The 69152-nt window shown below is 55.1% G+C and overlaps 2 protein-coding genes across 3 annotated transcripts; one reads left to right on the top strand and one right to left on the bottom strand.

Moving 5' to 3' along the window:
- Nucleotides 1–18789: 18789 nt before the first annotated feature.
- Nucleotides 18790–38418, top strand: LOC147096590 (uncharacterized). Of its 2 annotated transcripts, none has more exons than XM_085975388.1 (3): nucleotides 18790–19231; nucleotides 22642–23575; nucleotides 34484–38418. In XM_085975388.1, exon 3 carries the CDS (start codon nucleotides 34593–34595, stop codon nucleotides 35556–35558), a length of 966 nt encoding a protein of 321 aa, XP_085831514.1. In that variant the 5' UTR covers nucleotides 18790–19231; nucleotides 22642–23575; nucleotides 34484–34592; the 3' UTR covers nucleotides 35559–38418. The 2 variants fall into 2 exon arrangements, 1 of the variants encoding a protein (XP_085831514.1); XR_015074942.1 differs by lacking the exon at nucleotides 34484–38418 and adding an exon at nucleotides 31447–34094 and having other exon boundaries at nucleotides 18801–19231.
- Nucleotides 38419–39307: 889 nt separating this feature from the next.
- LOC147096589 (uncharacterized) lies at nucleotides 39308–67964 on the bottom strand. The gene is made up of 3 exons (XM_085973847.1): nucleotides 67870–67964; nucleotides 65075–66392; nucleotides 39308–39350 (listed from the first exon to the last, which is right to left on the bottom strand). Exons 2-3 carry the CDS (start codon nucleotides 66283–66285, stop codon nucleotides 39308–39310), a joined length of 1254 nt encoding a protein of 417 aa, XP_085829973.1. The 5' UTR covers nucleotides 66286–66392; nucleotides 67870–67964.
- Nucleotides 67965–69152: the final 1188 nt, after the last annotated feature.

Here is a 69152-nt window from a genome sequence, read left to right as displayed (position 1 = left end):
TTTGGGTCGGAGGGGCGGGGGGGGTTGTGTGTGTTTGGGTCGGAGGGGCGGGGGGGGGTTGTGTGTTTGGGTCGGAGGGGCGGGGGGGGTTGTGTGTTTGGGTCGGAGGGGCGGGGGGGGTTGTGTGTTTGGGTCGGAGGGGCGGGGGGGGTTGTGTGTTTTGGGTCGGAGGGGCGGGGGGGTTGTGTGTTTGGGTCGGAGGGGCGGGGGGGGTTGTGTGTGTTTGGGTCGGAGGGGCGGGGGGGTTGTGTGTTTGGGTCGGAGGGGCGGGGGGGGTTGTGTGTTTGGGTCGGAGGGGCGGGGGGGGGTTGTGTGTTTGGGTCGGAGGGGCGGGGGGGGTTGTGTGTTTGGGTCGGAGGGGCGGGGGGGTTGTGTGTTTGGGTCGGAGGGGCGGGGGGGGTGTGTGTGTTTGGGTCGGAGGGGCGGGGGGGGTTGTGTGTTTGGGTCGGAGGGGCGGGGGGGTTGTGTGTTTGGGTCGGAGGGGCGGGGGGGGTTGTGTGTTTTGGGTCGGAGGGGCGGGGGGGGTTGTGTGTTTGGGTCGGAGGGGCGGGGGGGTTGTGTGTTTGGGTCGGAGGGGCGGGGGGGGGTTGTGTGTTTGGGTCGGAGGGGCGGGGGGGGGTGTGTGTTTGGGTCGGAGGGGCGGGGGGGTTGTGTGTTTGGGTCGGAGGGGCGGGGGGGGTTGTGTGTTTTGGGTCGGAGGGGCGGGGGGGTTGTGTGTTTGGGTCGGAGGGGCGGGGGGGGTTGTGTGTGTTTGGGTCGGAGGGGCGGGGGGGGGTGTGTGTTTGGGTCGGAGGGGCGGGGGGGGGTTGTGTGTTTGGGTCGGAGGGGCGGGGGGTTGGTGTTTGGGTCGAGGGCGGGGGGGTTGTGTGTTTGGGTCGGAGGGGCGGGGGGGTGTGTGTTTGGGTCGGAGGGCGGGGGGGGTGTGTGTTTGGGTCGGGGGGGGGGGGGGGGTTGGGCGGGGGGGGGGGTTGTGGTTGGGGGGGGGGGTGTGTTGGGTCGGAGGGGCGGGGGGGGTGTGTTTGGGTGGGGGTGTTGGTCGGAGGGGCGGGGGTGTGTGTTTGGGTCGGAGGGGCGGGGGGGGTGTGTGTTTGGGTCGGAGGGGCGGGGGGGGGGTGTGTTTGGGTCGGAGGGGCGGGGGGGTTGTGTGTTTGGGTCGGAGGGGCGGGGGGGTGTGTGTTTGGGTCGGAGGGGCGGGGGGGTTGTGTGTTTGGGTCGGAGGGGCGGGGGGGGTTGTGTGTTTGGGTCGGAGGGGCGGGGGGGGGTTGTGTGTTTGGGTCGGAGGGGCGGGGGGGGTTGTGTGTTTGGGTCGGAGGGGCGGGGGGGGGTTGTGTGTTTGGGTCGGAGGGGCGGGGGGGTTGTGTGTTTGGGTCGGAGGGGCGGGGGGGGTTGTGTGTTTGGGTCGGAGGGGCGGGGGGGGTTGTGTGTTTGGGTCGGAGGGGGTTGTGTGTTTGGGTCGGAGGGGGTTGTGTGTTTGGGTCGGAGGGGCGGGGGGGGGTTGTGTGTTTGGGTCGGAGGGGCGGGGGGGGTTGTGTGTTTGGGTCGGAGGGGCGGGGGGGGTTGTGTGTTTGGGTCGGAGGGGCGGGGGGGTTGTGTGTTTGGGTCGGAGGGGCGGGGGGGGTTGTGTGTTTGGGTCGGAGGGGCGGGGGGGGTTGTGTGTTTGGGTCGGAGGGGCGGGGGGGGTTGTGTGTTTGGGTCGGAGGGGGGTGTGTGTTTGGGTCGGAGGGGCGGGGGGGGTGTGTTTGGGTCGGAGGGGCGGGGGGGGTGTGTTTGGGTCGGAGGGGCGGGGGGGGGTGTGTGTTTGGGTCGGAGGGGCGGGGGGGTGTGTGTGTTTGGGTCGGAGGGGCGGGGGGGGTTGTCTGTTTGGGTCGGAGGGGCGGGGGGGGTGTGTGTTTGGGTCGGAGGGGTTGTGTGTTTGGGTCGGAGGGGCGGGGGGGGTGTGTTTGGGTCGGAGGGGCGGGGGGGGTGTGTGTTTGGGTCGGAGGGGCGGGGGGGGTGTGTTTGGGTCGGAGGGGCGGGGGGGGTGTGTGTGTTTGGGTCGGAGGGGCGGGGGGGGTGTGTGTTTGGGTCGGAGGGGCGGGGGGGTGTGTGTTTGGGTCGGAGGGGCGGGGGGGGTGTGTGTTTGGGTCGGAGGGGTGGGGGGGGTGTGTGTTTGGGTCGGAGGGGCGGGGGGGTTGTGTGTTTGGGTCGGAGGGGTTGTGTGTTTGGGTCGGAGGGGTTGTGTGTTTGGGTCGGAGGGGTTGTGTGTTTGGGTCGGAGGGGCGGGGGGTTGTGTGTTTGGGTCGGAGGGGCGGGGGGGGGTGTGTGTTTGGGTCGGAGGGGCGGGGGGGGGGTGTGTGTTTGGGTCGGAGGGGCGGGGGGGGTTGTGTGTTTGGGTCGGAGGGGCGGGGGGGGTTGTGTGTTTGGGTCGGAGGGGTTGTGTGTTTGGGTCGGAGGGTCGGGGGGGGTGTGTTTGGGTCGGAGGGGCGGGGGGGTTGTGTGTTAGGGGCGGGGGGGGGTGTGTTTGGGTCGGAGGGGCGGGGGGGGGGTGTGTTTGGGTGGGGGGGGTGTGTGTTTGGGTCGGAGGGGCGGGGGGTGTGTGTTTGGGTCGGAGGGGCGGGGGGGGTGTGTGTTTGGGTCGGAGGGGCGGGGGGGGGTGTGTTTGGGTCGGAGGGGCGGGGGGGTTGTGTGTTTGGGTCGGAGGGGCGGGGGGGTGTGTGTTTGGGTCGGAGGGGCGGGGGGGTTGTGTGTTTGGGTCGGAGGGGCGGGGGGGGTTGTGTGTTTGGGTCGGAGGGGGGGGGGGTGTGTGTGGGGGGGGGTGTGTGGGTCGGAGGGGTTGTGTGTTTGGGTCGGAGGGGCGGGGGGGTTGTGTGTTTGGGTCGGAGGGGCGGGGGGGGGTGTGTGTTTGGGTCGGAGGGGCGGGGGGGGGGTGTGTGTTTGGGTCGGAGGGGCGGGGGGGGTTGTGTGTTTGGGTCGGAGGGGCGGGGGGGGTTGTGTGTTTGGGTCGGAGGGGTTGTGTGTTTGGGTCGGAGGGTCGGGGGGGGTGTGTTTGGGTCGGAGGGGCGGGGGGGGTTGTGTGTTAGGGGCGGGGGGGGGTGTGTTTGGGTCGGAGGGGCGGGGGGGGGGTGTGTTGGTGGGGGGGGTGGGTGGGGCGGGGGGGTGTGTGTGTTGGGTCGGAGGGGCGGGGGGGGTGTGTGTTTGGGTCGGAGGGGCGGGGGGGGGTGTGTGTTTGGGTCGGAGGGGCGGGGGGGGTTGTGTGTTTGGGTCGGAGGGGCGGGGGGGTTGTGTGTTTGGGTCGGAGGGGCGGGGGGGTGTGTGTTTGGGTCGGAGGGGCGGGGGGGGTTGTGTGTTTGGGTCGGAGGGGCGGGGGGGGTTGTGTGTTTGGGTCGGAGGGGCGGGGGGGGGTTGTGTGTTTGGGTCGGAGGGGCGGGGGGGGTTGTGTGTTTGGGTCGGAGGGGCGGGGGGGGTTGTGTGTTTGGGTCGGAGGGGCGGGGGGGGTTGTGTGTTTGGGTCGGAGGGGCGGGGGGGGTTGTGTGTTTGGGTCGGAGGGGCGGGGGGGTTGTGTGTTTGGGTCGGAGGGGGTTGTGTGTTTGGGTCGGAGGGGGTTGTGTGTTTGGGTCGGAGGGGCGGGGGGGGTTGTGTGTTTGGGTCGGAGGGGCGGGGGGGGTTGTGTGTTTGGGTCGGAGGGGCGGGGGGGGTTGTGTGTTTGGGTCGGAGGGGCGGGGGGGTTGTGTGTTTGGGTCGGAGGGGCGGGGGGGGGTTGTGTGTTTGGGTCGGAGGGGCGGGGGGGGTTGTGTGTTTGGGTCGGAGGGGCGGGGGGGGTTGTGTGTTTGGGTCGGAGGGGGGGGTGTGTGTTTGGGTCGGAGGGGCGGGGGGTGTGTTTGGGTCGGAGGGGCGGGGGGGTGTGTTTGGGTCGGAGGGGCGGGGGGGGGTGTGTGTTTGGGTCGGAGGGGCGGGGGGGTGTGTGTGTTTGGGTCGGAGGGGCGGGGGGGGTTGTCTGTTTGGGTCGGAGGGGCGGGGGGGGTGTGTGTTTGGGTCGGAGGGGGTTGTGTGTTTGGGTCGGAGGGGCGGGGGGGGTGTGTTTGGGTCGGAGGGGCGGGGGGGGTGTGTGTTTGGGTCGGAGGGGCGGGGGGGGTGTGTTTGGGTCGGAGGGGCGGGGGGGTGTGTGTGTTTGGGTCGGAGGGGCGGGGGGGGGTGTGTGTTTGGGTCGGAGGGGCGGGGGGGTGTGTGTTTGGGTCGGAGGGGCGGGGGGGTGTGTGTTTGGGTCGGAGGGGTGGGGGGGGTGTGTGTTTAGGGTCGGAGGGGCGGGGGGGGTTGTGTGTTTGGGTCGGAGGGGTTGTGTGTTTGGGTCGGAGGGGTTGTGTGTTTGGGTCGGAGGGGTTGTGTGTTTGGGTCGGAGGGTCGGGGGGGGTGTGTTTGGGTCGGAGGGGCGGGGGGGGGTGTGTGTTTGGGTCGGAGGGGCGGGGGGGGTGTGTGTTTGGGTCGGAGGGGCGGGGGGGGTGTGTGTTTGGGTCGGAGGGGCGGGGGGGGGTGTGTTTGGGTCGGAGGGGCGGGGGGGTTGTGTGTTTGGGTCGGAGGGGCGGGGGGGGTGTGTGTTTGGGTCGGAGGGGCGGGGGGGTTGTGTGTTTGGGTCGGAGGGGCGGGGGGGGGTGTGTTTGGGTCGGAGGGGCGGGGGGGGGTGTGTTTGGGTCGGAGGGGCGGGGGGGCTGTGTGTTTGGGTCGGAGGGGCGGGGGGGCTGTGTGTTTGGGTCGGAGGGGCGGGGGGGGTTGTGTGTTTGGGTCGGAGGGGGGGTGTGTGTTTGGGTCGGAGGGGCGGGGGGGTGTGTTTGGGTCGGAGGGGCGGGGGGGTGTGTTTGGGTCGGAGGGGCGGGGGGGGTTGTGTGAGGGGGGCGGGGGGGGTTGTGTGTTTGGGTCGGAGGGGCGGGGGGGGTTGTCTGTTTGGGTCGGAGGGGCGGGGGGGGTGTGTGTTTGGGTCGGAGGGGCGGGGGGGGTTGTGTGTTTGGGTCGGAGGGGCGGGGGGGGTTGTGTGTTTGGGTCGGAGGGGCGGGGGGGGGGGTGTGTGTTTGGGTCGGAGGGGCGGGGGGGTGTGTGTGTTTGGGTCGGAGGGGCGGGGGGGGTTGTGTGTTTGGGTCGGAGGGGCGGGGGGGGTTGTGTGTTTGGGTCGGAGGGGTTGTGTGTTTGGGTCGGAGGGGCGGGGGGGTGTGTTTGGGTCGGAGGGGCGGGGGGGGGGTGTTTGGGTCGGAGGGGCGGGGGGGGTGTGTGTTTGGGTCGGAGGGGCGGGGGGGGTGTGTGTTTGGGTCGGAGGGGCGGGGGGGTTGTGTGTTTGGGTCGGAGGGGGTTGTGTGTTTGGGTCGGAGGGGCGGGGGGGTTGTGTGTTTGGGGTCGGAGGGGCGGGGGGGGGTGTGTGTTTGGGTCGGAGGGGCGGGGGGGGGGTGTGTGTTTGGGTCGGAGGGGCGGGGGGGGTTGTGTGTTTGGGTCGGAGGGGCGGGGGGGGTGTTGCGTGTTGGGTCGGAGGGGTTGTGTGTTTGGGTCGGAGGGTCGGGGGGGGTGTGTTTGGGTCGGAGGGGCGGGGGGGGTGTGTGTTTGGGTCGGAGGGGCGGGGGGGGTGTGTGTTTGGGTCGGAGGGGCGGGGGGGGTGTGTTTGGGTCGGAGGGGCGGGGGGGGTGTGTGTTTGGGTCGGAGGGGCGGGGGGGTTGTGTGTTTGGGTCGGAGGGGCGGGGGGGTTGTGTGTTTGGGTCGGAGGGGCGGGGGGTTGTGTGTTTGGGTCGGAGGGGCGGGGGGGGGTGTGTGTTTGGGTCGGAGGGGCGGGGGGGGCTGTGTTTGGGTCGGAGGGGCGGGGGGGCTGTGTGTTTGGGTCGGAGGGGCGGGGGGGGTGTGTTTGGGTCGGAGGGGCGGGGGGGGGTGTGTTTGGGTCGGAGGGGCGGGGGGGGTTGTGTGTTTGGGTCGGAGGGGCGGGGGGGGGTGTGTTTGGGTCGGAGGGGCGGGGGGGGGGTGTGTTTGGGTCGGAGGGGCGGGGGGGGGTGTGTTTGGGTCGGAGGGGCGGGGGGGGGTGTGTGTTTGGGTCGGAGGGGCGGGGGGGGTGTGTTTGGGTCGGAGGGGCGGGGGGGTTGTGTGTTTGGGTCGGAGGGGGTTGTGTGTTTGGGTCGGAGGGGCGGGGGGGGTGTGTTTGGGTCGGAGGGGCGGGGGGGGTGTGTTTGGGTCGGAGGGGCGGGGGGGGGTGTGTGTTTGGGTCGGAGGGGCGGGGGGGGTGTGTGTTTGGGTCGGAGGGGCGGGGGGGTGTGTGTTTGGGTCGGAGGGGCGGGTGGGGTGTGTTTGGGTCGGAGGGGCGGGGGGGGGGTGTGTTTGGGTCGGAGGGGCGGGTGGTGTGTGTGTTTGGGTCGGAGGGGCGGGGGGGTGTGTGTTTGGGTCGGAGGGGCGGGGGGGGTGTGTTTGGGTCGGAGGGGCGGGCGGGGTTGTGTGTTTGGGTCGGAGGGGCGGGGGGGGTTGTGTGTTTGGGTCGGAGGGGCGGGGGGGGTTGTGTGTTTGGGTCGGAGGGGCGGGGGGGGTTGTGTGTTTGGGTCGGAGGGGCGGGGGGGGTTGTGTGTTTGGGTCGGAGGGGCGGGGGGGGTTGTGTGTTTGGGTCGGAGGGGGGTGTGTGTTTGGGTCGGAGGGGCGGGGGGGTGTGTTTGGGTCGGAGGGGCGGGGGGGTGTGTTTGGGTCGGAGGGGCGGGGGGGGGGTGTTTGGGTCGGAGGGGCGGGGGGGGTTGTGTGTTTGGGTCGGAGGGGCGGGGGGGGTTGTCTGTTTGGGTCGGAGGGGCGGGGGGGGGTGTGTGTTTGGGTCGGAGGGGCGGGGGGGGTTGTGTGTTTGGGTCGGAGGGGCGGGGGGGGTTGTGTGTTTGGGTCGGAGGGGCGGGGGGGGTTGTGTGTTTGGGTCGGAGGGGCGGGGGGGGTGTGTGTTTGGGTCGGAGGGGCGGGGGGGTGTGTGTGTTTGGGTCGGAGGGGCGGGGGGGGTTGTGTGTTTGGGTCGGAGGGGCGGGGGGGGTTGTGTGTTTGGGTCGGAGGGGTTGTGTGTTTGGGTCGGAGGGGCGGGGGGGTGTGTGTTTGGGTCGGAGGGGCGGGGGGGGGTTTGTGTTTGGGTCGGAGGGGCGGGGGGGGTGTGTTTGGGTCGGAGGGGCGGGGGGGGGTGTGTGTTTGGGTCGGAGGGGCGGGGGGGGTGTGTGTTTGGGTCGGAGGGGCGGGGGGGTGTGTGTTTGGGTCGGAGGGGCGGGGGGGGTGTGTGTTTGGGTCGGAGGGGCGGGGGGGGTTGTGTGTTTGGGTCGGAGGGGTTGTGTGTTTGGGTCGGAGGGGCGGGGGGTTGTGTGTTTGGGTCGGAGGGGCGGGGGGGGGTGTGTGTTTGGGTCGGAGGGGCGGGGGGGGTTGTGTGTTTGGGTCGGAGGGGCGGGGGGGGTTGTGTGTTTGGGTCGGAGGGGTTGTGTGTTTGGGGTTGTGTGTTTGGGTCGGAGGGGCGGGGGGGGTGTGTGTTTGGGTCGGAGGGGCGGGGGGGGTGTGTGTTTGGGTCGGAGGGGCGGGGGGGGGTGTGTGTTTGGGTCGGAGGGGCGGGGGGGGTGTGTGTTTGGGTCGGAGGGGCGGGGGGGTGTGTGTTTGGGTCGGAGGGGCGGGGGGGGTGTGTGTTTGGGTCGGAGGGCGGGGGGGGGTGTGTGTTTGGGTCGGAGGGGCGGGGGGGGTGTGTGTTTGGGTCGGAGGGGCGGGGGGGTGTGTGTTTGGGTCGGAGGGCGGGGGGGTGTGTGTTTGGGTCGGAGGGGCGGGGGGGGTGTGTGTTTGGGTCGGAGGGGCGGGGGGGTTGTGTGTTTGGGTCGGAGGGGGGTTGGTCGGAGGGGGTTGTGTGTTTGGGTCGGAGGGGCGGGGGGTTGTGTGTTTGGGGCGGGGGGGGTGTGTGTTTGGGTCGGAGGGGCGGGGGGGTGTGTGTTTGGGTCGGAGGGGCGGGGGGGCTGTGTGTTTGGGTCGGAGGGGCGGGGGGGGCTGTGTGTTTGGGTCGGAGGGGCGGGGGGGTGGTGTGTTTGGGTCGGAGGGGCGGGGGGGGTGTGTTTGGGTCGGAGGGGCGGGGGGGTTGTGTGTTTGGGTCGGAGGGGCGGGGGGGGGTGTGTTTGGGTCGGAGGGGCGGGGGGGGTGTGTTTGGGTCGGAGGGGCGGGGGGGGGTGTGTTTGGGTCGGAGGGGCGGGGGGGGGGGGTGTGTTTGGGGCGGGGGGGTTGTGTGTTTGGGTCGGAGGGGTTGTGTGTTTGGGTCGGAGGGGCGGGGGGGGTGTGTTTGGGTCGGAGGGGCGGGGGGGGGTGTGTTTGGGTCGGAGGGGCGGGGGGGGTGTGTGTTTGGGTCGGAGGGGCGGGGGGGTGTGTGTTTGGGTCGGAGGGGCGGGGGGGGTGTGTTTGGGTCGGAGGGGCGGGGGGGGTGTGTTTGGGTCGGAGGGGCGGGGGGGGGTGTGTTTGGGTCGGAGGGGCGGGGGGGGTGTGTGTTTGGGTCGGAGGGGCGGGGGGGTGTGTGTTTGGGTCGGAGGGGCGGGGGGGGTGTGTGTTTGGGTCGGAGGGGCGGGGGGGTGTGTGTTTGGGTCGGAGGGGCGGGGGGGTGTGTTTGGGTCGGAGGGGCGGGGGGGTGTGTTTGGGTCGGAGGGGCGGGGGGGGGTGTGTTTGGGTCGGAGGGGCGGGGGGGGTGTGTGTTTGGGTCGGAGGGGCGGGGGGGTGTGTGTTTGGGTCGGAGGGGCGGGGGGGCTGTGTGTTTGGGGCGGGGGGGCTGTGTGTTTGGGTCGGAGGGGCGGGGGGGCTGTGTGTTTGGGTCGGAGGGGCGGGGGGGGTTGTGTGTTTGGGTCGGAGGGGCGGGGGGGGTGTTTGGGTCGGAGGGGCGGGGGGGGTGTTTGGGTCGGAGGGGCGGAGGGGTTGTGTGTTTGGGTCGGAGGGGCGGGGGGGTGTGTGTTTGGGTCGGAGGGGCGGGGGGGGTGTGTGTTTGGGTCGGAGGGGCGGGGGGGGTTGTGTGTTTGGGTCGGAGGGGCGGGGGGGGTTGTGTGCTTGGGTCGGAGGGGTTGTGTGTTTGGGTCGGAGGGGCGGGGGTTGTGTGTTTGGGTCGGAGGGGCGGGGGGTGTGTTTGGGTCGGAGGGGCGGGGGGGCTGTGTGTTTGGGTCGGAGGGGCGGGGGGCTGTGTGTTTGGGTCGGAGGGGCGGGTGGGGGGTGTGTTTGGGTCGGAGGGGCGGGGGGGGTGTGTTTGGGTCGGAGGGGCGGGGGGGTGTGTTTGGGTCGGAGGGGCGGGGGGGTTGTGTGTTTGGGTCGGAGGGGCGGGGGGGGGGTGTGTTTGGGTCGGAGGGGCGGGGGGGGGGTGTGTTTGGGTCGGAGGGGCGGGGGGGTGTGTGTTTGGGTCGGTGGGGGTGTGTTTGGGTCGGAGGGGCGGGGGGGGGGTGTGTTTGGGTCGGAGGGGCGGGGGGGGTGTGTTTGGGTCGGAGGGGCGGGGGGGTTGTGTGTTTGGGTCGGAGGGGTTGTGTGTTTGGGTCGGAGGGGCGGGGGGGGGTGTGTTTGGGTCGGAGGGGCGGGGGGGGTTGTGTTTGGGTCGGAGGGGCGGGGGGGGTGTGTGTTTGGGTCGGAGGGGCGGGGGGGTGTGTGTTTGGGTCGGAGGGGCGGGGGGGGGTGTGTTTGGGTCGGAGGGGCGGGGGGGGTTGTGTGTTTGGGTCGGAGGGGCGGGGGGGGTTGTGTGTTTGGGTCGGAGGGGCGGGGGGGGTTGTGTGTTTGGGTCGGAGGGGCGGGGGGGGTTGTGTGTTTGGGTCGGAGGGGCGGGGGGGGTTGTGTGTTTGGGTCGGAGGGGCGGGGGGGGTTGTGTGTTTGGGTCGGAGGGGCGGGGGGGGTTGTGTGTTTGGGTCGGAGGGGCGGGGGGGGTTGTGTGTTTGGGTCGGAGGGGCGGGGGGGGGTGTGTGTTTGGGTCGGAGGGGCGGGGGGGGTGTGTGTGTTTGGGTCGGAGGGGCGGGGGGGGTTGTGTGTTTGGGTCGGAGGGGCGGGGGGGTGTTTGGGTCGGAGGGGCGGGGGGGGGTGTTTGGGTCGGAGGGGCGGGGGGGGTGTGTGTTTGGGTCGGAGGGGCGGGGGGGTGTGTGTTTGGGTCGGAGGGGCGGGGGGGGTTTGTGTTTGGGTCGGAGGGGCGGGGGGGGTGTGTTTGGGTCGGAGGGGCGGGGGGGGGTGTGTGTTTGGGTCGGAGGGGCGGGGGGGGTGTGTGTTTGGGTCGGAGGGGCGGGGGGGTGTGTGTTTGGGTCGGAGGGGCGGGGGGGGGTGTGTTTGGGTCGGAGGGGCGGGGGGGGTTGTGTGTTTGGGTCGGAGGGGCGGGGGGGGTTGTGTGTTTGGGTCGGAGGGGTTGTGTGTTTGGGTCGGAGGGGCGGGGGGTTGTGTGTTTGGGTCGGAGGGGCGGGGGGGGGTGTGTGTTTGGGTCGGAGGGGCGGGGGGGGTTGTGTGTTTGGGTCGGAGGGGCGGGGGGGGTTGTGTGTTTGGGTCGGAGGGGTTGTGTGTTTGGGTCGGAGGGTCGGGGGGGGGTGTGTTTGGGTCGGAGGGGCGGGGGGGGGGGTGTGTTTGGGTCGGAGGGGCGGGGGGGGTGTGTGTTTGGGTCGGAGGGGCGGGGGGGGGTGTGTGTTTGGGTCGGAGGGGCGGGGGGGGTGTGTGTTTGGGTCGGAGGGGCGGGGGGGGGTGTGTTTGGGTCGGAGGGGCGGGGGGGGGTGTGTGTTTGGGTCGGAGGGGCGGGGGGGGTGTGTGTTTGGGTCGGAGGGGCGGGGGGGGTGTGTGTTTGGGTCGGAGGGGCGGGGGGGGTGTGTGTTTGGGTCGGAGGGGCGGGGGGGGTTGTGTGTTTGGGTCGGAGGGGCGGGGGGGTTGTGTGTTTGGGTCGGAGGGGTTGTGTGTTTGGGTCGGAGGGGTTGTGTGTTTGGGTCGGAGGGGCGGGGGGTTGTGTGTTTGGGTCGGAGGGGCGGGGGGGTGTGTGTTTGGGGCGGGGGGCTGTGTGTTTGGGGCGGGGGGGCTGTGTGTTTGGGTCGGAGGGGCGGGGGGGGGGTGTGTTTGGGTCGGAGGGGCGGGTTTGGGTCGGAGGGGCGGGGGGGGGGGTGTGTTTTGGGTCGGAGGGGCGGGGGGGGGGGTGTGTTTGGGTCGGAGGGGGGCGGGGGGGGGGTGTGTTTGGGTCGGAGGGGCGGGGGGGAGGGGGGTGTGTTTGGGTCGGAGGGGGCGGGGGGGGGGGGGGTGTGTTTGGGTCGGAGGGGCGGGGGGGTTGTGTGTTTGGGTCGGAGGGGGCGGGGGGGGGTGTGTTTGGGTCGGAGGGGGCGGGGGGGGTGTGTGTTTGGGTCGGAGGGGCGGGGGGGGGGTGTGTGTTTGGGTCGGAGGGGCGGGGGGGGGTGTGTGTTTGGGTCGGAGGGGCGGGGGGGGGGTGTGTTTGGGTCGGAGGGGCGGGGGGGGTGTGTTTGGGTCGGAGGGGCGGGGGGGGGGGTGTGTTTGGGTCGGAGGGGCGGGGGGGGTGTGTGTTTGGGTCGGAGGGCGGGGGGGTGTGTGTTTGGGTCGGAGGGGCGGGGGGGGTTGTGTGTTTGGGTCGGAGGGGCGGGGGGGGGTTGTGTGTTTGGGTCGGAGGGGGGGGTTGTGTGTTTGGGTCGGAGGGGCGGGGGGGTTGTGTGTTTGGGTCGGAGGGGCGGGGGGGGGGTGTGTTTGGGTCGGAGGGGCGGGGGGGGTGTGTGTTTGGGTCGGAGGGGCGGGGGGGGGGGTGTGTTTGGGTCGGAGGGGCGGGGGGGGGGTGTGTTTGGGTCGGAGGGGCGGGGGGGTTGTGTGTTTGGGTCGGAGGGGCGGGGGGGGTGTGTGTTTGGGTCGGAGGGGCGGGGGGGGGTGTGTGTTTGGGCGGGGGGGGTGTGTGTTTGGGTCGGAGGGGCGGGGGGGGTGTGTGTTTGGGTCGGAGGGGCGGGGGGGGGGGTGTGTGTTTGGGGCGGGGGGGGGGGTGTGTTTGGGTCGGAGGGGCGGGGGGGGTGTGTGTTTGGGTCGGAGGGGCGGGGGGGGTGTGTGTTTGGGGCGGGGGGGGGGTGTGTTTGGGGCGGAGGGGCGGGGGGGGGTGTGTGTTTGGGTCGGAGGGCGGGAGGGGTGTGTGTTTGGGGCGGGGGGGGGGTGTGTTTGGGTCGGAGGGGCGGGGGGGGTTGTGTGTTTGGGTCGGAGGGGCGGGGGGGGGTGTGTGTTTGGGTCGGAGGGGCGGGGGGGGTTGTGTGTTTGGGTCGGAGGGGCGGGGGGGGGTTGTGTGTTTGGGTCGGAGGAGCGGGGGGGGTTGTGTGTTTGGGTCGGAGGGGCGGGGGGGGGTTGTGTGTTTGGGTCGGAGGGGCGGGGGGGGGGTGTGTTTGGGTCGGAGGAGGGGCGGGGGGGCTGTGTTTGGGTCGGAGGGGCGGGGGGGGGGGTGTGTTTGGTTCGGAGGGGCGGGGGGGGGGGTGTGTTTGGGTCGGAGGGGCGGGGGGGGGTGTGTTTGGGTCGGAGGGGCGGGGGGGGGGGTGTGTTTGGGTCGGAGGGGCGGGGGGGGGTGTTTGGGTCGGAGGGGCGGGGGGGGGGGTGTGTTTGGGTCGGAGGGGCGGGGGGGGGGGGTGTGTTTGGGTCGGAGGGGCGGGGGGGGAGTGTGTTTGGGTCGGAGGGGCGGGGGGGGGGTGTTTGGGTCGGAGGGGCGGGGGGTGTGTGTTTGGGTCGGAGGAGCGGGGGGGTTGTGTGTTTGGGTCGGAGGGGCGGGGGGGGGTGTGTGTTTGGGTCGGAGGGGGGGGGCGGTGTGTGTTTGGGTCGGAGGGGGGGGGCGGTGTGTGTTTGGGTCGGAGGGGCAGGGGGGGTGTGTGTTTGGGTCGGAGGGGCGGGGGGGGTGTGTGTTTGGGTCGGAGGGGCGGGGGGGTGGTGTGTTTGGGTCTAAGGAGGGGCGGGGGGGGGGGTGTGTTTGGGGCGGGGGGGGCGGTGTGTTTGGGTCTAAGGAGGGGCGGGGGGGGTGTGTGTTTGGGTCTAAGGAGGGGCGGGGGGGTGTGTGTTTGGGTCTAAGGAGGGGTGGCGGGGGGGGGGGTGTGTTTGGGTCTAAGGAGGAGGGGCGGGGGGGGGTGTGTTTGGGTCGGAGAGGGGGCGGGGGGGGAGTGTTTGGGTCGGAGAGGGGGCGGGGGGGGTGTTTGGGTCGGAGAGGGGGCGGGGGGGTGTGTTTGGGTCGGAGAGGGGGCGGGGGGGGTGTTTGGGTCGGAGAGGGGGCGGGGGAGTGTGTTTGGGTCGGAGAGGGGGCGGGGGGGTGTGTTTGGGTCGGAGGGGCGGGGGGGGTGTGTGTTTGGGTCGGAGGGGCGGGGGTGGGTGTGTGTTTGGGTCGGAGGGGCGGGGGTGGGTGTGTGTTTGGGTCGGAGGGGCGGGGGGGGGGGTGTGTGGGTCGGAGGGGCGGGGGGGTGTGTGTTTGGGTCGGAGGGGCGGGGGGGGGTGTGTGTGTTTGGGTCGGAGGGGCGGGGGGGGGGTTGTGTGTTTGGGTCGGAGGGGCGGGGGGGGGTGTGTTTGGGTCGGAGGGGCGGGGGGGGGTGTGTTTGGGTCGGAGGGGCGGGGGGGGTGTGTTTGGGTCGGAGGGGCGGGAGGGGTGTGTGTTTGGGTCGGAGGGGCGGGGGGGGTGTGTGTGTTTGGGTCGGAGGGGCGGGGGGGGGTGTGTGTTTGGGTCGGAGGGGCGGGGGGGGTGTGTGTTTGGGTCGGAGGGGCGGGGGGGGTGTGTGTTTGGGTGGGGGGGGGTGTGTGTTTGGGTCGGAGGGGCGGGGGGGGTGTGTGTTTGGGTCGGAGGGGCGGGGGGGTGTGTGTTTGGGTCGGAGGGGCGGGGGGTGTGTGTGTTTGGGTCGGAGGGGCGGGGGGGGGTGTGTGTTTGGGTCGGAGGGGCGGGGGGGGGGGGGTGTGTTTGGGTCGGAGGGGCGGGGGGTGTGTGTTTGGGTCGGAGGGGCGGGGGGGGGGGTGTGTTTGGGTCGGAGGGGCGGGGGGGGGTTGTGTGTTTGGGTCGGAGGGGCGGGGGGGGGGGTGTGTTTGGGTCGGAGGGGCGGGGGGGGGTGTGTGTTTGGGTCGGAGGGGCGGGGGGGGTGTGTTTGGGTCGGAGGGGCGGGAGGGGTGTGTGTTTGGGGCGGGAGGGGGTGTGTGTTTGGGGCGGGGGGGGGGGGTGTGTTTGGGTCGGAGGGGCGGGGGGGGTTGTGTGTTTGGGTCGGAGGGGCGGGGGGGGTGTGTGTTTGGGTCGGAGGGGCGGGGGGGTTGTGTGTTTGGGTCGGAGGGGCGGGGGGGTTGTGTGTTTGGGTCGGAGGGGCGGGGGGGGTTGTGTGTTTGGGTCGGAGGAGCGGGGGGGGTTGTGTGTTTGGGTCGGAGGGGCGGGGGGGGTTGTGTGTTTGGGTCGGAGGGGCGGGGGGGTGTGTGTTTGGGTCGGAGGGGCGGGGGGGGTTGTGTGTTTGGGTCGGAGGGGCGGGGGGGGTGTGTGTTTGGGTCGGAGGGGCGGGGGGGGGGGGTTGTGTTTGGGTCGGAGGGGCGGGGGGTGTGTGTTTGGGTCGGAGGGGCGGGGGGGGGGTGTGTTTGGGTCGGAGGGGCGGGGGGGTTTGTGTGTTTGGGTCGGAGGGGCGGGGGGGGGGGTGTGTTTGGGTCGGAGGGGCGGGGGGGGGTGTGTGTTTGGGTCGGAGGGGCGGGGGGGGGGGGTTTGGGTCGGAGGGGCGGGAGGGGTGTGTGTTTGGGTCGGAGGGGCGGGAGGGGTGTGTGTTTGGGGCGGGGGGGGGGTGTGTTTGGGTCGGAGGGGCGGGGGGGGTTGTGTGTTTGGGTCGGAGGGGCGGGGGGGGGTGTGTGTTTGGGTCGGAGGGGCGGGGGGGGTTGTGTGTTTGGGTCGGAGGGGCGGGGGGGGGGTGTGTTTGGGTCGGAGGGGCGGGGGGGGTTGTGTGTTTGGGGCGGGGGGGGGGGGGTGTTTGGGTCGGAGGGGCGGGGGGGTTGTGTGTTTGGGTCGGAGGGGCGGGGGGGTTGTCTGTTTGGGTCGGAGGGGCGGGGGGGGTGTGTGTTTGGGTCGGAGGGGCGGGGGGGTTGTGTGTTTGGGTCGGAGGGGCGGGGGGGGGTTGTGTGTTTGGGTCGGAGGGGCGGGGGGGGGTTGTGTGTTTGGGTCGGAGGGGCGTGTGTTTGGGTCGGAGGGGCGGGGGGGGTTGTGTGTTTGGGTCGGAGGGGCGGGGGGGGGTGTGTTTGGGTCGGAGGGGCGGGGGGGTTGTGTGTTTGGGTCGGAGGGGCGGGGGGTTTGTCTGTTTGGGTCGGAGGGGCGGGGGGGGTGTGTGTTTGGGTCGGAGGGGCGGGGGGGTTGTGTGTTTGGGTCGGAGGGGCGGGGGGGGTTGTGTGTTTGGGTCGGAGGAGCGGGGGGGGTTGTGTGTTTGGGTCGGAGGGGCGGGGGGGTTGTCTGTTTGGGTCGGAGGGGCGGGGGGGTTGTGTGTTTGGGTCGGAGGGGCGGGGGGGGTTGTGTGTTTGGGTCGGAGGAGCGGGGGGGGTTGTGTGTTTGGGTCGGAGGGGCGGGGGGGGTTGTGTGTTTGGGTCGGAGGGGCGGGGGGGGTGTGTGTTTGGGTCGGAGGGGCGGGGGGGGTTGTGTGTTTGGGTCGGAGGGGCGGGGGGGTGTGTTTGGGTCGGAGGGGCGGGGGGGGTTGTGTGTTTGGGTCGGAGGGGCGGGGGGGGTTGTCTGTTTGGGTCGGAGGGGCGGGGGGGGTGTGTGTTTGGGTCGGAGGGGCGGGGGGGTTGTGTGTTTGGGTCGGAGGGGCGGGGGGGGTTGTGTGTTTGGGTCGGAGGAGCGGGGGGGGTTGTGTGTTTGGGTCGGAGGGGCGGGGGGGTTGTGTGTTTGGGTCGGAGGGGCGGGGGGGGTGTGTGTTTGGGTCGGAGGGGCGGGGGGGGGTTGTGTTTGGGTCGGAGGGGCGGGGGGGTGTGTGTTTGGGTCGGAGGGGCGGGGGGGGTTGTGTGTTTGGGTCGGAGGGGCGGGGGGGGTTGTGTGTTTGGGTCGGAGGGGCGGGGGGGGTTGTGTGTTTGGGTCGGAGGGGCGGGGGGGTTGTGTGTTTGGGTCGGAGGGGCGGGGGGGGGTGTGTGTTTGGGTCGGAGGGGCGGGGGGGTGTGTTTGGGTCGGAGGGGCGGGGGGGGGTGTGTGTTTGGGTCGGAGGGGCGGGGGGGTGTGTTTGGGTCGGAGGGGCGGGGGGGGTGTGTTTGGGTCGGAGGGGCGGGGGGGGTTGTGTGTTTGGGTCGGAGGGGCGGTGTGTTTGGGTCGGAGGGGCGGGGGGGGTTGTGTGTTTGGGTCGGAGGGGCGGGGGGCGTTGTCTGTTTGGGTCGGAGGGGCGGGGGGGGTTGTGTGTTTGGGTCGGAGGGGCGGGGGGGGGTGTGTGTTTGGGTCGGAGGGGCGGGGGGGGTTGTGTGTTTGGGTCGGAGGGGCGGGGGGGTTGTGTGTTTGGGTCGGAGGGGTTGTGTGTTTGGGTCGGAGGGGCGGGGGGGTTGTGTGTTTGGGTCGGAGGGGTTGTGTGTTTGGGTCGGAGGGGCGGGGGGTTGTGTGTTTGGGTCGGAGGGGCGGGGGGGGGTGTGTTTGGGTCGGAGGGGCGGGGGGGGGGGTGTGTTTGGGTCTAAGGAGGGGCGGGGGGGGGGGTGTGTTTGGGTCTAAGGAGGGGCGGGGGGGGGTGTGTGTTTGGGTCTAAGGAGGGGCGGGGGGGGGGGAAACAATGCATGCAGGGCGGAACTAGGCCAATATCCATTAATAATCACTATCCAAAAAAGAGCCACCAAATTTTGGAATCACCTACAAATGAGCAATCCCCAATGCTATCACTACGACGCCCTGAAATGCCAAGAGCTGACCATAAAGAAGAATACCCTCAGTCAATTAGTCCTGGGACTCAGTGAAGTAACTACTAACAATACTAACAATAACCAGCCCCAGGACAGTGACAGGGTAACACAAAGAATTCGACCCAACACAATCGTCGCTAAGCAAAAGGAAAAATATCTGACATATTGGGCAGAAACAACAAAAACCCAAAGCAAACTCAATTGCTACTTGGCCCTAAACAGACAATACAACATAGCTGATTACCTGACCATGGTAAAGGATAACAAACTGAGAAGAACCTTGACAAGGTACAGACTTAGCGAACATAGCCTAGCGATCGAAAAAGGCAGACACAGGCAGACCAGGCTGCCAAGAGAGGACAGGATATGCTCTCACTGCAGTCAGGGAGTGGTGGAGACAGAGATGCACTTCCTCACAGCTTGTGGAAAATATCAGGGCATCAGGGAGAATTTCTACCAAAAATTCTCACAAATATGCCCTGATTTCAGAAATCTGAATGACAACCAAAAACTCCCATTCCTACTGGGAGAGGAGAGAAGCTGTATAACACTGGCGGCGCACTATGTTACAGCTTGCCATGAACAGAGGGACAACCAGTAAACTAAGAAAAAAATATATATAAACAATGCGAATGTATATTTATACACTCAGGGATATACCTGTTTATACACTGTATGAATAGAACTGCGTTTATGTGCTAAACCATAAATGTATTTTGATGCTTTGGCAACATAAGATGTAACTTATCATGCCAATAAAGCGATTTAAATTGTAAAAAAAAAAAAAATTGTAAAAATTGTGTGTGTTTGGGTCTAAGGAGGGGCGGGGGGGGTGTGTGTTTGGGTCTAAGGAGGGGCGGCGGGGGGGGTGTGTTTGGGTCGGAGAGGGGGCGGGGGGGGGAGTGTTTGGGTCGGAGAGGGGGCGGGGGGGAGTGTTTGGGTCGGAGAGGGGGCGGGGGGGTGTGTTTGGGTCGGAGAGGGGGCGGGGGGGTGTGTTTGGGTCGGAGGGGCGGGGGGGGTGTGTGTTTGGGTCGGAGGGGCGGGGGTGGGTGTGTGTTTGGGTCGGAGGGGCGGGGGTGGGTGTGTGTTTGGGTCGGAGGGGCGGGGGGGGGTGTGTTTGGGTCGGAGGGGCGGGGGGGGGTGTTTGGGTCGGAGGGGCGGGGGGGGTTGTGTGTTTGGGTCGGAGGGGCGGGTGTTATTTGGGTCTAAGGAGGGGCGGGCGGGGGGGGTGGTGGGGGGGAGTGTTGGGGGCGGGGGGGTTGTTTGGGGAGGAGAGGGGGCGGGGGGTGGGTGTGGGTTTGGGTCGGAGGGGCCAGTGGGGGTGTGTTTGGGTCGGGGGGGTGGGGGGGGAAGGTTCACCTTCACCTGACGAAGGAGCAGCGCTCCGAAAGTTTGTGATTTCAAATAAAGCTGTTGGACGATAACCTGGTGTTGTGACTTCTTACATTTGTCCACCTCTGGCATCTGCACACCAGTGAGATCAGACAGTGTGTAACATGGCAGAATGGGCCCAGTGAGATCAGACAGTGTGTAACCTGGGGAGATTGGCCCAGTGAGATCAGACTGTGTAACCCGGGGAGGATGGGCCCGGTGTGATCAGACAGTGTGTAACATGGCAGAATGGGCCCAGTGAGATCAGACAGTGTGTAACCCGGGGAGGATGGGCCCAGTGAGATCAGACAGTGTGTAACCCGGGGAGGATGGGCCCAGTGAGATCAGACAGTGTGTAACCCGGGGAGGATGGGCCCAGTGAGATCAGACAGTGTGTAACCTGGGGAGGATGGGCCCAGTGAGATCAGACAGTGTGTAACCCGGGGAGGATGGGCCCAGTGAGATCAGACAGTGTGTAACCCGGGGAGGATGGGCCCAGTGAGATCAGACAGTGTGTAACCTGGGGAGGACGGGCCCAGTGAGATCAGACAGTGTGTAACCCGGGGAGGACGGGCCCAGTGAGATCAGACAGTGTGTAACCCGGGGAGGATGGGCCCAGTGAGATCAGACAGTGTGTAACCCGGGGAGGATGGGCCCAGTGAGATCAGACAGTGTGTAACCCGGGGAGGATGGGCCCAGTGAGATCAGACAGTGTGTAACGCAGGGAGGGTGGGCCCAGTGAGATCAGACAGTGTGATTTGCTGGAAGCCATGGCGGGGATCTGAGAAAAGGGACAAAAATCAGACACAAGCGCTTGGACCCAAACTTTTATTTTTATTAAGCAGAAGAAAAGTCTACATTACATGACTTCACACTATTCATGTTGTTTTCAGTCCTGCCATAATTAGATCTCCCGGTGAAAGACTGAGTGATTGAGAAAGGTTCACAGCTGAGAGTAAACCGGGATTGTAGACTGAGGAACGACAGCAGGTGAACCAACACAGGATTGTGAGAGCACCAACTGGAGAGAACTCTTCCGATTCAAAGAGCTTCCAAAGATCGACTGGGGAAAAAGGTCAGAGAGAGTCCCATTGACTCAGATACACACTGGTCCTGGAGATGGACTGGGGAGAAAGGTCAGAGAGAGACCCATTGACTCAGATACACACTGGTCCTGGAGATGGACTGGGGAGAAAGGTCAGAGAGAGTCCCATTGACTCAGATACACTCTGGTCCTGGAGATAGACTGGGGAGAAAGGTCAGAGAGTCCCATTGACTCAGATACTCACTGGTCCTGGAGATGGACTGGGGAGAAAGGTCAGAGAGTCACATTGACTCAGATACTCACTGGTCCTGGAGATGGACTGGGGAGAAAGGTCAGAGAGAGTCCCATTGACTCAGATACACACTGGTCCTGGAGATAGACTGGGGAGAAAGGTCAGAGAGAGTCCCATTGACTCAGATGCACACTGGTCCTGGAGATGGACTGGGGAGAAAGGTCAGAGAGAGTCCCATTGACTCAGATGCACACTGGTCCTGGAGATGGACTGGGGAGAAAGGTCAGAGAGAGTCCCAATGACTCAGATACACACTGGTCCTGGAGATAGACTGGGGAGAAAGGTCAGAGAGAGTCCCATTGACTCAGATACACACTGGTCCTGGAGATGGACTGGGGAGAAAGGTCAGAGAGAGTCCCATTGACTCAGATGCACACTGGTCCTGGAGATGGACTGGGGAGAAAGGTCAGAGAGAGTCCCAATGACTCAGATACACACTGGTCCTGGAGATAGACTGGGGAGAAAGGTCAGAGAGAGTCCCATTGACTCAGATACACACTGGTCCTGGAGATGGACTGGGGAGAAAGGTCAGAGAGAGTCCCATTGACTCAGATGATGTCCCCACACTATTACTGCAGATTTGGTTTTCCCAATCTATACATAGCTTAAAATCCCCCATGATTACTATATTACCCTCGCTACATGCACCTCTCGTTCCCTGAATTATACGCTGCCCTACATTACAACTACAGTTTGGGGGCCTATAAACACCTCCAACCAATGTTTTCTGCCTCTTGCTGTTTCTTGGCTCCACCCAAACTGATTTATTTACTTTATTTTTGGAGCTAAGATCATTTCTCCCTACTGTCTTTATCCCATCCTTTATCGATATGAGACCAAAACTGTGCACGGTACTCCGGGTGTTGTCTCACCAAAGCCCTGTCCAATTGTAGCAAGACTTCCTTACTGTTGTATTCCAACCCCCTGTAATACAGTCCAACATGCCATCCACCTGCCCAATTGCTCGCGGTACCTGCATGCTAACTGTTTCCTGTACGAGAACACCTAAATCTCTCTGAACACTAACATTTAATAATTTTTCACCATTTAAAAAAGGTTCTGTTTTTCTGTTCCTACTAAAGTGAATACGCACACATTTCCCCACATTATATTCCATCTGTCACCTTACTGCCCGCACACTTAGACTGCCCATATCCCTTTGCAGGCTCTGTGTCCCCATAGCTTACTGTCCCACCTAGCTTTGTATCAGCAGCAAACTTGGATACATTGCACTCGGTCCCTTCATCTAAGTCAGTAATATAGATTGTAAATAGCAGAGGCCCCAGCACTGATCCTTGTGGCACCCCACTAGCCTGCCAAGCTGAAAATGTCCTGTTTATCCCTACTCTCTGTTTTCTGTCAGTTCACCAATCCTCTATCAATGCTAATAGTCATAACGGCACAGAAGGAGGCCATTCGGCCCATCCAGTCTGTGCCGGCTCTCTGTAGAGCAATCCAGTCAGTCCCATTCCCCCGCTCTATCCCCATAACCCTGTAAGTTTATTTCCCTCAAGTGCCTATCCAGTCTCCCCTTGAAAACATTGAGTGTCTCCGCTTCCACCACTTCCGTCGGCAGCGAGTTCCAGGTCCTCACCACTCGCTGTGTAAAAAGGTTTTTACTCTCATCCCCTCCCCCCCTGTACCTCTTGCCCAAAACCTTAAATCTGTGTCCCCTAGTCCTTGTACCATCCATTAGTGGGGACAGCCTTTCCCCGTCTAGTCTATCCAAACCTGTCAATCTTGTTCACCTCGATCAAATCACCCCTCAACCTCCTTTGCTCTAATGAAAACAAATCCAGCTTCTCCAACTTGTCCTTGTAGCTAATATATTCCCCTCAACCCCATGAGTCCTTATCTTGCACAGCAACCTTTTATGTGGCACCTTATCAAATGCCTTTTGGCAATCCAAATATTTGACATCCACCAGTTCCCCATTATCTATCCAGCTAGTTGCATCCTCAAAAAACACTAATAGCATGATTTCTCTTTCATAAAACCATGTTGACTCCGCCTGATCATATGATTTTCTAAGTGCCCTCTTACCCCTCCCTTAATAATGGATTCCAGCATTTTCCTGACGCCAGGCTCACTGGCCTGTAGTTCCCTGCTTTCTCTCTTCCCCCTTTCTAGAATAGCGGGGTTACTTTTTCTACCTTCTAATCCGCTGGGACTGTTCCAGAATCTAGGGGATTTTGGAAGATCACAACCAATGCATCCACTCTCTCTTCAGCCACCTCTTGTCGAACCCTAGGATGTAGGCCGTCAGGTCCAGGGGATTTGTCGGATTTTAGTCCCATTAGTTTCTCAAGTACTTTTTTTCTCGAAGGAACTGAAAGTAATTGATGTCAGTCCTTTCATTAGTCCCTTGGTTCCCTGCTATTTTTGGTGCGTTATTTGTGTTTTCTACTGTGAAGACAGATACAAAATATTTGTTTAAAGTCTCTGCCATTTCCTTATTTCCCATTATAATTTCTCCTGTCTCAGCCTCTAAGGGACCAATGTTTACTTTTGCTACTCTCCATGTTTACTTACTTTCAGAAGCTCCTACAATTTTTAAATGTTTCTTGCTGGTATACTCAATCGATTTTCTCCCTTTTTATCAATTTTTGGTCATCGTTTGCTGGTTAACAGTCTTAAACTTCCCAATGCAATTTCACACGCTAAAGGTCTGCTTCTGTAAATAGCATTCAGGTACATTTATCGTTTATTACTCGCTCAGGAACAAAGTTCGAGGTTGATACCATAGAAACTTGGGACCAGACAGCACAGAATGAGGCCATTGGGCCCAGCGGGCCTGTACCGGCTCTTTGAAAGAGCAGGCCAATGTGTCCCACTCCCCTGCTCTGTGCCCAGAGCACTGCTAATGTTCTCCCCTTCGTGTGTTTCACTAATTCAGGTTTAAAAGTTACTATTGTCTCTGCTCCCATCACTCATTCAGACATTGCATTCCAGATCGTAACACGATGCCTAAAAACAATCTTATCTTACCTCACCTCTAGCGTTTTGTCAATTACATTAAATCCGTCTCCTCTGTTTACCGACCCTTCTGTCAGTGGGTACAGTTGCTCCTTATTTACTCTATGGAAACACCTTCATGATTTTGAGCACCTCTATTAAATCTCCCAATTAACATTTTTCTGCTCTAAAGAGAACCTGTGAGGAGTTGGCAGCAGCAGCGAGGAGGCATAAATAGAGCGGGAGGCTGAGGACAGCGCGGACCTGCGAGGAGTCGGCAGCAGCAGCGAGGAGGCATAAATAGAGCGGGAGGCCGAGGACAGCGCGGACCTGCGAGGAGTCGGCAGCAGCAGCGAGGAGGCATAAATACAGCGGGAGGCCGAGGACAGCGCGGACCTGCGAGGAGGCATAAATAGAGCGGGAGGCCGAGGACAGCGTGGACCTTCAAGGAGTCGGCAGCAGTGAGGAGGCATAAATAGAGCGGGAGGCCGAGGACAGTGCGGACCTGCGAGGAGGGATAAATACAGCGTGAGGCCGAGGACAGCGCGGACCTTCAAGGAGTCGGCAGCAGTGAGGAGGCATAAATAGAGCGGGAGGCCGAGGACAGCGCGGACCTGCGAGGAGTCGGCAGCAGCAGCGAGGAGGCATAAATACAGCGTGAGGCCGAGGACAGCGCGGACCTTCAAGGAGTCGGCAGCAGCGAGGAGGCATAAATACAGCGGGAGGCCGAGGATAGCGCGGACCTGCGAGGAGTCGGCAGCAGCAGCGAGGAGGCATAAATAGAGCGGGAGGCCGAGGACAGCGCGGACCTTCAAGGAGTCGGCAGCAGTGAGGAGGCATAAATACAGCGGGAGGCCGAGGATAGCGCGGACCTGCGAGGAGTCGGCAGCAGCAGCGAGGAGGCATAAATACAGCGGGAGGCCGAGGACAGCGCGGACCTGCGAGGAGTCGGCAGCAATGAGGAGGCAGATACAAGTCCGGCGAATTCCAAAAGTACAACAAAATCGAGGAGAGACGTCACAGGACTGCAGGAAAGAGTCTGAGAGCGGGAGCAGTCAAACTACAACTGCAAAACCGCTAAAGTGACGTCGCAACCAGGGAAGGAGCTGATTGGGAAGTAGGACCTGGTGAGTATTTCTACAGCCCAGTCGTTAAAGTAAAAGTAAGGTCTCTAGTTTAGCGTAAGTAGTGTTTAAAGGGAAGTAAGGTCCCTAGTGTATTTAATATTCTTTAAAGGGAGTAAATTAAGGGTAGGACATGGCAGGGCAGCTCGGCAGTGTGGAGTGCTCCTCCTGTGCTATGTGGGAAGTCGGGGACACTTTCGGTGTCCAGGGCGAACATGTGTGCAGGAAGTGTCTCCAGCTGCAGCTACTCGAAATCCACGTTTCTGAGCTGGAGCTGCGGCTGGAGTCACTGTGGAGCATCCGCAAAGCTGAGATCTTCATAGATAGCTCGTCTAACGAGGTGGTCAGATGGAATGGGTGACCGCCAGACAGAGTAAAAGAACTAGGAAGGTAGTGCAGGGTCCATCTCCCTCGCCAACAGATTTTCCGTTTTGGATACTGCTGGGGAGATGGTTTCTGAGGGGAATGCAGCAAGAGCCCAGTCCGTGGCACTACGAGTGGCTCAGCTGCACAGGAGGGGAGGAAAAAGAGTGGGAGAGCAATAGTGATAGGGGATTCTATCGTAAGGGGAACAGATAGACGTTTCTGTGGCTGCAGACGTGACTCCAGGATGGTATGTTGCCTCCCTGGTGCCAGGGTCAAGGATGTCACTGAACGGCTGCAGGGCATTCTGAAGGGGGAGGGCGAACAGTCAGAGGTCGTGGTTCACATTGGTACCAAGGTCATGGGTAGAAAGCGGGATGAGGTCCTGCAACAAGAATTTAGGGAGCTAGGTAGCAGATTAAAAAGCAGGACCTCAAAGACTGTAATCTCTGGATTGCTCCCGGTGCCATGTGCTAGTGAGTATAGGAATAGGAGGATAGAGCAGATGAATGCGTGGCTAAAGAGTTGGTGCAGGAGGGAGGGCTTTAGTTTCCTGGATCACTGGCTCTGCTTCTGGGGAAGGTGGGACCTGTACAAGTCGGATGGGTTGCACATGAACCGGAACGGGACCAACATCCTTGCAGGGAGGTTTGTTAGTACTGTTGGGAGTTTAAACTAACTTGGCAGGGGGATGGGATACAGAGTGGAGCTACAGTAGAGGGTGATGCACAGCCAAATATAGAGGAAAAAACAGGTCAGCCTGCAAGGCAGAGCAAATATGTAACGGCACAAGGGAGTATGGCAAGGCTGGATGGCATTTATTTTAATGCAAGGAGTCTTGCGAGTAAAGCAGATGAATTGAAGGTGTTGATGAACACATGGGAGTATGATATTGTTGTTATCACAGAGACATGGTTGAGGGAGGGGCAGGACTGGCAGCTCAGTATTCCAGGGTATAGAATCTTCAGGCAAGACCGAGGGGGGTGTAAAAGAGGAGGGGGTGTCGCAATATTAATCAAGGAGTCAATTACTGCTGTAAGGAGGGATGATATCTTAGCAGGTTCTCAATGATTTATCTCCAGAAGGTTCCTGAACACCGGCGCTAGACTGATTCGCCTGTAGTTCATTGGTTTACTACACGCTCCGTTTTTAAACGAGGGGGTAACATTTGCAAATCCCCAGTCCTGTGGCACCACTCCCCTATCCAAGGAGGATTCAAAGATTGTGGCCAGAGCCTTCCTTCTCTCAGTAACCCAGGATGTATCCCATCCAGACCATGACACTTCCACTTTGAGCGCTGTCAACTGTTTCACTACATCCTCTTGGACTATTTATATCCTGTCCAATTTCACTACCACCCTCTCCTTCACTGTAACATTGGCAGCATCCTCTTCTTTAGTGAAGGCAGATGCAAAGTACTCATTCAGTACCTCAGCCATGCCCACTGCATCCACCAGAAGATTGCCCTTTTGGTCCTTAATCATCGCACCTTTCCATTGACTCTCCTTTTAGGCTTTACATGTTTAAGAAAGATTTTAATGTTCCCTATTCTATTCCCACTAATCTTTCCTCAGTTTTTCCGTGCCCCTCTTAGTTTGTTTTTGATTTCTCCTCTGTACTTTCTGTATTCAGCTTGATTCCCTACGGTGCTGCTGTTGTCGTGTGTTTATTATACCAGAGTCTGCGTGTGTCAAACAGCAGAAAACTCCATCTTACAAGGTCTCAAATTGGGTTATAACTTAATGCCGGCGAATAACATCAACTTAAGTTTGGAGAAATTACTGATCCGGGACTGAATCGCTTTCACATTTCCCCAGTGGGGAAAGGGAAGGACGCTGACTGAGAGTTTGTTAGACACACAGCGGGACATGTGCACACGTGGAGAATTATAATTGTAAAACAGCAGTCAGATCAAACCAGTTATGTATTTGTCATTTCCAGATACTGTAAGACCCCTAAAGATATTACGTCACCAATCTGCTTAAAGTGACACCACTGTTAATGTTAGTGGAGCAGTGGTGAATGTCCTCCCCTCCTACAGTGCTCATTAGTCAAGTGCTGACACCATGAGCGAGGTCCTCGGCTTTATTACAAGAGGAATAGCGAATAACAGCAAGGAAGTGATGTTCAACTGTTAGAACAGACTGGTTAGGCCTCAGCTGGAGTCTGGTTTTCAATTCTGGGCACCACACTTTAGGGAGGATATCAAGGCCTTGGAGACGGTGCAGAAGAGATTTGAGAGAATTGTACTAAGGATCAGGGACTTCAGTTCTGGGGAGAGGCTGGTTTGTTCTCTTTAGAGCAGAGTTGGTGAAACGAAGATTTTATAGAGCTGTTGAAACTCATGAATGGTTTTGATGAGTAAATAAGGAGGAACTGTTTCCATTGGCAGGAGGGTCAGTAACCAGACGATGCAGATTTAAAGTGAGTGGAAAAAGAACCACAGGCGAGGTGAGGTAACATTGTTACACAGCGAGTTAGTGTGATCTGGAATGCATTGCCCGAAAGGGTGGTGAGGTAACATTGTGTTACACAGCGAGTTAGTGAGATCTGGAATGCATTGTCCGAAAGGGTGGTGAGGTAACATTGTGTTACACAGTGAGTTAGTGAGACCTGGAATGTATTGTCCGAAAGGGTGGTGAGGTAACATTGTGTTACACAGCGAGTTAGTGAGATCTGGAATGCATTGTCCGAAAGGGTGGTGAGGTAACATTGTGTTACACAGCGAGTTAGTGAGATCTGGAATGCATTGCCCGAAAGGGTGGAGGAAGCAGATTCTGTTGTAACATTGAAAAGGGAATTGGATAAATACTTGAAGGGAAAACATTTACAGGACTATGGGGAAAGAGAGGGACAGTGGTAATAATGGGATCGCTCTTCCAAAGAGTCAGCACCGGTGTGATGGGCTGAATGACCTCCTGTGCTGTATCATATTATGGGTCTATGATGCAGCCTCGCCCAGTCAATGGAGGTGCCTGATGGGCTGAATGACCTCCTGTGCTGTATCATATTATGGGTCTATGATGCAGCCTCGCCCAGTCAATGGAGGTGCCTGATGGGCTGAATGACCTTCTGTGCTGTATCATATTATGGGTCTATGATGTAGCCTCGCCCAGTCAGTGGAGGTGCCTGATGGGCTGAATGACCTCCTGTGCTGTATCATATTATGGGTCTATGATGCAGCCTCGCCCAGTCAATGGAGGTGCCTGATGGGCTGAATGACCTTCTGTGCTGTATCATATTATGGGTCTATGATGTAGCCTCGCCCAGTCAGTGGAGGTGCCTGATGGGCTGAATGACCTCCTGTGCTGTATCATATTATGGGTCTATGATGTAGCCTCGCCCAGTCAATGGAGGTGCCTGATGGGCTGAATGACCTCCTGTGCTGTATCATATTATGGGTCTATGATGCAGCCTCGCCTAGTCAATGGAGGTGCCTGATGGGCTGAATGACCTCCTGTGCTGTATCATATTATGGGTCTATGATGTAGCCTCGCCCAGTCAATGGAGGTGCCTGATGAGACGATCTCGGCACCGAGATTTCAATCCACCAGCAAATCCCAAGAAGCAGATATTGAAACAATCCAATCTGCCTCCGGCGCTACAGTAATCGGTTACTATGCACCAGAAGCAGCATCATCGGTTCAATATTGGCCAACAATATAGGTGTGGATAGAAAGACAAAAGTTAACCCATTGCTGGAGATTTGCGATCTGCGATCAGGGAGCTAGGACAGGAAGCACATGAGGATCAGTTTTATGGGATGGACAGTGGAGGCCATGACATGGAAAAGAATGCCAGATGAGACTATATGGAATGCTGTGGGAAGGTGAATGATGGACAAGGAAGGGTTACACACCATGGTCACAGTCACAGAGATTGGAGTTTGTGACAGTTCAGGACAGATTAGATTTACATCGAAACTGCAGCAGAGAAACAGTCCATTCGGCTCTAGTGGTCTATGCTGTGTTTATACTCCACGGGAGCCTCCTCCCACTCTCATTACATCTTGACACCGTGTCCACATATACGTTCGAGGGCGTTAGACTCGCGACACCAACATTAAATAACATTCAGAACGCCGGAGAACCAACCCACCTGGAGTGGATTGAGCGAGTTTGTCGCACTCCCCTCACTTCAGAAAGAAATGAGCTCATTCACGTTGGACCTAAAAAGGATCGATCAGAGAATGTTCTAAATGGTTAGAAGTTAGGAACTGTGGATGGGCAGAGAGAACGAGGGGTCCACGTAACCTTAACCGCAGAGCGAGGCCGTTCAGGGGTGATGTTAGAAGTTAGGAACTGTGGATGGGCAGAGAGAACGAGGGGTCCACGTAACCTTAACCGCAGAGCGAGGCCGTTCAGGGGTGATGTTAGAAGTTAGGAACTGTGGATGGGCAGAGAGAACTAGGGGTCCACGTAACCTTAACCGCAGAGCGAGGCCGTTCAGGGGTGATGTTAGAAGTTAGGAACTGTGGATGGACAGAGAGAACGAGGGGTCCACGTAACCTTAACCGCAGAGCTCGGCCGTTCAGGGGTGATGTTAGAAGTTAGGAACTGTGGATGGGCAGAGAGAACTAGGGGTCCACGTAACCTTAACCGCAGAGCGAGGTCATTCAGGGGTGATGTTAGGAACTGTGGATGGGCAGAGAGAACGAGGGGTCCACGTAACCTTAACCACAGAGCGAGGCCGTTCAGGGGTGATGTTAGAAGTTAGGAACTGTGGATGGGCAGAGAGAACGAGGGGTCCACGTAACCTTAACCGCAGAGCGAGGCCGTTCAGGGGTGATGTTGGAAAGCATTTCTTCAGACACAGTGTAGTGGAAATCTAGAACACTGGCCCTCAAGAAGCTGTTGAGGTTCGGTCAATTGAAAATGACAAACTGCCATTGATAGATTTGTGTTAGCCAATGGTATTTAGGGTTATGGAACCAAGGCGGGGAGATGGAGTTAAGATGCAGCTCAGCCATGATCGAATTGAATGGAGGAACAAGCTGGGAGTGAATGAGTGGCCTACTCCTGTTCCGATGTTCCTGTGCCTCTATTTATAAAGCCAATGCTCCCATATACGTTTTTAAAAGCCTTATCGTCCTGTCCTGCCACCGTCAAAGATTTCTGTATCTATACCCCCAAGTTTTACTGTTCCTGCAACCCCTTTAAATTGTACCAGTTGGTTTAAATTGCATCGCCTCATTCTTCCTTCCAAAATGCAGCATTTCACACTTCTCTGCATTAAATTTCACCGGCCATGTGTCTGCCCATTTCACCAGTGTCTCTATTTCCTCCTGAAGTCTTCTGCTGTCCTCCTCACGGTTTACGACTTTTCCGAGATTCGTGTCACCGACAAACTTTTAAACTATGCCCTGTATACCCAAGTCCATGTCACTGAAATAAATCAAAGAGCAGTGGTCCTAATCCCGCCCCCTGGGGACACTGTAAACTTCCCTCCAGTGTGAACAATATCGGTTCACAACTACTGTCTGTTTTCTGTCCCTTCACCAATTTAGTATCCACGCTGCCACTGCTCCTTTAATATCATTGGCTCCAATTTTGTTCACCAGTCTATTATGAGGTACTTTATCAAAGGCCTTCTGAAAGTCCAGAAACAGAACATCAACTGCACTACCTTCATCAACCCTCCTATTTCATCCATTGGTTCATTCAAGTCAGCCAGGTTAGATTTGCCTTTAAATAAAATACATTTTGTCTGTCGCTAATAAACCCATGTTCTTCCAAGTGACGGTTAATTGTGTTTCCAGAAATAACACCGATGTTAAGCTGAGTCGCCTGTAGTTATTTGGTTCATCGCACTCTCCTTTTTTGAACAGGGAAGTAACGTTTGCAGCCCTCCCGTCCTCTGGCACCTTTCCCATATCTAAGGATTGGAAGATTGTGGCAGAGCGGGTGACATTTCTACTTTGAGCCCTGCCAACCAATTTAGTACATCGTCCTGATCGATTTATATCCTGTCCAATTTCTCTACCACCTCCTCCTTTACTGTACGATTGGCAGCATCCTCTCCTTTAGTGAATACGGAGCCAAAGTGTTAATTTAGTACCTCAGCCATGTCCTCTGCTTCCACAAGATTGCCTTTTTGGTCAGTAATCGGCCCCACCTTTCCTTGGACTATTCTTTCACGCTTTATATGTTTATAAAAGGCATTAGTGTTCCCTATTATATTACCACTAATCATTTCTCATACATTCTCCTTGCCCCTCTGTTGCTTTTGTGTGTTTATTACACTAGTGGCAGCGTTAGTGAAACAGCAAAGTACTGAATTTTACAAAGACTCAAACTGGTACTGAATTAACAATCGCTTTTACATTTCCACAGTGGGGAAAGGAAAGGCTGCTGATTGATAGTTATAATGCACGGGCACACACACAAATGGAGAATTATGATTGTAAAACAGCAGTCAAATCCACCAGTTCTTTATTCATGGTGTTTTCTGAGATCCCAGAGGTTGGGTGATTGGGCAGAAGCGTGGCAGATGCAATATAACGTGGATAAATGCGAGGTTATCCACTTTGGTGTCAAAAACAGAAAGGCAGACTGTTCTCTGAATGGCAATAGATTGGGAGAAGGGGAAGTGCAACGAGACCAGGGTGTCCTTGTGCACCAGTCGCTGAAGGTAAGCATGCAGGTGTAGCAGGCGGTGAAGAAGGCAAAAGGTATGTTGGCCTTCATAGCAAAAGGGTTTGAGTACAGGAGCAAGGATGTCCTGCTGCAGTTGTACAGGGCCTTGGTGAGACCACACCTTGAGTACTGTGTGTAGTTTTGGTCGCCTTATCTGAGGAAGGATGTTCTTGCCATGGAAGGAGTTCAGCGAAGATTCACAAGGCTGATCCCTGGGATGGCAGGAATGACGTATGAGGAGAGATTGGGTCGATTGGGCTTATACTCGCTGGAGTTTAGAAGAATGAGCGGGGATCTCATCGAAACTTATAAAATTCTGACAGGTCTGGACAAATTAGATGCAGGTAGAATGTTCCTGATGGTCGGAGAGTCCAGAACCAGGGGTCATAGTCTAAGGATAAGGGGTAAGCCATTTAGGACAGAGATGAGGAAGAATTTCTTCACCCAGAGAGTGGTGAACCTGTGGAATTCTCTACCACAGAAGGCGGTTGAGGCCAATTCATTAAATATATTCAAGAATGAGTTAGATATATTTCTTAGAGCTAAAGGCATCAAGGGATATGGGGAGAAGGCAGGGACCGGGTACTGAATTTGGATGATCAGCCATGATCTCATTGAATGGCGGAGCAGGCTCGAGGGGCCGAATGGCCTACTCCTGCTCCTATCTTCTATGTTTCTATGTAAACGGAGCAAGCTTGGGGTTTGATGTGGTAGAAGGCGAACGAGATGAGAACGGAAATAATCTAGAGTAAGAAAAGGCCCAAAAATTAAACAGTCTGGAACAGAACATCAATTTGTCTTCTCTTATCATGGAGAAATCAAATATTTGACACTGTGTTTGAAACAAAGCTTATTTAGTCACTGAAATAACAACAGAAAATGCTGGAAATACTCAGCAGGCCAGGCAGCATCCGTGGAGAGAGAAACAGAGTTAACGTTTCAGGTCTGGGACCCTTCATCAGAACTGGAAAAAGCTGGAGATGTAACAGATATTACTAAGGTAAGAGGCAGGAAAGTTATCCTGGGTGGATCTGAAACACGAAGGGTGGAAGTTCAGTTGGAATCCACGTGGAATAAGTTGGAACCGGAGACATGTGCTGAGGAAAGAGATGTGGTTGTGAAACCGAGTCTTGGAAAATGTTGCAAATGGGGATGGCAAAATCATACAGCATGAAAAATGGGAGTAAGGGTTAAAGTCTGAAATTGTTGAACTCAATGTTGAGTCCAGAAGGCTGTAAAGTGCCTAATCGAAAGATGAGGTGCTGTTCCTCGAGCTTTATTTATTCACTATTTAAACAGAATATTAATCTCCAGCGCAGATACAGGAGTTATTAAGATCAGCAGAAACAAACCATGACTACCAGAATGAACATGGTTCAGTCCTCAATCTGATCACAGTAAATCATGTTCCATTCACTAATCTGGTCTTTTACCCAGCATTCCCCGCGGTGGACCACGTGCCGCCCCCAGACTACAACAGCCCAGCGCGCAGGCGCGGGAGGGGCCGGTATATTGAGCATGGGCAGTGCGTTACTGGAGATGGAGAGGGGCTGAAGCCGGGAGGGCGATGGTGCAGCGGGTAAAAATCGCGACGGAGGGAGTGGGTGGGGAGGTGGGGGGTGGGGAGGCTTCATAAACAACTCATGCAGGAGGCAAGCCCCCGAATAATAACCTGAAGATCCCGTGTTTGCAGTTGCGGGGATTTCTTCCCCTTACAGGCCCAGGTTAACGGCAGCCATCTTTGTAAAGGAGGACGGAAAGTTTCAGTGCGACATCACCCTATGCCTGAGACAAAGCCATCTTTGTGAAGGAGGGTGGAAAGTTTCAGTGCGACGTCACCCTATGCCTGAGACAAAGAGCCATCTTTGTAAAGGAGGACGGAAAGTTTCAGTGCGACGTCACCCTATGCCTGAGACAAAGAGCCATCTTTGTAAAGGAGAGCGGAAAGTTTCACTGCGACGTCACCCTATGCCTGAGATAAAGAGCCTTGTGTCCAATGCGGGGAATAAAGGCCCACAGCCTCCCCGGGCCCTGAACAAGGGACTGGAGAAACTCGTTGCCCTGCGGATCAGACAATCAGCCGGCGCTAGTCCTGCCCCTCGGGCTCCCCGATTGGTTGGAGGACCCGCCGCCGGCTCGCTCCTCCAGCCCCGCCTACTGGGTGCCGCTAGCCCCGCCACTCGGGCTCCGCGATTGGTTGGAGGACCCGCCTCCCGCTCGCTCCTCCAGCCCCGCCCACTGGGTGCCGCTAGTCCCGCTCCTCGGGCTCCCCGATTGGTTGGAGGACCCGCCGCCGGCTCGCTCCTCCAGCCCCGCCCTGCTCGCTCCCTATTGGTCGGAAGCTCCCATCAATCAGGCCGCGGGCCCGGGTGACGTGTCCCCGAGGAGATCACGTGACCGTCCAACTGCCGCCGCTCGGTCCGGGTCCTCGCAGATTCTGAGGTTTTTTCTATTTCTCTCTTTATTCTCTCCCGATCCACCCCGCGCGATTCTCCACCCAATCGGAGCGGAGAAAACTCACTTCGCGTCACCGATCGCGACTCTGGAACCGACACCAAGGCCTTTCCCCGGAATGGCCCCGCGCCGACTCCGTCCGGCAGGATCCGAGTGCGCAGGCGCAGCTCCCAGTGGGGGAGGGGGGTTGGTCTCCTCTGGGCATGCGCGGTCATTACCCTTGGTGACCGGGAGGGGTCGCTGTGCCGGACTCGACCCAAACCGCCGCTCCCTGTGCGCATGCGCGGACTCTCGGCTGTCAATCCAGCAACCGCCAGAAGAGGTCGCTGGTGAGACCAGTGAAGGAAGAAAGACTTGCATTTATATAGCGCCTTTCACCACCACCGGACGTCCCAAAGTACTTTACAGCCAATGAAGTACTTTTGCAGTGTAGTCACTATTGTAATGTAGGAAATGTGGCAGTCAATTAGCGCACAGCAAGATCCCACAAACAGCAATGTGATAATGGCCAGATAATCTATCTTTTTTTTATGTTGATTGAGGGATAAACATTGGCTCGGACACTGGGGATAATTCCCCTGCTCTTTCCCACATTACAACGGTGACTACTTCATTGTAGTACTTCATTGGCTGTAAAGCACTTTAGGATATCTGGTGGCACTATATAAATGCAAGTCTTTCTTTCCTGAAATAATGCCATGGGACCTTTTACATCCACCTGAGAGAGCAAACAGGGCCTCAATTTAACATCTCATCCGAAAGACGGCTCCTCCGACAGTGCAGCACTCCCTCAGCACTGCACTGGAGTGTCAGCCTGGATTTTTGTGCTCAAGTCTCTGGAGTGGGACTATGAACCCACAACTTTCTGACTCCGAGGCGAGAGTGCTGCCCACTGAGCTACTGGCTGACACTAAAGAGCAAGCAGTTCTGACGAATGGTCATCGACCTGAAACGTTAACTCTGTTTCTCTCTCCACAGATGCTGCCTGACCTGCTGAGTATTTCCAGCATTTTCTGTTTTTATTAAAGAAACGAGGGAGTGATTGCTGACGGGAAGAATGTTGGGTCGTCCTGCGCATGCGCACCTCCCTGGCGGCTGAGGCGAAACACCGACTCGCCCCCACCTGAGCCGCTCACGCGTACCAGATGTTGCGGCTCCGCATGCACGCCCGATGTTCCAACCGCGGGGTTTTGTGTGCTGAGCATGCGTGTTGTGGACCGATCGGGACGGGCGATTGTAGAGCAGGAGGGAGAGCGCGGGGCCATGAGCACATGCGCGGGACTCAGAGTCAACAGAGTGCTTTCTGGAGCGCGGGGGCTTGTGTGCATTACAGCCGCCTTTACTGCTGATCCTTTCAACCAACCTGGGGCCTGAAAATCAGCTTCACTGCCCCTAGGTTCGGAAAGGGGAAAATTAAACAACAGTTTGCCTCTGATCCTTTTCTGATCTCAATTTACAGGGTTATAGAAGTGGAGCAGTTACAGGCGGGAAGCTCAGACCAAACATCACGTCAAGATCTGACAGAGTCGCTGGATTCATCAGGACCTGAATATCATCGGCCTTTGCACATGGAAGGAGAGAGCAGGGATCGCAACGCAGACAAACCGCACACGTGTTCAGTGTGTGGACGCGGATTCAGCCGATCGCTTGACCTGGTGAGACACGTGCACCGTCACACCAGGGAGAAACCGGGTAAAGGTGGGGACGGCGGGAAGGGCTTCAGTTCCCCGTCAGCATTGGAAGTTCAACGGCACAGTCACACCAGGGACAGTCTGTTCACCTGCTCCGTGTGTGGAAAGGGATTTGTTTGTTCATCCCACCTGCAAACACACCAGGGAGTTCACACTGGGGAGAGACCATTTCAGTGTCCTGACTGTGGGAAGAGCTTTAAAAACCCTGGGGAACGAAAGCAACACCAACTTGTCCACACTGATGAGAGACCATTTCAATGTTCTGACTGTGGGAAGAGCTTTAAAAGCGCTCAGTATCTGAAGGGACACTGGCTCCTACACACTGGGGAGAGGCCGTTCACCTGCTCTGTGTGTGGGAAGGGATTCACTCAGTCATCCAACCTGCTGCTACATCAGCGAGTTCACACTGGGGAGAGACCGTTCACCTGCTCCGTGTGTGGGAAGGGATTCTCTCAGTCATCCAACCTGCTGATACATCAGCGAGTTCACACTGACGAGAGGCCCTTTAAATGTTCTGACTGTGGGAAGAGCTTTAAAAGCTCCGGGGAGCTGAAGGGACACCAGCGAGTTCACACTGGGGAGAGACTCTTTCAATGTTCTGAGTGTGGGAAGAGTTTTAAAAGCTCCGGGGAGCTCAAGAGACACCAACACCTACACACTGGGGAGAGGCCGTTCACCTGCTCCGTGTGTGGGAAGGGATTCATTCAGTCATCCCACCTGCTGACACATCAGCGAGTTCACACTGGGGAGAGACCGTTCACCTGCTCCGTGTGTGGGAAGGGATTCACTCAGTCATCCAACCTGCTGACACACCAGCGACTTCACACTGATCATAGAATCTAACAGCACAGAAGGAGGTGATTCGGCCCATCGTGTCTGTACCCATCGTGTCTTTGGAAGAGCTGTCCAATTTAGTCCCAAACCCCAGCTTTATCACCAGGACTCTGCAAACTAATCCTCTTCAAGGACTGATCCAATTACTGTTTGAAAATTCCTGTGGAACCTGATTCCAGCATCCTTTCAGATGGTGCGTTCCAGATCTGAACAACCCTCTGTATGAAAACAATTCTCCTCATTTCCCCTCTAGTTCTTTTAGTAACTATTTTAAATCTGTGACCTTTGCTTACCAACCCACTTGCCAGAGTGAACAGTTTCTCCCTACTTGCTCGATCAAAACCCCTCATCATTTTGAACACCTCTATTAGGTCTCCTCTTAACCTTCTCTGCTCTAAGGGGAACAATCCCAGCTTCTCCAATCTCTCCACATAACTGAAGTCCCTCATCCCTGGTACCATCCTGGTCAACCTCCTCTGCACCCTCTCCAAGGCCTTGACATCCTTCCTAAAGTGTGGTGCCCAGAACTGTACACAAGACTCCAGCTGAGGCCAAAACCCTGGTTAGACCACACCTGGAGCACTGTGAGCAGTTCTGGGCATTACACCTTAGGAAGGATATATTGGCCTTGGAGGGAGTGCAGCGTAGGTTTACCAGAATGATACCTGGACTTCAAGGGTTAAGTTACGAGGAGAGATTACACAAACTAGGGTTGTATTCCCTGGAATTTAGAAAGTTAAGGGGTGATCTGATCGAAGTTTTCAGGAAATTAAGGGGAACAGATAGGGTAGATAGAGAGAAACTATTTCTGCTGGTTGGGGATTCTAGGACTGGGGGCAGAGTCTAAAAATAGAGCCAGACCTTTCAGGAGTGAAATTAGGAAACACTTCTACACACAAAGGGTGGTAGAGGTTTGGAACTCTCTTCCGCAAACAGCAATTGATGCTCGATCAATTGTTAATTTTCAATCTGAGATTGATAGGTTTTGTTAACCAAAGGTATTAAGGGATATGGGCCAAAGGCGGGTGTATGGAGTTAGGTCACAGATCAGCCATGATCTCATTGAATGGCGGAACAGGCTCGAGGGGCTGAATGGCCTCCTCCTGTCCTATGTTCCTAACTAGTGATTTGTAAAGGTTTAGTGTAACTTCCTTGTTTTTGTATTCAATGGCACTGTTTACAAAGCCAAATATCCCATACGCTTTCTGAACTGCCTCACCAACTTGCCGTGGCACTTTCAAAGACTTGTGAATATGGGCCCCCAGGTCCCTCTGCTCTTGCACCCCCTCAAACTAGTCCCATTTAGATTATACGGCCTCTCCCTGTTGTTTCTCCCAAAGTGCATCACTTCACACTTATCCTCATTTAATTTCATCTGCCTTGTGTCTGCTCATTTCACAGTCTGTCTCTGTCCTTCTGAAGTCTGCTACTACTACACTCACAAAACTTGGCAACATAGTAAATAGTATCATCCGTAAACTTTGAAATTGTTCACCTATACCCAAGTCCAGGTCATTTATATATAACAAGAAAAGCAATGGTCCTAATCCCGACCCCTGGGGGAGCCCACTGCATATCTCCCTCCAGTCAGAAAAACATCCCTCAGCACTGCTCACTGCCTCCTCTCCCTTAGCCAATTATATACCCAAATTACCATCAGCCCTTTAATTCCCTCTGCTGCTATTTTCAGAGTAAGTCTCTTATGTGGTATTTTATTAAATGCCTTTTGAAAGTCCATATATACAACATCTGCTGCACTACCTTCATCAACCCTCTGTTACTTCATCAGAGAACTCAATCAGGTTAATCAGACACGATTTACCTTTAACAAATCCATACTGGCTGCCCCTTATTAACCCATGCTTCTCCAAGTGAGAATTAATTTTGTCCTTGACAATGGTCTCTAGTCGTTCACCCACCACTGTAGGGGTCGCAAAATCCCCTCAGCCCCCGAAGATGGGGAAATATTAATCCACATCGTGGACGAAGACTTGTGTGATTTAAATTGTCTCTGGGTTGGACAATGTTTTAAAACAGACCCAGAACCGCAAAAGGCTGCGTTAAAAAGCTCGTAAGCTCGGCAGCACTTGGACACTGGAATCAAAGAACTTTGTGAAAATCGCACACTTTAAGATTGTACATTTTATTAAAAGATGTACTCTTGAGTTTTGGACTGTTTAAATTGCCCAGGGCATAAAAATGGCTGAACAGACCTCATGGAAACAGAATTTTAAAAGGCAGCAGAAAACGACAGACAGGCTGTTAGCACATGAAAAGCTCAGCGCTGCCCTGTAGTAAGTTTGAATGGAGCCCGAGCTGTCAGTCACCCTGTGGTATTGGGCGGGTCCGGTAACCTCCAAGCTGCTTGTTTACACTGGGGAGTAGCCCATTTGAATCAGCCAATCATCGGACGGCAAGCACAATGGGTTGTTAACACACATCCATTCACTGAAATTGACTCTACTACGTGATGTCTCCATGTATGAATGGAGGAAGTTAAAAGCCCTTCTCTTGTGTATTCAGACTTTTCGGCACGAAATTGCGCACGGACCTTTTCGGCGCGAAAACAGCAGGGACTCCCAGGGTATAAAGATTAAGCCCAGGAAGTCCTCTGCCCCCTTCTTTGTCTCTTTTACTCTTTGGACTGCAGGTGAGCAAGGCTTCTGACCCACTAACAAGACAATCTAGTGAGAGGTAAAGGGGTGGTAATTTAAGGGAAATGTTGCTAAGATTGTACGGTTAACATTGTAGCCATTTATCCCTCATTTTGCCGTCTGCCTTCCCCTGTTAAGCAATTTTACCGTGATTACTTTGATCGTGTGGTGTAGTTTCTTTAGTTTTAATAAAATTTGACTTTCTTGCATCCAGACTATTTGTCCGTCTTTAATATATCATTAATTATAAGTTCCTCCAGTCAGAACTGGGGGCGGGTTTAGCGATTCAAAACCGCTGATTGGAATTGGTCACCGTGCAGTGGCAAAGGCTGCCTGACCAGGTAAATTACCGTTAACCAGGTAAAGGATGCCCACCTACACCACTGACATTAGACTGATTGGCCTGTAGTTACCAGGTTTATCCCTCTTCCCTTTTTTTAAACAGGGTGTAACATTTGCAATTCTCCAGTCATCTGGCACCACTCCCATATATCTGAGGGAGATTGAAAGATTGTGGTCGGAGCTTCTGCTATCTCCACCCTAGCTTCCCTCTGCAATCTAGGATGCATCCACCTGGACTGGGTGACTTGTTAACTTTGAGTGATGACAACCTATTTAGCACCTCCTTTCTATCCATTTTTATCCAATTTCTCTACTCCCCCCCTCCTCTACTGCGACATTAACTTCATCCTCTTCTTTTGTGAAGACAGATGCTATGTACTCATTCAGTACCTCAGTCATGCCCTCTGCCTCCGTATGATGAGCTCCTATTTGGTCCCTAATCGGCCCCACCATTCCTTTAACTATCCTTTTTACTTTTCAGATGTTTATAAAAGATTTTTGGGTTCCCTTTTACATTACCCACTAATCTTTTCTTGTACTCTCTCCCTTGTGCCAGCTGGGGCTCAGTGGGTCGCACTCTCTAGGTGGGAGGGGCTAGGAGTGAGCCAGGTGTGACTGGTTGCCTAATTGCAGCTGGGTGTTGGAGAAAGTTTTGTAAAAAGTTGGTGGAGGGTTTTGGGGTGTTGTTTTCAGGTTTTAGGGCCTTTTTGGCCCACAAAAAACAGCCAGATGGCTGCTGAGGGGTCTGGAGTGCCGAGCCCCTCAGAGGACAATATTCCCAAGAGGAGTTTTATTCGGGAAGAAACTGTGGTGGGAAGGGGGAAAAAAAAGGTCCAAAGATTTGGGCCGGGACCTCAGGAGGTTTGGTAAAGAAAATACGGTGGTGGTGCAATGTGAAGATAAGAAGATTCAAGCCTGGGATATAATCCAGGCGGTTCATGAGGACTGTGGTGAGGGAAGCTGTTTTGCCTGCCGACCAAAACCAAATGTGGGATTTGAGGTGACGGTCAGTGGCCGTGAGGAGGTGGAAAAACTGCTGCACAGTCTGAAAGTTGGGGAGAAATTTTTGGAGGTGACTCTGCTATATTCAAAGGACGTGGTGGTTTCATTTTTGAACTTGCCTGAGTACATCGAGGACGAAGTGCTGAGCAAAAAGTTGGAGTTGTGGGACATTAAAATCTGTTCTGAAATAAAGAGGAGGTACTATCCGGGAACACGGGTAGCAGACAGAACCCGGTATGTAAAGGTGCGGTTTCCAGAGGGGGTGAGGTCTTTGCCTTACAGTATGAAGTTCGAGACACTGGAAGGAGTACAGTACTTTCGTGTGCTGCACGATAACCAAGTAAAGGTGTGTTACTATCGTCTGGGACATGACCATCTCGTGAGAAACTGTCCTGATTTGTATTGTTACAATTTCGGTGAGTCGGGACATATCGCGCGGAGCTGCAAGGCGGAGAGCTGTGGGGTGTGTCGTAAAGGCCCCACCCGCTGTGAGTGTGTGGCAGAAGGGAGCGAAATGAGTGATGAGGAGATGGGAGAAGGAGCAGGAGAGGAGTGTGGAACGGCCGGAGGTGCGGTGCAGTCGGAGGACACAGCTGGTAAAATGAAGGAAAAAGGAGCACAGGAAGAGGCAGAGGTTGGCGGAGATCGAGATGGAGATGGCGGAAAACATTGCGAGTGCTATGGAGGGGAACAAAGACAGCAGCGAGCAGCAAGGGTCGCGTGCAGACTCGAGCCTTAGTGCAGTTCGGCTCCCCCTGGGGAGTCTGGTGTCTGCGGGGGGAGAGGAGGCAGGAGCGGGGTGTGTGGTGGAAGTGAGTGCTCCGGGGAAAGGTGGGGAGTCGGATATTTTGGTGAGCGGGAGGGGGCAGGGCAGGGAGAGGGTGCAAGAGGCAGGAGCCTTAAAGGGACAGCAGAATGGGATCGGCGAGATAGAGACATCAGATGGGAACAATTTAGGTGTGCCATTGTCCCATGGAGTGAGGGAACAAGGTGCAAGGGTCAGAGGTAGAGATGTGGTCGAAGGGGGCGGCACAGTGGGAGAAACTGCGATAGCAGGAAGACTCTCTATGGGAGATGAAGTATCTGACGGGGAGCAGGATTATGTATCTGACGGGGAGCAGGCACAGGGGGTTGCAGAAGAGCTTGAGTGTGAGGAATTAGAGGGGGACAGAGACATGGAAGTCGGGGGTGGGGTGGCATCATGTGGAAAGGGAAAGGTTAGTGAGGGGCAGAAGGAGGGAGAAAGGGCAGCTCATGGGCCCAAAGTTAAGGCAAGGAAGAGGCTGAAACAGCAGGGAGGGGTCAAACAGGAGGGGAAAAAGAGCCGGAGGCTGCAGGAAAAAGCAACAGCTGCCCGAAAAGTTGAGAAGGAGCATGAGAGGAGGGAAGAGCCAGAGATTAAATGATGGGGAGATTATTGGGCATACTTCCCTTCTTTGGAGCCATGATTACATTGGTCTCGATCAATGTGAACAGACTGAGGGGTGAGAAGAAATTGCAGCAGTTGTTGCAGGGTTTTAAAGGCACGGACTTGTGTCTGCAAGAAACCTTTTGGGATGAAGATATTCTAGAAAGAGTTCAGAAGGTTTGGAAGGGAGAGGTGTTTGCAAGTTGTGCAAACAATAACCATAGAGGGGTGGCTGTTTTGGTGAGTCCGTCCATAGAAGAGAACGTTGCCTTGGTGGACAAGGACACTGAGGGGAGATTTTTACGGCTAAGGGTAAAATTGGAGGGATTTAATTGCGATCTTTTTAATATCTATGCACCGAACGACCATTGCAAGCGTCGCGAGTTTTTTCGGGGGTTATTCACTGAAGTGGCAGAGGTGGAAAATCCTTGTATAGTGGGGGATTTTAATGTATTTTTATCTTGGATGGACATTTCAGCCCAGATGACCTTTAAAGAGGATAACTCCAGAGGGATGATTATAAAAATGATGGCAAATTTAAATTTGAGAGACTTATGGAGGGACCGGAACCCCATAAAAAGGGAGTTCTCCAGAGCAGGTTGGGTGGGTGATGTTTTAAAACAGAGCCGAATAGATTTTGTATTAATGCGGGAAGGGTTAAGTTTGGAGGTGATAGAGATTTATTATAAAAAAGTATTTTTTAGCGATCACTCGGCTTTGGTTCTTAGAATTAGGAACAGCAGAGTTAAGATCGGTTCAGGGGTGTGGATTTTAAACAATCAATACCTGAAGGAATGTGCTTATAAAGAAGGGATTATAAATATAATAAAGAATGCTCAGAAGGAACTTTTGTTCTTGAAAGAAAGAAGAGTTTGGTGGGATAATTTCAAATATGAGGTAAAAGTTTTTTCGGTATGTTATGGGAAAAAGAGGGCGGCAGCTAACTGGCATCGAGAAGAGAATATAAACAAAAGGTTTACGGATGTCTGTAAAGCAGTTGACAGAGGGGATAAGGGAGCTGAGACTAAGTTCTGGGTGCTAAAGGAAGAGTGGGAATTATTGCAAGCTGAAAAATGTAAGGGGGCCATTCTCTGTGCAAAGGCTAGAGATGCATCGGAGGGCGAAAGATGCACTAGATATTTTCTAGAGCAAGAGAAGCTGCAACAGAGATTATCGTTAATTGAGGAGTTGAAGGTTGGGGAGAAGATCATTCATGAAAGTGAGGAGATTTTGGAGGCGACTAGCAGCTGAGCTATATACAAAAGAAGACATTTCCAATTTGGAGATGGAGAAGGTTACTGCTTTTATTGAAAAGGGTTTAAAGGAGGATGAGAGAAGCATGTGTGATAAAGAAGTAGGATTAGCGGAAATAAAAATAGCAATAAGTGGAATGAAGGGGGGGAAAAGCCCAGGGTCCGATGGACTAAGTGCAGAATTTTATAAGGAATTTTTCGAGATTTTAAGTCCATTGCTCTTAGAAGTTTTTAAGGAAATTAAAATTGAGGGAAGCCTGGCCCCATCAATGAGGAGAGGTATCATAAGCTTAGCTTATAAAAATAAAGGGGATAGACGGGATCTGAAGAATTGGAGGCCCATCACACTATTAAATGTGGATTATAAGATCTTGGCGAGGGTTATGGCAAATCGTTTGAAGGAGGTTTTACCGGAGATAGTTTGGCCCTCTCAGTCCTATGGAGTCATTGGCCGGGACATCGCAGACTCTGTGGTCTCAATCCGAGATGCGATAGAGCTCATGGAAGAGAGTGGGAGGGAGGCGTATGTATTAAAGATAGATCAAGAGAAAGCCTTTGATAGGGTCTCTCATGAGTTTTTATTGAAGGTTTTGGAAGCATTTGGTTTCAAGGAAAATTTCATTCAGTGAATAAGGATTTTTTATTCAAACATATTTAGCTGTGTTAAATGTAATGGTTTTTTATCTAAATATTTTCCGATACAGAGATCAGTGAGACAGGGTTGTCCCCTGTCCCCACTGCTGTACACATTAGTAGCAGAACCATTAGGTTACATGATGCGAAAGAAACAAGATGTAGTTGGGATTGTGGTCCACAGTTCTGGGCTGGTGTCGGTGATACACCAATATGCAGATGACACAACCTTAACATTGAGAAATGGGGAGTTAGTGAAGAAAGCTATGGAGGTAGTGGAGGAATATTGTAGAGCTTCAGGGGCCAGAGTGAATTATAGTAAGTCCCAATGCCTGGTTGCAGGGAGGGGTAGGGGGGAATGGTTGGGGGAATGTCCCTTTAAGGTGGTGGAGGTTTTGGAAGTTCTGGGGGTGCATATGGGGTGCAAGAAAGACAGGGAAGAAGTGGATCGATTAAATTGGGAAGCGAAGGTTATGAAAATTAAAAAGATTTTGGGAAGATGGGAAAGAAGGTGGTTGAAAGTACAAGGAAGAGCGACTGGTTTCTGCTCTCCTGCTATCTAAGCTATGATACTTATTGACGGTGGAGGATATTCCTGAGTGGGTGGAAAAGTCCATCCGAGAGGCTTGTGTGAGGTTTATATGGGAAGGGAAACCAGCCTTGTTGGCTTACAATACCATCATTGGACGGAGAAATCAGGGAGGACTCAACTTCCCAGATATTGATTTGAAGAAAAAATCCTTTAGAATCAAATGGGTGAAGAGATTTCTTCAGAAGTCAAATTCAAGTTTTTGGAAGAGTTGTTTTGAGCATTTTTTAAAACGAAGTGGATGAGGAGGGCTGGGGATATTGTATATGGAATAATAATAGGTTTTTGAAATCGATTAAACTTCTCCCTCGGTTTTATTCTGGGGTTGTAGAGACTTGGGCCCAATTTTTAAAAAGTGTGCAGTTTATGCCCAAGGGGGCTGAGGAATTTTTAGAACAGCCCTTATTTTTGAACAGGTGGGTCAACATCGAAGGAGAGGTTTTATTTAATCAAGCTTTTATAAAAGCTGGGATTATATCGGTGAAAGATGTATTATACGAGGTGATTCCAGGTTGTTTGCCAGAAGCGATAGTGAGGGACATGGTGTGGGAGGGAGATCAGGAGGTAGAGGAAAAAGCAATAGGAATTATGTATGAGAAGATTGTGAGGGCAATGCCACAGGATTGGATGGAAGAAATAAATGCGGAAATCTCCAAAGGAAGTAAAATGCATCCTGCTTTTCCAAGCTTTGTACTGGAGAAAGGGGGAGAGTTGGTCCAATTTGACAACTGTAATACTCGAGATTTCTATGAGGTATTCAGAGAATGGAGATTCAAGACACCTGCTGGTCAGGAGTTTTGGCAGAGTATATACCCACAGCTGGACTTCAACAGGATTTGGAAGGGAGTGTGGGCGAATTTTAAATGCCCAGAATGGGTTGAACTGGATTTCAAATTGGCTCATAACCGGATTTTTACCATGACGGTCTTGTGCAAGATTGGACGAGTGGAGGCGGCAACTTGCCCAATGTGTGGGACACAGGATGAGACTCTGTTTAAGGACAGTATTTTACAACCAATTTTTAAAGTACAATCGATTAATATATGTTACAGGTGACAAATTAAACTTCAGGTTTTGATGTTAAAATGTGGTGGCGGAATGGCTGTGCAGGGCAGTGGAATTGATTTGTATCATACAATGTAATGATCACGATGTTGTAAATGTTCTTAATGTTCAATAAAGTATAATATAAAAAAGTGGGCAGCACACTTGCTCTCTGAGTCAGAAGGTTGTGGGTTCTAGTCCCACTCCAGGGACTTGAGCACATAAAGCGAGGCTGACACTCCAGTGCAGTGCTGAGGGAGTGCTGCACTGTTTCTGATGAGACTTTAAACTGAGGCCCCGTCTGCTCTCAGGTGGATGTAAAAGATCCCATGGCACTCTTTTGAAGAAGAGTAGGGGAGTTATCCCCGGTGTCCTGGCCAATATTTATCCCTCAACCAACATAACAAAAACAGATTACCTGGTTATTATCACAATGCTGTTTGTGGGAGCTTGCTGAGCACAAATTGGCTGCCGTGTTTCCCACATTACAACAATGACTCCACTTCAAAAGTACTTCATTGGCTGTAAAGAGCTTTGAGATGTCTGGTGGTCGTGAAAGGCGCTATATAAATGCAAGTCTTTCATATATCCTTTTTCAATTTCCCCCCATTCTCTGTACTCTCCTGGTTTTTGACTGTATTCTGTACCTGACATTTGTCGTAAACCTCCTTTTTCTGTTTTATTCTAACGTCTACATCCTTTGTCATCCAGGGAGCTTGAGCTTTGGTCGCCCCATCTTTCCTCCTTATGGGAATGTGCTTGGTTTGTACCCGGTGTCAAATTTTGTTTTGTAACGCTCCCGTGAAGCACGTTGGGACATTTTACTACATTAAATACGTTCTATAAATACAAATCGTTGTTATTGTCGGAAACTAACAAATTCCACAGAGGAAAAATAACAGTATTTTTACTCCCAAATATGAAGTATTTTGTTCCACGAGATTTATCTGCTTTTATTGATGAATTTGAAAAGTCTCTATTAAAACCTGAGCCAGTGTGTTGTGAGACAAAGAGCCTTGTGTCCAATGCGGGGAATAAAGGCCCACAGCCTCCCCGGGCCCCGGGCCCTGAACAAGGGACTGGAGAAACTCGCTGCCCTGCGGATCAGACAATCAGCTGGCGCTAGTCCCGCCCCTCGGGCTCCCCGATTGGTTGGAGGACCCACCGCCGGCTCCCTATTGGTCGGAAGCTCCCGTCAATCACCCGGGCAGTGTGAGCTGAGCATGCGCGGACCTTGGCAGCTGCCGCTGACACATCAGGTGAGAGAGCTCAGGGAGCGGGTTAATGAACCCCAGGGGAGGCTGCGAGATTCTCAGCACCTCAGCTCTGCTCGGTGCTGCGTGAACGGGCTGCTCCACACCCCGGCTGCTTACGGGGAATGTCAGTGTGGAGGGCCCAGTGCAGAAGGCCCAGGGTGGAAGACCCAGAGGAGAGTGTCCTAGGCGGGAGGCCCAGCACGGAGGACCCCAGGTGGGTGGCCCAGCACGGAGGACCCAGCGGAGAGTGTCCTAGGCGGGAGGCCCAGCACGGAGGACCCCAGGTGGGGGGCCCAGCACGGAGGACCCAGCGGAGAGTGTCCTAGGCGGGAGGCCCAGCACGGAGGACCCCAGGTGGGGGGCCCAGCACGGAGGACCCCAGGCGGGGGGCCCAGTACGGAGGACCCCAGGTGGGAGGCCCAGCACGGAGGACCCTAGGCGGGGGGCCCAGCACGGAGGACCCTAGGCGGGGGGCCCAGCACGGAGGACCCTAGGCGGGGGGCCCAGCACGGAGGACCCTAGGCGGGGGGCCCAGCACGGAGGACCCTAGGCGGGGGGCCCAGCACGGAGGACCCCAGGCGGGGGGCCCAGCACGGAGGACCCCAGGCGGGGGGCCCAGCACGGAGGACCCCAGGCGGGGGGGCCAGCACGGAGGACCCCAGGTGGGGGACCCAGGGCGGAGGACCCCAGGCGGGGGGCCCAGCACGGAGGGCCCAAGGCGGGGGGCCCAGGGCGGAGGACCCCAGGCGGGGGGCCCAGCACGGAGGACCCCAGGCGGGGGGCCCAGCGCGGAGGACCCAGCGGAGAGTGTCCTAGGCGGGAGGCCCAGCACGGAGGACCCCAGGTGGGAGGCCCAGCACAGAGGACCCTAGGCGGGGGGCCCAGCACGGAGGACCCTAGGCGGGGGGCCCAGCACGGAGGACCCTAGGCGGGGGGCCCAGCACGGAGGACCCTAGGCGGGGGGCCCAGCACGGAGGACCCCAGGCGGGGGGCCCAGCACGGAGGACCCCAGGCGGGGGGCCCAGCACGGAGGACCCCAGGCGGGGGGGCCAGCACGGAGGACCCCAGGTGGGGGACCCAGGGCGGAGGACCCCAGGCGGGGGGCCCAGCACGGAGGGCCCAAGGCGGGGGGCCCAGGGCGGAGGACCCCAGGCGGGGGGCCCAGCACGGAGGACCCCAGGCGGGGGGCCCAGCGCGGAGGACCCCAGGCGGGGGACCCAGGGCGGAGGACCCCAGGCGGGGGGCCCAGCACGGAGGACCCCAGGCCGGGGGCCCAGGGCGGAGGACCCCAGGCGGGGGGCCCAGGGCGGAGGACCCCAGGCCGGGGGCCCAGCACGGAGGACCCCAGGCGGGGGCCCAGGGTGGAGGACCCCAGGTGGGGGGCCCAGCACGGAGGACCTCAGGCGGGGGGCCCAGGGCGGAGCGGCTGGTCGACAGAAGCGGAGTGGGGAGATGCTGTGGGTGAGCATGCTGCACGGTTTCTAAAGTTGAAGAACGGTCTCCGGCCCGAATGAGTTCCAGCGGCCCCGCCTGTGCTTCGTCTGGTGGCAGCTGTGTGGCTTTGTTTCGGTGATGGGATCGGGTTTGTGCGCTGCCATTTTGGTGGAGGAAAGACAGACTGTTCCTATCTATAGTCTGGTGCTTGAACAGCCATAAGATGGGAAAAGAGAACGGGATACAAGTGAAAAAGGAAAATAAAAGACAAAACAAGGTATATCGGCAAGGAATAACCAATGTCTTGATGGCTGGGTCCTGTGAGTGATTACAGCAAGAAGAAGGAAATTTGAGTACTCATTTTCCTCTTTTACAGGATTTGAGAAAGTGGTCGGCTTCTTTTCTGTGGAAAGGTTGAAGACTGTGGATAAGGATTATGACATTATATGGTTGGATAACATCAAGTGAAGACCAGGAGTTATTAGAGTGCCAATAGGACTGGCATTGAACTGGTATTACTTGTTTTTGAAGAAGTTTCGGGTTCTGGTTAAAAGTAGTTTACTTGAAGTCTTAAGTGATTTTTTGATATGTTTGTAGGACTTTGCATATTGTGGTGTTATTTAGTGTTAAAGCCTTCCTTAATCGAACGAACGAACGCTCTAGTGAACGCATGCATGCGGATACAAATATATGCACGCACGCACGCATACACAATGGAACTTACGTTCGACCAAATGAAGGGCCCGCTCCCCAGGACGGGGGTCACTCGGTGAGTGTGAGGCCTGCCGGACGGATGACTGAACGTACGCATGCACACAGGTAGACAAATGATACGCACACATACACAATGGAACTTACGTTCAGTCGAATGAAGGGCCCTCGCTCCCCAGGATGAAGGCCCGCTTGGTGAGCGTGAAGCCTGCCGGATGGATGAACGAACGCACGCATGCACGCAGATAGAAATGACACATGTATGCAGTCATGCACAATGGAACTTACGCTTGAGTGAATGAACGGACGATTGGAGGAATGAATGATTGAACGATGCCAGTTGGACTGGTGTGTACGGATTCTTGGTTTATTAAAGGACAGGTGAGGTCTCTCTCTCTCTGTGTCCAGGAGGAGAGAGCACATCTGTTGCTGCTGCAGCTACTATTGGGGTGCCAAAGGAGAGGAGAGGAGAGACCAGGAGACCAGACCAGAGCTAACAACAAAGGGAAGCCATAGGGAGGGGTGTTTGCTAGTGGTGTGTGTGGCCTAGTTTTTACAAGAGCCACACACACTCACACACACCCCCTAGATGTTTTCTTCTTCTTCTTCTTTCCTCCCCCCCACTTAAATACAAAGTCTTTATGAGAGTGCACCATGAAACACCCACCTGTAGAAGTTTTCCAACAGTTCTCCCTCCTTCTGAACAGATGTAGGATGTTCATTTTTCTCACCTCTCTCCCTCTCCTGTGTGATGAAATATTCCATTCATCACTGCCTGTGACTGTGGTTGGTTTCAGTTTAATTTCCCTTACCTCAGTTCCGTTTCCTCACCATTGTATTGTATATTGTAATGTATTGTGTGTAGGGCTCTGCCCATACCTGGCCCCTATGTATGCAAGCTCAGCCTGCCTCATATCCAGTACTGCAGGCCTCCGGATGGAAGATACCTCTCTCCACTCTGTGTTACCTTCTAAGTTAATAAAAGCCTTGTTTTGTTTCGCTAACATCGAGTCTCGGAATTATTGAGGCACATCAATTTTATTAACTTATTTTTCAACACAATGGATCAACTCCTGAAACCCGAACGTTTGGATTTGGACCAACATGCTTCGGACGCATCGGCATGCTTCGGACACTGGTTTATGTGTATGGAATTCTTCCTGGACAATTCCGCAGCTGTCAAAGACGCTACGGATGCTGCGAGTATGAAACTCGGAATTCTGCGTAATTGGGTAAGCCACCGGGTTTACCCCCTCATCCAAGGCGCCGACACGTACCTGGCCGCCTGCGACATCTTAAAGGCGCACTACCAGCAGCCTATGAATGAGGTGTATGCTAGGCATCTGCTCGCTACTCGCGCACAGCGACCTGGGGAATCGGTGGAGGAGTTCCTAGGCACCCTGAAAATGCTTGGCAAAGACTGCAAGTGCCGAGATGTAAAAGCCGCAGTGTACACTGACGAGCTTGTTCGCGATGCCTTTATCACAGGCCTCAGCTCCACTTACATCCGGCAGAGACTGCTGGAAAAAACGGGATTGGACCTGAAACAGGCTGCAGACACAGCGCGATCCCTGGATGTGGCCCAGAGAAACTCGGACGCCTACTCTTCAGCCCGCGCCGTCCACGCCGCCACGTGTGCACCAAGGGCGCCGCCATCTTGGAAGGCATCTTCCCCGCCCGGCAGCCCGACACCGTCGGGGCCCCGCTCTCCCCCCAGAAGCCCTACGACAGCCGCGACGCGTCGGGGACCCAACTGCTACTTCTGCGGGCAGCCAAAGCACACCAGAAACCTGTGCCCGGCGAAAGGCACCACCTGCTTTAAGTGCGGTAAGAAGGGGCACTTCGGGAAGGTGTGCAGAGGGAACCCCGCCGGAAAACCCTCCACCGCCGCGTGTGCGCCGTGGGAGCGGCCATCTTGGACGCCATCTTGCCCGACCTCGTGGGGTCCGCCATCTTATGAGCAGACAGCATGGACGCCATCTTGTCTCGATCAGGGCCCTACAGTGGCATCGGTCACAGTGGACCAGACCAGGCCGCACCCGCTATCCAAATCAATGGTGTACATCGAGGTAAACGGGTGCCGGGTTAAATGTTTAATTGACAGTGGAAGCACGGAGAGTTTTATCCACCCTGAACTGGCACAACAACTCTCCCTAAAGGTGGTCCCTACTCGGGGTACCATCTCTATGGCTGATAAAACCCAGACATCGACCATTCTGGGTTACTGCACGGTACAATTGTCCATTAACGGAACTGTATACGATAATTTTAAAGTATTAATCATGAAGAATCTATGTGCGAGCGTGATCTTGGGCCTGGATTTCCAGTGCAACCACCAAAGCATCACGCTCAAGTACGGTGGGTCCCAGCCGCCCCTCACAGTGTGCGGTCTGGCTAGCCTGAAGGTAAAGCCGCCTTCGCTATTCGCGAACCTTACCCCTAACTGTCGGCCGATAGCGACCAAAAGCAGAAGGTACAGCTGGGAGGGCAGGCGGTTTATCGCGACCGAGGTAGACAGGCTCCTGAAAGAGCGCATTATTGAACGCAGCAGCAGCCCGTGGCGCGCCCAAGTGGTAGTGGTAAGGGGTAGCGAGAAGAAACGGATGGTGATCGACTATAGCCAAACGATCAACAGGTACACCCAACTAGACGCCTACCCGCTACCCCGCATATCAGAAATGGTGAACCAAATCACCCAATACCGGGTGTTCTCCACCATCGACCTCAAGTCAGCGTACCACCAGCTCCCTATCAGACCAGAGGACTGCCCGTACACCGCCTTCGAGGCGAACGGACGCCTCTACCAATTCCTCAGAGTCCCCTTTGGGGTGACGAATGGGGTCTCGGTCTTCCAGAGGGAGATGGACCGCATGGTCGATGACCACCACTTGCAGGCAACCTTCCCCTACCTCGACAATGTCACCATCTGCGGCCACAACCAGCAGGATCACGACTCGAACCTCGAGAGGTTCCTGAAAACCGCACAAAAACTCAACCTCACCTACAACGAGGACAAGTGCGTTTTCAACACCACGCGCCTATGCATACTAGGCAGCGTGGTGGAGAATGGGGAAATCGGACCAGACCCCGACCGATTGCGCCCCCTATGGGAGCTGCCCCTGCCCAACACTCCCAAAGCCCTGAAAAGGTGCCTGGGGTTATTTTCTTATTATTCCCAATGGGCTCCCAACTACTCCGACAAAGCCCGCCCCCTCTTGAAAGCATCCTCTTTTCCGCTCTCTGCTGAGGCCCACGCTGCCTTCAAAAGCATTAAGCAGGATATTGAGTGGGCCACGCTACAGGCAGTGGACGAGAACACTCCATTTCAAGTGGAAAGTGATGCGTCTGACTTTGCCTTGGCGGCCACCCTCAACCAGGCGGGGCGGCCCGTAGCTTTCTTCTCGAGGACCCTCCAAGGGCCCGAGTGTGGTAAACCACGTTCACTATCGTATCACTGTTAGTAGTTAGCACTGTTCACCACTGTTCGTTATAACTGTATCACTGACCATTATTGTATCACGGTACGAGGTCGCCTCTTGCCACACTGCTATACCTGGGATGACCACTGCCGACTCCGCCTTGGCTCCACCCACCAGGCCAGGTATAAAGGTGAGCGACTGGCTGGTATTCCTCCTGCTTGGATCGGATCACCCACGAGAGTGGGCTCTGTTATTTAGTCAATAAAAACCTTTAGTCACCTTCGTAACTCTTCGCCTTTTCTTGGAGGAATTGATAGGTATATCACCGAGATCAGACACTCCTCCGTGGAAAAGGAGGCCCAAGCCATCGTGGAGGCAGTGCGCCACTGGTGCCACTACCTAGCCGGCAAACGCTTCACCCTACTTACCGACCAGCGGTCGGTAGCGTTTATGTTCAATAATAAACAGAAGGGGAAGATTAAAAATGATAAGATTCTTAGGTGGCGGATCGAGCTCTCCACCTTCGAGTATGACATCATTTACCGGCCAGGGGCCCTTAACGAATCCCCTGACGCCCTCTCACGAGGGATGTGTGCCAGCGCCACCGGGGATCGGCTACAGACCCTCCACAACGACCTCTGCCACCCAGGGGTCACGCGGCTATTCCACTTCATAAAGTCCCGTAACTTACCCTACTCGATTGAGGAAGTTCGGTCTCTGACCAGGAACTGCCGCACTTGCGCTGAGTGCAAGCCTCGGTTCTACCGCCCAGATAGAGCCCACTTAATCAAAGCTACACGGCCCTTTGAGTGGCTCAGCTTAGATTTCAAGGGCCCCCTCCCGTCCGTCGACCGCAATGTTTACTTCCTGAACATTGTGGACGAATACTCCCGGTTCCCATTCACCTTCCCCTGCCCAGACATGACCAGCGCCACGGTCATTAAATGCCTCAACAGCCTGTTCTGCCTGTTCGGTATGCTGAGCTACATCCATACGGATAGGGGGGCGTCCTTCATGAGTGAAGAGCTACGCCAGTACATGCTGTCCAGGGGGATCGCCACGAGCCGTACCACCAGCTACAACCCCCGGGGTAACGGTCAAGTGGAGCGAGAGAACGGGACAGTATGGAAAGCAGTCACTCTAGCTCTAAGGACCAAGGGCCTCCCTATCTCCCACTGGCAGGAAGTCCTCCCAGATGTGCTCCATTCGATACGGTCACTATTGTGTACTGCCACTAATGCCACGCCTCATGAACGAATGTTTGTCTTTCCCCGGAAATCCACCTCAGGCGTATCCATGCCGTCATGGCTCTCCACCCCAGGTCCGGTATTCGTGCGAAGGCATGTGAGGGGCCACAAGACGGACCCTCTCGTGGAGCCAGTGCACCTACTCCACGCCAACCCCCAATACGCGTATGTCCGGCACGCCGACGGAAGGGAGGACACCGTGTCCATAAAAGACGTCGCCCCAGCCGGTAATGACAACAACCATGGCAATAGCAGCAACAACGATCACAGCAACTCTTACCCACCCACTACTCTTTCATCACCCCCGGAAGAACATCGACCAATGGCACCCCCACCAACTACCCCTTCAACAACCCTGGCGGCACCCCCGGCAGAGACCCAGGAGGCTACCGGGGACACCCAGCCGACACCCGCGGCACCACAACAGCCACGCCGGTCGCAGAGGACTATCAAATCCCCGAACAGACTAAATCTATAGAAGGGGTGAATGTGATGAAATATTCCATTCATCACTGCCTGTGACTGTGGTTGGTTTCAGTTTCATTTCCCTTACCTCAGTTCCGTTTCCTCACCATTGTATTGTATATTGTAATGTATTGTGTGTAGGGCTCTGCCCATACCTGGCCCCTATGTAAGCAAGCTCAGCCTGCATCATATCCAGTACTGCAGGCCTCCGGATGGAAGATACCTCTCTCCACTCTGTGTTACCTTCTAAGTTAATAAAAGCCTTGTTTTGTTTCGCTAACATCGAGTCTCGGAATTATTGAGGCACATCATCCTGTAATGGAGACCAGTTGGGGAAACAGTGATGGAATGGCTTCCCTTTGTTGTTAGCTCTGGTCTGGTCTCCTGGTCTCTCCTCTCCTCTGGCACCCCAATAGTAGCTGCAGCAGCAACAGATGTGGTCTCTCCTCCTGGACAGAGAGAGAGAGAGACCTCACCTGTCCTGTCCTGTCCTCTCCTCTCCTCTCTTCTGGCACAGCAGCAGCACAAGATTCCTGGCTGGCTATCAGGGATCCCGAGGTTCATTTTTTCTCTGTTATTTAAATCTGGTAGTACTTGTTACAACTCATTAATTACATGATAAATCCATTATATTCATTAACCACAATAAGGCTAAGCCTTAAAAAACAGCTTTAAGATTAACAGTACAAATACAATAATACATTTTTCTAGACAAAACCAATGTCAACAATACAGGTACCCATAGTAAAAAACAATACATACCAGTCCTACTGGCAATCTAGTAACTCGTCAATTTTGCTTGGTATAACCTGTTGTCCTTTTTAAAATTTTAACATTCAAGTACAACAGTACTTATACAACTCATCAGTTACATAGTAAATCCATTACATTCACTGACCAATTATGGTCAACAATATAAATACAACAATAAATTTTACAGGTAAATCAATAATATTTACAGTACAAACTGCAACTATTTAATAAACCAAGAATCCGTACACACCAGTCCAACTGGCATCGTTCAATCATTCATTCCTCCATTCGTCCGTTCGTTCGCTCAAGCGTAAGTTCCATTGTGCATGACTGTGTACATGTGTGTCATTTCTATCTGCGGCAATGCGTGCGTTCACTAGAGCGTTCGTTCGTTCGATTAAGGAAGGCTTTGACACTAAATAACACCACAATATACAAAGTCCTACAACCATATCAAAAAATCACTTAAGACTTCAAGTAAACTACTTTTAACCAGAACCCGAAACTTCTTCAAAAAACAAGTAATACCAGTTCAACGCCAGTCCTATTGGCACTCTAATAACTCCTGGTCTTCACTTGATGTTATCCAACCATATAATGTCATAATCCTTATCCACAGTCTTCAACCTTTCCACAGAAAAGAAGCCGACCACTTTCTCAAATCCCGTAAAAGAGGAAAACGAGTACTCAAATTTCCTTCTTCTTGCTGCAATCACTCACAGGACCCAGCCATCAAGACATTGGTTATTCCTTGCCGATATACCTTGTTTTGTCTTTTATTTTCCTTTTTTCCTTTCACTTGTATCCCGTTCTCTTTTCCCATCTTATGGCTGTTCAAGCACCAGACTATAGATAGGAACAGTCTGTCTTTCCTCCACCAAAATGGCAGCGCACAAACCCGATCCCATCACCGAAACAAAGCCTCACAGCTGCCACCAGACGAAGCACAGGCGGGGCCGCTGGAACTCATTCGGGCCGGAGACCGTTCTTCAACTTTAGAAACCGTGCAGCATGCTCACCCACAGCATCTCCCGACTCCGCTTCTGTCGACCAGCCGCTCCGCCCTGGACCCCCCGCCTGGGGTCCTCCGCCCTGGGCCCCCCGCCTGGGGTCCTCCGCCCTGGGCCCCCCGCCTGGGGTCCTCCACCCTGGGCCTCCCGCCTGGGGTCCTCCGCGCTGTGCCCCCCACCTGGGGTCCTCCGTGCTGGGCCCCCCGCCTGGGGTCCTCCGCCCTGGGCCCCCCGCCTGGGGTCCTCCACCCTGGGCCCCCCACCTGGGGTCCTCCGTGCTGGGCCTCCCGCCTGGGGTCCTCCGTGCTGGGCCTCCCGCCTAGGACACGCTCCTCTGGGTCCTCCGTGCTGGGCCCCCCATCTGGGGTCCTCCGCCCTGGGCCACCTGCCTGGGGCCCTCCGTGGTGGGCCTCCCGCCTGGGGTCCTCCGTGCTGGGCCCCCTGCCTGGGGTCCTCCGTGCTGGGCCTCCCGCCTGGGGTCCTCCGTGCTGGGCCTCCCGCCTGGGGCCCTCCGTTCTGGGCCACCCGCCTGGAGCCCTCCGTGCTGGGCCTCCCGCCTGGGGTCCTCCGTGCTGGGCCTCCCGCCTGGGGCCCTCCGTTCTGGGCCACCCGCCTGGAGCCCTCCGTGGTGGGCCTCCCGCCTGGGGTCCTCCGTGCTGGGCTCCTCACCTGGGGTCCTCCGTGCTGGGCCTCCCGCCTAGGGTCCTCCGTGCTGGGCTCCCCGCCTGGGGTCCTCCATGCTGGGCCCCCCGCCTAGGGTCCTCCGTGCTGGGCCCCCCACCTGGGGTCCTCCATGCTGGGCCCCCCACCTGGGGTCCTCTGTGCTGGGCCTCCCGCCTGGGGTCCTCCGCTCTGGGCCCCCTGCCTGGGGTCCTCCGTGCTGGGCCTCCCGCCTATGACACCCTCCTCTGGGTCTTCCACCCTGGGCCTTCTGCACTGGGCCCTCCACACTGACATTCCCCATGAGCAGCCGGGGTGTGGAGCAGCCCGTTCACACAGCACCGAGCAGAGCTGAGCTGCTGAGAATCTCGCAGCCTCCCCTGGGGTTCATTAACCCGCTCCCTGAGCTCTCTCACCTGATGTGTCAGCGGCAGCTGCCAAGGTCCGCGCATGCTCAGCTCGCACTGCCCGGGTGATTGACGGGAGCTTCTGACCAATAGGGAGTGAGCGGGGCAGGGCTGGAGGAGCAAGCCGGTGGCGGGCGCTCCACCCAATCGGGGAGCCCGAGGGGCGGGACTAGCGCCGGCTGATTGTCTGATCCGCAGGGCAGCGAGTTTCTCCAGTCCCTTGTTCAGGGCCCGGGGCCCGGGGAGGCTGTGGGCCTTTATTCCCCGCATTGGACACAAGGCTCTTTGTCTCACAACACACTGGCTCAGGTTTTAATAGAGACTTTTTAAATTCATCAATAAAAGCAGATAAATCTCGCGGAACAAAATATTTAATATTTGGGAGTAAAAATACTGTTACTTTTCCTCTGTGGAATTTGTTGTTTCAGACAATAACAATGATTTGTATTTTCGAATGTATTTAATGTAGTAAAATGTCCCAACGTGCTTCACGGGAGCGTTATAAAACAAAATTTGACACCAGGTACAAACCAAGCATATTCCCATAAGGAGGAAAGATGGGGCGTCCAAAGCTCAAGCTCTGTGGTGTATGTGCCTTTAAGACCCCAGGTGTGCGTAATGCCGGTAATTGCCATTTGGGCTATATAAGCCTGTGTATTGTGTATATCCTTTAGAACCCCCCCCCCCAGACTTGCTTAGTAAATACCTATGAACCAACTCCTGTCTTCAGTGTCTTTATCTACACACGGACACTACAGTGGCGACGAAGTGGAAACGGACTTACCTGCAATTCGGCAGCACCTCAAGGACATCGATTCCTCCAGCGTCCAGAAGACTCAAGGAAGTAAGAGAAACTGTGGTTTCACCAGCTGGCCAAGCTGGTGACAGGTACTGCGCTAATCCTTCCTGGGCGTCAGGCTGGAGCTCCAGCGGCGGGCTCTACAGCTGAGACAGGCAGCGAAATCGGAGGCAAGCAATAACGGACTGGGAGGGTGCACTCGAGAGACAGCCGGCGCGGCAAGCAGGTCAGCGTTTAGACCTCCGTCGGGAACGAGTCTCCAACAGTGAATAAACGGAAACCACAGTAAAACAGCGTTGTTATCGGTAGCAGCGGCGGGAAAGCGCGGGAAGCGCCATATCGTTGCTACAGAGAGAAAAAAAAAAGCGCGGGAAGCGCCATATCTTTTCTGAAATGCCTAACTCTGGTAATATTGAGGCTTTTGATGGCGAAATAGAAGATTGGACCACATACGTGGAAAGAGTAGAGGTTTATTGCACTGCAAATGGAATAACAGATGAAAAAAAAGCTTCAGTACTTCTGAACTTAATGGGTGCGAAGACATACGGGCTGTTACGAAATTTAATCACTCCAGCCAAACCAAAGGACAAAACTTTTAAAGAAATTGTTGATACCCTGCAGGAGCATTTAAACCCAACACCGCTGCTGATAGCAGAACGATTCAAGTTCTTCAAGAGAAATCAACACAAGAATGAAAGTAACGCTGATTACCTAACCGAATTAAGAAAGCTATCAAAGTACTGCCAATTCGGAGCAGGACTATCGGATTATCTTCGAGACAAATTTGTTTGCGGTCTCTTAAGTGAAGGAACACAAAAAAGACTGCTTTCTGAAAAAGATTTAACATTGGACAAAGCTTTCAGTATGGCTGTATCATACGAAGCAGCAGCAAAAGGAGCTGCAGAGATACAACAAGAGACACAGGACTTCGGCACCCATAAAATGACACCGGAGTTCGAAAGATGTTATCGCTGTGGCAGATCCACCCATAACCAGAGGGACTGCTGGTTCAAGGGCAAAGCATGCAGGCAATGTGGTAAGATTGGACATATTGCACGGGTATGCCAATCTGGACAAATAAATCCACTGACAGAAAACAAAAAATCAATAAAGAAAAGTACAGGAAGGTACAAATGATGACGGACAATAGCTCCGAAGACCAGAATAGCGATAGCGACTCCGGAAACAAGAGACTAAGCTGTCTCAAATTACATAATGTACTTGCCAAAGAGGATTACCAAACCATTTGGGTTACCCTCACAATAGCAGGGTCCCCAGTTAAAATGGAGCTAGATACAGGATCAGCTCTAACCGTAATAAATCGACGAGATTACGAGAGGCTATTTTCGCATATACCTCTAAAAGACACATCCATTATCTTAAAAACATATACGGGGCAGAAAGTCTACCCCAAAGGAAAAATAAGGGTGCCTGTGGTATACAACGGCAAAGAAATACAAAAGTTGTATTTATACATTCTACAAGATGGTGGTCCACCGTTGTTGGGACGTGAATGGATAAGGAAGTTACGTTTAGACTGGCACTCCATTCAGGCACTGACGGTGACCAGTAAGGAAAAAAACAATGATGACATCATACTTGAACGATTAAAAGATATCTGGGCCAACGCCAAAGAAGTGTTTCAAGAGAAACTAGGAACCTTGAAAGGCATCACCGCCTCAATAAAAGTGGAAGATACAGCAATTCCAAAATTTTTTAAGGCAAGACCGGTGCCATACGCGATACGTCCGGCAGTCGAGGCAGAGCTGGAGAATTTGGAAAAGGCAGGCGTATTATCCAAAATAGATTGGAGCGAATGGGCAACACCCATCGTTCCAGTCATGAAAAAAACATTGAAAAATAACTCTGAGGAACAGAAAAAAATTCGCATCTGTGGGGACTTTAAGGTGACTGTAAACCCGGTCTTTCACACGGTACAGTATCCTCTTCCGAGGATAGAAGATATTTTCGCCTCACTATCCGGAGGGAAACGTTTCACAAAAATTGACTTGGCACAGGCATATCTACAGATGGAGGTTGAGGAGACCTCTAAAAAGTATCTCACAATAAACACACGCAAAGGCCTGTACCAGTACAATCGACTGGTTTTTGGAATAGCATCAGCTCCAGCTATCTGGCAAAGAGCTATGGAGCAAGTCCTGCAAGGGATTCCGGGGACTCAATGCTACCTAGACGACATCCGTATAACAGGAGAAAACGACAACGAGCACCTTGCCAATTTGGAGCAGGTGCTCACTAGGCTGAAAGAACGGGGCCTACGAGCAAATCGCCCCAAGTGCGAATTTTTCCAAAATCATATTGTGGCCACATAATTAATAAGGAAGGGTTGCATAAGTCACCTGAAAAAATTGAAGCAGTTATAAAAGCCCCAGCACCTGAAAATGTTTCACAATTAAGGTCATTCCTGGGATTAATAAATTACTATCATAAATTTTTACCGAACTTATCAACTATTCTACACCCTCTTAATGATCTTCTACAGACAGGAGTGATTTGGAAATGGAACGAAGACTGTAAACGTGCCTTCCATAAATGTAAAGACTTAATCACATCCGAGAAAATTTTGGCTCATTACAACCCATCACTACCAATCAGACTGGCGTGCGATGCATCCCCTTACGGCATAGGAGCAGTATTGTCCCATAGATTCCCTGATGGCTCGGAACGGCCGATAGCTTTTGCGTCACGCTCATTGAACTCAGCTGAGCCTAACTATGCCCAGATAGACAGGGAAGCACTCAGCCTGGTATGGGGAGTGAAGAAATTCAACCATTACCTACAGACAAAAATTTACCTTGCTGACTGACCATCAACCCCTCATCTCCCTGGCAAAGGGTGCACATCGACTTTGCTGGTCCATTTATGGACTCAATGTTCTTAATCACAGTTGATGCACACTCCAAGTGGCCGGAGGTAATAAAGATGTCCTCCACCACCACGGAAAAAACCATCACAGTATTAAGGACCATATTTGCCAGGAATGGGCTGCCGGAACAGATATGTTCTGATAATGGACCGCAATTTGTGTCCGAAGAATTCAGAAAGTTCTTAAAGAACAATGGGGTAAAGCACTACACGTCCGCCCCATACCATCCCGCCACCAATGGATTGGCTGAAAGGTTTGTCCAGACCTTCAAGAAAGCCATCAAGGCCATGGGTAATGAAGACATAAAACTTCAGCACAAGGTGGATAACTTCTTATTTGCATATAGGAATGCAACGCATATGGTTACTAACCAAACTCCCGCCATGATGTTCTACAATAGAAACCTAAGATGCCGGCTGGATTTGGTCAAGCCCAACATCCGAAGGGACGTGGAGAACCGGCAGTTTCAGGGCATGAATGAAAGGCCAACTAGGGCCTTCCAGATAGGCCAACCGGTTTTGGCCCGGGACTACCGTACCGAGAAATGGCAGCCTGGAACTATCTGCACACGATTAGGACCACTGATGTATACCATGGACATCGGAGACAGCATAATAAGGCGCCATGCTGACCAAATCATCAAGTCATCCGAAAAGGGACAACCTACACCACCACTCTATACATCTAACGATGAAGTAGAGATACCCATATCTACCTCCGATCCGGTGATACTGGAGCCCGATGAACCCGACACTGGCCTTCAAGCCGAATCAGCCTTGCCAGAAGAACCTACTACACCACCAGAAACTACTACACCCCCGAGGCGTTATCCGGACCGAGTCAGGAAGCCTCCTGAGAGACTAACTTATAATTAATTAATACAGCAATGTATATTATTTTACATATAACATGTAATTAATAATTACTTAAAATATGATGTACTAGTTAGCTAGAAGGGGAGGAATTGTGGTGTATGTGCCTTTAAGAGCAATTATGGTGTATGTGCCTTTAAGAGCCCCAGGTGTGCGTAATGCCGGTAATTGCCATTTGGGCTATATAAGCCTGTGTATTGTGTATATCCTTTAGAAACCCCCCCCCAGACTTGCTTAGTAAATACCTATGAACCAACTCCTGTCTTCAGTGTCTTTATCTACACACGGACACTACAAGCTCCCTGGATGACAAAGGATGTAGACGTTAGAATAAAACAGAAAAAGGAGGTTTATGACAAATGTCAGGTACAGAACACAGTCAAAAACCAGGAGAATACAGAGAGTGGGGGGAAATTGTATAAGGATATATGAAAGACTTGCATTTATATAGCGCCTTTCATGACCACCAGACATCTCAAAGCTCTTTACAGCCAATTAAGTACTTTTGAAGTGGAGTCATTGTTGTAATGTGGGAAACACGGCGGCCAATTTGTGCTCAGCAAGCTCCCACAAACAGCATTGTGATAATAACCAGGTAATCTGATTTTGTTATGTTGGTTGAGGGATAAATATTGGCCAGGACACCGGGGATAACTCCCCTACTCTTCTTCAAGAGTGCCATGGGATCTTTTACATCCACCTGAGAGAGCAGACGGGGCCTCAGTTTAAAGTCTCATCAGAAACAGTGCAGCACTCCCTCAGCACTGCACTGGAGTGTCAGCCTAGCTTTATGTGCTCAGGTCCCTGGAGTGGGACTAGAACCCACAACCTTCTGACTCAGAGAGCAAGTGTGCTGCCCACTGAGCCACAGCTGGCACAAGGGAGAGAATACAAGAAAAGATTAGTGGGTAATGTAAAAGGGAACCCAAAAATCTTTTATAAACATATGAAAAGTAAAAGGATAGTTAAAGGAATGGTGGGGCCGATTAGGGACCAAATAGGAGCTCATCATACGGAGGCAGAGGGCGTGGCTGAGGTACTGAATGAGTACTTAGCATCTGTCTTCACAAAAGAAGAGGATGAAGTTAATGTTGCAGTAGAGGAGGGGGAGTAGAGAAATTGGATAAAAATGGATAGAAAGGAGGTGCTAAATAGGTTGTCATCACTCAAAGTTAACAAGTCACCCAGTCCAGGTGGATGCATCCTAGATTGCAGAGGGAAGCTAGGGTGGAGATAGCAGAAGCTCCGACCACAATCTTTCAATCTCCCTCAGATATATGGGAGTGGTGCCAGATGACTGGAGGATTGCAAATGTTACACCCTGTTTAAAAAAAGGGGAAGAGGGACAAACCTGGTAACTACAGGCCAATCAGTCTAATGTCAGTGGTGTAGGTGGGCATCCTTTACCTGGTTTACGGTAATTTACCTGGTCAGGCAGCCTTTGCCACTGCACTGTGACCAATTCCAATCAGCGGTTTCGAATCGCTAAACCCCCCGCCCCTCCAGTTCTGACTGGAGGAACTTATAATTAATGATATATTAAAAATGGACAAATGGTCTGGATGCAAGAAAGTCAAATTTTATTAAAACTAAAGAAACTACACCACACCATCAAAGTAATCACGGTAAAATTGCTTAACAGGGGAAGGCAGATGGCCAAAACGAGGGATAAATGGCTACAATGTTAACTTTACAATCTTAGCAACATTTCCCTTAAATTACCACACCTTTACTTCTCACTAGATTGTCTTGCTAGTGGGTCAAAGCCTTGCTCACCTGCATTCCAAAGAGTAAAAGAGACAAAAAAGGGACAGAGGACTTCCTGGGCTTAAACTTTATACCCTGACAGTCCCTGCTGTTTTCGCACCGAAAAAGTCCGTGCGCAATTTTGCGCCGAAAAGTCCGAATACACAAGAGAAGGGCTTTTAACTTCCTCCATTCATACATGGAGACATCACGTAGTAGAGTCAATTTCAGTGAATGGATGTGTGTAAACAACCCATTGTGCTTGCTGTCCGATGATTGGCTGATTCAAACGGGCTACTCCCCAGTGTAAACAAGCAGCTTGTAGGTTACCGGACCCGCCCAATACCACAGGGTGACTGACAGCTCGGGCTCCATTCAAACTTACCACAGGGCAGCGCTGAGCTTTTCATATGCTAACAGCCTGTCTGTCCTTTTCTGCTGCCTTTTAAAATTCTGTTTCCATGAGGTCTGTTCAGCCATTTTTATGCCCTGGGCAATTTAAACAGTCCAAAACTCAAGAGTACATCTTTTAATAAAATGTATAATCTTAAAGTGTGCGATTTTCACAAAGTTCTTTGATTCCAGTGTCCAAGTGCTGCCCAGCTTACGAGCTTTTTAACGCAGCCTTTTGCGGTTCTGGGTATGTTTTAAAACATTGTCCAACCCAGAGACAATTTAAATCACACAAGTCTTCGTCCACGATGTGGATTAATATTTCCCCATCTTCGGGGGCTGAGGGGATTTTGCGACCCCTACAGTGGTGGGTGAACGACTAGAGACCATTGTCAAGGACAAAGTTAATTCTCACTTGGAGAAGCATGGGTTAATAAGGGGCAGCCAGTATGGATTTGTTAAAGGTAAATCGTGTCTGATTAACCTGATTGAGTTCTCTGATGAAGTAACAGAGGGTTGATGAAGGTAGTGCAGCAGATGTTGTATATATGGACTTTAAAAAGGCATTTGATAAAGTACCACAGAAGAGACTTACTCTGAAAATAGAAGCAGAGGGAATTAAAGGGCTGATGGTAATTTGGGTATATAATTGGCTAAGGGAGAGGAGGCAGTGAGCAGTGCTGAGGGATGTTTTTCTGACTGGAGGGAAGTATGCAGTGGATTCCCCCAGGGGTCGGAATTAGGACCATTGCTTTTCTTGTTATATATAACTGACCTGGACTTGGGTATAGGTGAACAATTTCAAAGTTTACGGATGATACTATTTACTATGTTGCCAAGTTTTGTGAGTGTAGTAGTAGCAGACTTCAGAAGGACAGAGACAGACTGTGAAATGAGCAGACACAAGGCAGATGAAATTAAATGAGGATAAGTGTGAAGTGATGCACTTTGGGAGAAACAACAGGGAGAGGCCGTATAATCTAAATGGGACTAGTTTGAGGGGGTGCAAGAGCAGAGGGACCTGGGGGTCCATATTCACAAGTCTTTGAAAGTGCCACGGCAAGTTGGTGAGGCGGTTCAGGAAGCGTATGGGATACTTGGCTTTGTAAATAGGACCATTGAATACAAAAACAAGGAAGTTACACTAAACCTTTACAAATCACTAGTTAGGAACATAGGACAGGAGGAGGCCATTCAGCCCCTCGAGCCTGTTCCGCCATTCAATGAGATCATGGCTGATCTGTGACCTAACTCCATACACCTGCCTTTGGCCCATATCCCTTAATACCTTTGGTTAACAAAAACCTATCAATCTCAGATTGAAAATTAACAATTGATCAAGCATCAATTGCTGTTTGTGGAAGAGAGTTCCAAACCTCTACCACCCTTTGTGTGTAGAAGTGTTTCCTAATTTCACTCCTGAAAGGTCTGGCTCTAATTTTTAGACTATGCCCCTAGTCCTAGAATCCCCAACCAGCAGAAATAGTTTCTCTCTATCTACCCTATCTGTTCCCCTTAATATCCTGAAAACTTCGATCAGATCACCCCTTAACTTTCTAAATTCCAGGGAATACAACCCTAATTTGTGTAATCCCTCCTTGTAACTTAACCCTTGAAGTCCGGGTATCATTCTGGTAAACCTACGCTGCACTCCCTCCAAGGCCAATATATCCTTCCTAAGGTGTGGTGCCCAGAACTGCTCACAGTGCTCCAGGTGTGGTCTAACCAGGGTTTTGTACAGCTGCAGGGTTTTGGCCTCAGCTGGAGTCTTGTGTACAGTTCTGGGTGCCACACTTTAGGAAGGATGTCAAGGCCTTGGAGAGGGTGCAGAGGAGGTTGACCAGGATGGTACCAGGGATGAGGGACTTCAGTTATGTGGAGAGACTGGAGAAGCTGGGATTGTTCCCCTTAGAGCAGAGAAGGTTAAGAGGAGACCTAATAGAGATGTTCAAAATGATGAGGGGATTTGATCGAGCAAGTAGGGAGAAACTGTTCACTTTGGCAAGTGGGTCGGTAACCAAAGGTCACAGATTTAAAATAGTTGCTAAAAGAACTAGAGGGGAAATGAGGAGAATTGTTTTCATACAGAGGGTTGTTCAGATCTGGAACGCACCATCTGAAAGGATGCTGGAATCAGGTTCCACAGGAACTTTCAAACAGTAATTGGACGAGTCCTTGAAGAGGACTAGTTTGCAGAGTTGTGGGGATAAAGCTGGGGTGTGGGACTAAATTGGACAGCTCTTTCAAAGACACGATGGGCCGAATCACCTCCTTCTGTGCTGTTAGATTCTATGATCAGTGTGAAGTCGCTGGTGTCTCTTCAACTCCCCGGAGCTTTTAAAGCTCTTCCCACAGTCAGAACATTTAAAGGGCTTCTCATCCGTGTGAACTCGCTGGTGCCCCTTCAGGTCCCCGGAGCTTTTAAAGCTCTTCCCACAGTCAGAACATTTAAAGGGTCTCTCGTTAGTGTGAACTCGTTGGTGCCCCTTCAGCTCCCCGGAGCTTTTAAAGCTCTTCCCACAGTCAGAACATTTAAAGGGCCTCTCGTCAGTGTGAACTCGCTGATGTGTCAGCAGGTTGGATGACTGAGTGAATCCCTTCCCACACACAGAGCAGATGAATGGCCTCTCCCCAGTGTGAACTCGCTGGTGTACCAGCAGGCGGGATGACTGAGTGAATCCCTTCCCACACATGGAGCAGGTGAATGGCCTCTCCCCAGTGTGTAGGTGTTGGTGTGTCTTCAAACCCCTGGAGCTTTTAAAGCTCATCCCACAGTCAGAACATTTAAAGGGTCTCTCGTCACTGTGAACTCGCAGATGTACCAGCAGGTGGGATGAATCAGTGAATCCCTTCCCACACACGGAGCAGGTGAACAGCCTCTCCCCAGTGTGTAGGAGCCAGTGTCCCTTCAGCTCCTGGGGGCTTTTAAAGCTCTTCCCACAGTCAGAACATTTAAAGGGTCTCTCGTCAGTGTGAATAAGTTGGTGTCGCTTTAGTTCCCCGGGGCTTTTAAAGCTCTTCCCACAGTTAGGACACTGAAATGGTCTCCCATCAGTGTGAACTCCCTGGTGTCCCTTCAGATACCGAGCGCTTTTAAAGCTCTTCCCACAGTCAGAACATTGAAATGGTCTCTCGTCAGTGTGAGTAAGTTGGTGTCGCTTTAGTTCCCCGTGGCTTTTAAAGCTCTTCCCACAGTTAGGACACTGAAATGGTCTCCCATCAGTGTGAACTCCCTGGTGTCCCTTCAGATACTGAGCACTTTTAAAGCTCTTCCCACAGTCAGAACATTGAAATGGTCTCTCATCAGTGTGGACAAGTTGGTGTAGCTTTAGATCCCCGGGGCTTTTAAAGCTCTGCCCACAGTCAGAACATTGAAATGGTCTCTCATCAGTGTGGACAAGTTGGTGTTGCTTTAGTCCCTTGGGGCTTTTAAAGCTCTTCCCACAGTCAGAACATTGAAATGGTCTCTCCTCAGTGTGAACTCCCTGGTGTGTTTGCAGGTGGGATGAACAAACAAATCCCTTTCCACACACGGAGCAGGTGAACAGACTGTCCCTGGTGTGACTGCGCCGTTGAACTTTCAATGCAGACGGGGAACTGAAGCCCTTCCTGCCGTCCCCACCTTTACCCGGTTTCTCCCTGGTGTGATGGTGCACGTGTCTCACCAGGTCAGGCGATCGGCTGAATCCGCGTCCACACACCGAACACGTGTGCGGTTTGTCTGCGTTGCGATCCCTGCTCTCTCCTTCCATGTGCAAAGGCCGATGATATTCAGGTCCTGATGAATCGAGTGACTGTCAGATCTTGACGTGATGTTTGGTCTGAGCTTCCCGCCTATAACTGCTCCACTTCTATAACCCTGTAAATTGAGATCAGAAAAGGATCAGAGGCAAACTGTTGTTTAATTTTCCCCTTTCCGAACCTAGGGGCAGTGAAGCTGATTTTCAGGCCCCAGCTGCTGCACAGGTTGGTTGAAAGGATCAGCAGTAATGGCGGCGGTAATACCCACAAGGCCCCGGCTCTGCAGAAAGTGCTCTGTTGACTCTGAGTCCCGCGCATGTGCTCATGGCCCCCGTGCTCTCCCTCCTGCTCTACAGTCGCCCGTCCCGATCGGTCCGCAACACGCATGCTCAGCACACAAAACCCCGCGGTTGGAACATCGGGCGTGCATGCGGAGCCGCAACATCTGGTACGCGTGAGCGGCTCAGGTGGGGGCGAGTCGGTGTTTCGCCTCAGCCACAGGGAGGTGCGTATGCGCAGGACGACCCAACATTCTTCCTGTCAGCAATCACTCCCTCGTTTCTTTAATAAAAACAGAAAATGCTGGAAATACTCAGCAGGTCAGGCAGCATCTGTGAAGAGAGAAACAGAGTTAACGTTTTAGGTCGATGACCATTTGTCAGAACTGCTTGCTCTTTAGTGTCAGCCAGTGGCTCAGTGGGCAGCACTCTCGCCTCTGAGTCAGAAAGTTGTGGGTTCATAGTCCCACTCCAGAGACTTGAGCACAAAAATCCAGGCTGACACTCCAGTGCAGTGCTGAGGGAGTGCGGCACTGTCGGAGGTGCCGTCTTTCGGATGAGATGTTAAATTGAGGCCCTGTTTGCTCTCTCAGGTGGATGTAAAAGATCCCATGGCATTATTTCAGGAAAGAAAGACTTGCATTTATATAGTGCCACCAGATATCCTGAAGTGCTTTACAGCCAATGAAGTACTGCAATGAAGTAGTCACTGTTGTAATGTGGGAAAATGCAGGGGAATTATCCCCAGTGTCCGAGCCAATGTTTATCCCTCAATCAACATAAAAAATGATAGATTATCTGGTCATTATCACATTGGTTTGTGGGAGCTTGCTGTGCGCTAATTGACTGCCGCATTTCCTACATTACTACAGTGACTACACTGCAAAAGTACTTCATTGGCTGTAAAGTACTTTGGGACGTCCGGTGGTGGTGAAAGGCGCTATATAAATGCAAGTCTTTCTTCCTTCACTGGTCTCACCAGCGACCTCTTCTGGCGGTTGTTTGATTGACAGCCGAGAGACTGCGCATGCGCACAGGGAGCGGCTGTTTGAGCCGAGTCCGGCACAGCGACGCCTCCCGGTCACCAAGGGTAATGACCGCGCATGCCCAGAGGAGACCAATCCCCCTCCCCCACTCGGAGCTGCGCCTGCGCACTGGGATCCTGCCGGACGGAGTCGGCGCAGGGCCATTCCGGGGAAAGGCCTTGGTGTCGGTTCCAGAGTCGCGATCGGTGACGCGAAGTGAGTTTTCTCCGCTCCGATTGGGTGGAGAATGGCGCGGGGTGGATCGGGAGAGAATCGAGAGAAATAGAAAAACCTCAGAGTCCGCGAGGCCCCGGACCGAGCGGCGGCACTTGGACGGTGCACGTGATCTTCTCGGGGACACGTCACCCGGGCCCGCAGCCTGATTGACGGCAGCTTCCCACCAATAGGGAGCGAGCGGGGCGGGGCTGGAGGAGCGAGCCGGCGGCGGGTCCTCCAACTAATCGGGGAGGCCGAGGGGCGGGGCTAGCGGCACCCAGTGGGCGGGGCTGGAGGAGCGAGCCGGCGGCGGGTCCTCCAACCAATCGGGGAGCCCGAGGGGCGGGGCTAGTGGCACCCAGTGGGCGGGGCTGGAGGAGCGAGCCGGCGGCGGGTCCTCCAACCAATCGGGGAGCCGGAGGGGAGGGACTAGCGGCACCCAGTGGGCGGGGCTGGAGGAGCGAGCCGGCGGCGGGTCCTCCAACCAATCGGGGAGCCCGAGGGGCGGGGCTAGTGGCACCCAGTGGGCGGGGCTGGAGGAGCGAGCCGGCGGCGGGTCCTCCAACCAATCGGGGAGCCGGAGGGGAGGGACTAGCGGCACCCAGTGGGCGGGGCTGGAGGAGCGAGCCGGCGGCGGGTCCTCCAACCAATCGGGGAGCCCGAGGGGCGGGGCTAGTGGCACCCAGTGGGCGGGGCTGGAGGACCGAGACTGACATTTAAAGTAGGGCTAATCCCCTGCTCCCGTGAGTGCTTGGTGAGAAATCAGGTGCTGTTTGCTCGTTCCCCCTCCCAATTTTCTGCCGAGGGACAGAAAGCAGAGAGTAGTGGTGAACGGTTTCTTTTCAGACTGGGGGGAGGTAAACAGTGATGTTCCCCAGGGGTCGGTATTAGGATCAATGTTCCCTCTTTTTTTGAGGTGCGTGTCCCCTTTAACGGGCTGCACGGCCCATTCCAATTTCCGCGCATGCGCGTTTATTCCATTTATAGGGCGGTGAGCCGGCTGCGCGGGACCTCCAGACCGCTGCGTGGCCGCGCAACTTAACGTGAACATTGATTCAGACCACTGCTTTTTTTGATATATATTAATGACCTGGACTTGGGGATCCAGGGCAAAATTTCAAAATTTACAGATGACACAATGCTCGGAAATGTAGCAAACAATGAGGATAGTAACAGACTTCAGGAGGATGTAGCCAGACTGGTGAAATGGGCAGAAACGTGGCAGACTAAATTTAATGTAGAGAAGTGTGAAGTGATTCACTTTGGCAGGAAGAATGAGGAGAGGCAATATAAACTAAATGGTCCAGTTTTAAAGAGGGTGCAGGAACAGAGAGGCCTCGGGGGGTATGTACACAAATC

This window comes from Somniosus microcephalus, unplaced genomic scaffold (assembly GCF_052327205.1).
Source record: "Somniosus microcephalus isolate GS21.2 unplaced genomic scaffold, FLI_Smic_1.0 unresolved_chr1, whole genome shotgun sequence".
NCBI lineage: Eukaryota > Metazoa > Chordata > Chondrichthyes > Squaliformes > Somniosidae > Somniosus > Somniosus microcephalus.
Note: the sequence above shows the minus strand (reverse complement) of the source record. Positions and strands in the feature narration are given on the sequence as shown.

What these genes read in the sequence shown, in the direction of transcription:
- LOC147096590 (XM_085975388.1), top strand. Translation starts at nt 34,593, where the DNA reads ATGGAAGGAGAGAGCAGGGATCGCAACGCAGACAAACCGCACACGTGT.
- LOC147096589 (XM_085973847.1), bottom strand. Translation starts at nt 66,285, where the DNA reads ATGGAAGGAGAGAGCAGGGATCGCAACGCAGACAAACCGCACACGTGT. An exon ending in CGAGTTCACACTGACGAGAG is followed by an intron (nt 39,351 to 65,074) that starts GCCCTTTAAATG and finishes TTCCCACCACAG; the next exon opens with TTTCTTCCCGAATAAAACTC.